The sequence below is a fragment of the Pseudophryne corroboree genome, unplaced genomic scaffold (assembly GCF_028390025.1).
Source record: "Pseudophryne corroboree isolate aPseCor3 unplaced genomic scaffold, aPseCor3.hap2 scaffold_2345, whole genome shotgun sequence".
Classification (NCBI taxonomy): domain Eukaryota; kingdom Metazoa; phylum Chordata; class Amphibia; order Anura; family Myobatrachidae; genus Pseudophryne; species Pseudophryne corroboree.
Window position 1 is genome coordinate 1 of NW_026968998.1, and position 58557 is coordinate 58557.

The 58557-nt window shown below is 48.7% G+C and overlaps 13 non-coding genes and 1 pseudogene across 13 annotated transcripts; all 14 read right to left on the minus strand.

Annotated features, from left to right (window-relative positions):
- Nucleotides 1-31641: 31641 nt before the first annotated feature.
- On the minus strand, nucleotides 31642-31783 carry LOC135010438 (U1 spliceosomal RNA; annotated as a pseudogene).
- A 152-nt stretch (nucleotides 31784-31935) lies between these two features.
- LOC135010440 (U1 spliceosomal RNA) lies at nucleotides 31936-32099 on the minus strand. Its single transcript, XR_010209784.1, has one exon. It is a non-coding gene; the product is annotated as a U1 spliceosomal RNA (small nuclear RNA).
- A 662-nt stretch (nucleotides 32100-32761) lies between these two features.
- On the minus strand, nucleotides 32762-32924 carry LOC135010435 (U1 spliceosomal RNA). Its single transcript, XR_010209780.1, has one exon. It is a non-coding gene; the product is annotated as a U1 spliceosomal RNA (small nuclear RNA).
- Nucleotides 32925-33076: 152 nt separating this feature from the next.
- LOC135010442 (U1 spliceosomal RNA) lies at nucleotides 33077-33240 on the minus strand. Its single transcript, XR_010209786.1, has one exon. It is a non-coding gene; the product is annotated as a U1 spliceosomal RNA (small nuclear RNA).
- Nucleotides 33241-33911: 671 nt separating this feature from the next.
- On the minus strand, nucleotides 33912-34074 carry LOC135010434 (U1 spliceosomal RNA). Its single transcript, XR_010209779.1, has one exon. It is a non-coding gene; the product is annotated as a U1 spliceosomal RNA (small nuclear RNA).
- A 152-nt stretch (nucleotides 34075-34226) lies between these two features.
- LOC135010432 (U1 spliceosomal RNA) lies at nucleotides 34227-34390 on the minus strand. Its single transcript, XR_010209777.1, has one exon. It is a non-coding gene; the product is annotated as a U1 spliceosomal RNA (small nuclear RNA).
- A 671-nt stretch (nucleotides 34391-35061) lies between these two features.
- Nucleotides 35062-35224, minus strand: LOC135010437 (U1 spliceosomal RNA). Its single transcript, XR_010209782.1, has one exon. It is a non-coding gene; the product is annotated as a U1 spliceosomal RNA (small nuclear RNA).
- A 152-nt stretch (nucleotides 35225-35376) lies between these two features.
- LOC135010441 (U1 spliceosomal RNA) lies at nucleotides 35377-35540 on the minus strand. Its single transcript, XR_010209785.1, has one exon. It is a non-coding gene; the product is annotated as a U1 spliceosomal RNA (small nuclear RNA).
- Nucleotides 35541-36211: 671 nt separating this feature from the next.
- On the minus strand, nucleotides 36212-36374 carry LOC135010433 (U1 spliceosomal RNA). Its single transcript, XR_010209778.1, has one exon. It is a non-coding gene; the product is annotated as a U1 spliceosomal RNA (small nuclear RNA).
- A 152-nt stretch (nucleotides 36375-36526) lies between these two features.
- LOC135010443 (U1 spliceosomal RNA) lies at nucleotides 36527-36690 on the minus strand. Its single transcript, XR_010209787.1, has one exon. It is a non-coding gene; the product is annotated as a U1 spliceosomal RNA (small nuclear RNA).
- A 671-nt stretch (nucleotides 36691-37361) lies between these two features.
- LOC135010439 (U1 spliceosomal RNA) lies at nucleotides 37362-37524 on the minus strand. Its single transcript, XR_010209783.1, has one exon. It is a non-coding gene; the product is annotated as a U1 spliceosomal RNA (small nuclear RNA).
- A 152-nt stretch (nucleotides 37525-37676) lies between these two features.
- LOC135010431 (U1 spliceosomal RNA) lies at nucleotides 37677-37840 on the minus strand. Its single transcript, XR_010209776.1, has one exon. It is a non-coding gene; the product is annotated as a U1 spliceosomal RNA (small nuclear RNA).
- A 672-nt stretch (nucleotides 37841-38512) lies between these two features.
- On the minus strand, nucleotides 38513-38675 carry LOC135010436 (U1 spliceosomal RNA). The gene has a single exon (XR_010209781.1). It is a non-coding gene; the product is annotated as a U1 spliceosomal RNA (small nuclear RNA).
- A 152-nt stretch (nucleotides 38676-38827) lies between these two features.
- LOC135010430 (U1 spliceosomal RNA) lies at nucleotides 38828-38991 on the minus strand. The gene has a single exon (XR_010209775.1). It is a non-coding gene; the product is annotated as a U1 spliceosomal RNA (small nuclear RNA).
- Between the last annotated feature and the right edge of the window lie 19566 nt (nucleotides 38992-58557).

Sequence of the window (58557 nt, forward strand, 5' to 3'; positions counted from 1 at the left end):
ATACCTGTGGTGCATTTTAGAAAAAAACATGTCTCGGCAGAGCAATCTATAAATCCATCATTTTTCAGACAGCAACAGTGGGTATTGTAATAGTCACCCAATCCATCACTTTTATAGGGTTACATGCACCCACATGCTACAGACTGTCTCAATAATTTTACTGTCACGCTGTGTGTGTTTGTGTTTTTATTTGGGTATTTTTTGTTGTTGTAGAACTACAGGTACCAGCAAGCCCGTTATTTCCCCGCCTGCTGGTACTTGAGGTTCTCCAAGTACCAGCAAGCGGGGGAGGCTTGCTGGGCCTTGTAGTTCCACAACGAAAAAACAATATTCTTTTTTTACACACATGGCTATCAGCCCGGCACCCACCACCCAGGGGTGCTGGGGACAGCCTCGGGCTTCACCCCTGGCCCTTGGGTGCCTCGAGGGGAGGAACCTCTTGATTTAAGGGCCTACATAAAAGTGTCCCCCGGCTGTGGCATTATCTCTCTGGCTAGAGGAGCCCGGTGCTGGTTTTAAAAATATGGGGGACCCCTACATCTATTGTCCCACGTATTTTTGGAACCTGGACCGGTCTAAGAGCCCGGTGCTAGTTGTCTAAATACGGGGAACCCCTGTCCAATTTTTCCCCCAGTATTTAAATAACCAGGACCGGCTCAAAGAGCCCGAGGCTGGTTATACTAAGGAGGGGGGACCTCACGCATTTTTTTTAACCCATTCAGACCCTTCTCCTTTAAGTTAATGGAAGCCCTGGACAACAAAATTGCATTCATGTCCTCCTCCCTCACCCTTCCCAGTCCCAAACACTCATTTTTTTTTTCTTTAAAAATGTATAATATATAACGAGAACAATGAGCAGGCAGGCAGCGGGCATTGGCGGCATCGGACTGAGATAGAAATTAGTGGTGGAGGGCTGGGTCAGTTGATTGTGGGCGAGTTTGTAAGCCATTGGCGGTGGCAGCGGGTATCGGCTCAGAGGCAGTAGCGGGCATTGGCTAAGGGTCATCGGCAGGATTCGGCGGACATTATGGCTGTAGTGCCTCACTAGCCACTGACCTCACTGCACGCCACTGTGGGACAGATGTAACATGCAGAGAGAGGTAGATTTGGGAGGGGGAATGTCCTAGCATAACTGTTAATTGCAGTGTAATACTGTAATTCAGCTGTGCAGCATTTGTGGCTAAATGTCAAAGAAGCCAGTATTTACCCTGCATGCAAAACAATAAATGTATTTGAACATACCTCCCAACTATCCCAATTTTTGCAGGACAGTCACTTTTTTGGGGAATGTCCAGCTAACCCAAACAACCCCCCCCCTTCCCATGGGGAAGGGGGGGGGGTGGAAGGCTCCCTGTAGCTTGTTGCTCTGCAAATATGCACATTGTGGGTAATTCAGACCTGATCGCTAGGGTGTGTTTTTTGCATCCCTGTAATCAGGTAGTTGCCGCCTACAGCGGAAGGGAAAATTTGCTGTGCAGGTGTGTGATCACATGTGCACAAGAGCTGCACAGCTCAGCACTTACTCAGCCATTGAGGTGACGTCACAAATCCTCCCACAAAACGCCGGGTCCCTCCAGTGTTTTTCCGGACACTCCCTAGAAACATTCAGTTGCCACCCACACAAACACCCTCTTCTTGTCAATCTTCTTGTGATCTCCGGACCGTCGCACTTACGCATTGTGGCGCATACGCATGTGCAGTGCAGACCAGATTGCCCGCTGGCTGAAAATAAATTGAAGCGATCTGGTCTGAATAAGCCTCAATGTCTATTCACGGGAGACAGAGGGGCTGGGGCATGGCCAGCAGCTCACAGAGCACCTATAATGACAAAAATGGGAGACATGGCTCATGATCGCGATATACCTGCGAAGGTACGCCCTCTACTGATTGACAGGCAGAGGCATTCGCATTTTCTGCGGGGCACCCGGAGAAAATGTAGGCACACGCACAGGATGGACCCTGCGTATATGCCCCCATCCTCTTCATAGTTTTTGCGGTTGGAACGCGTATTACGATCCAAACTGAATTAGGCCCTATGTCTTATATACACGAGCAGTGTGAAAACATCAATTGATGGGGGTAATTCCAAGATGATCGCAGCAGGAATTTTGTTAGCAGTTGGGCAAAACCATGTGTACTGCAGGGGAGGCAGATATAACATGTGCAGAAAGAGTTAGATTTGGGTGAGTTATTTTGTTATGTAAATACTGACTGCTTTATTTTTACACTGCAAATTAGATTGCAGATTGAACACACCACACCCAAATCTAACTCTCTCTGCACATGTTAAATCTGCCTTCCCTGCAGTGCACATAGGTGGTCATTCCGAGTTGTTCGCTCGGTAATTTTCTTCGCATCGCAGCGATTTTCCGCTTAATGCGCATGCGCAATGTTCACACTGCGACTGCGCCAAGTAAATTTGCTATGCAGTTAGGAATATTACTCACGTTTTTTTCATCGTTCTGGTGATCGTAATGTGATTGACAGGAAGTGGGTGTTTCTGGGCGGAAACAGGCCGCTTTAGGGGCGTGTGGGAAAAAATGCTACCGTTTCTGGGAAAAACGCGGGAGTGGCTGGAGAAACGGAGGAGTGTCTGGGCGAACGCTGGGTGTGTTTGTGACGTCAAACCAGGAACGACAAGCACTGAACTGATCGCACTGGCAGAGTAAGTCTCGAGCTACTCAGAAACTGCACAGAGATGTCTTATCGCAATATTGCAAATCTTTCGTTCGCAATTTTAAGATGCTAAGATTCACTCCCAGAAGGCGGCAGCTTAGCGTGTGCAATGCTGCTAAAAGCAGCTTGCGAGCGAACAACTCGGAATGAGGGCCATGGGGGGTAATTCTGAGTTGATCGCAGCAGGATTTTTGTTAGCAGTTGGGCAAAACCATGTGCACTGCATTTACGAACAGATGATTTTTTTATATAAATTTTAAAATGTTAGTAAATGTGTGTGTTTTTTTCAACCTGGAAGCCCAACATCGATTAAGATCGATCTTAAATAGACCCCTGGGTTTTAAGGATAACCATGGTTGAGTCCAATGGTTAATTCACATTGACCGAAGTTCTAATTAAGTCACCTGTGCTCAAGCATGATATCCTTAAAATCTGGATTGCAATGACAGCATTTTGGAACTATGCCTAAGGGTTTAATTTTTACATTTATCCACTGACAATAAATCTACCTACAATATCCCTGTAACTGTTATGATTACAGTATTTCACTAAATAATTTAATTTGCTGAACCTTCTGTAAAAAGAAATATTAAGCTGCTGTAATTCCCAGATGCAGCAAATTTGTTAGCTAGTGGGCAAAACCATGTGCACTGCAGGGATGGGGGGGGGGGGGGGGCAGATATAACATTTGCAGAGAGATTTAGGTGGGTTATATTGTTTGTGTGCAGGGTAAATACTGGCTGTTTTGCTTTTACACTGCAATTTAGATTTCAGTTTGAACACACCGCACCAAAATCTAACTCTCTCTGCACATATTATACACCCCCCCCCCCCCTGCAGTGTACATGGTTTTAGCTAATAAATTTGCTGCTGTGATCAGATCTGAGTTAAGCCCTATGTATTTGGCACTGGCAAAGGGTTAGAGGCCTTGCTGTAGAGCTCACACCTTTCTTATCATGCATTGTAATATTTCCTATGTCCTGATGTTGTGCTCTCTGCTCCATCCAAGTAAACAGCAATGTAGCATGGCTATCAAAGAGCGTGAAGATTGCAGATTTCCTGGGATTAATGCTAAGGAATGCTATTCCAGAGGCTGCTGCTTTAATTCAAGTGTCACTGGGGTTAAATGGTGTTTTTACCTTAAAAACACAGGTAGAGTATATAGTACAGTGGTAAAGTGGGAGCATGTAGTGCTATTGATTACAGATTTGATGGAGCTTAAACATGGATAAGGTCCATGGCTCTAAGAGTTTATCTTGTGTATCCTTTATTCTTAGTCATGGTCAGATAAGATTAGAAAATACCATTTAAGTGGAAATTTCCTGTTAGCTGTTTTTCAGTTTGCTCAACTGTCTGATTAACTGGTCCTAAAAAAGGACCAAAGGAGCTAAATTGCCCTGTGATCTAGCTAAATTGCCCCAGTTAAAAAAAAAAAAACTAAGCTGCTGTAATTCCTGGATGTTTCCTTACTGCATCAACAGGAAGTGACAAGAAACAATGTAATGTGGAACCGTACAGCAGAAGGGATTGCGGCTACCCCACAATAAGTGCAGCGGAATGTAAGAAGAGGAATTGTTGCTTTGACTGCAGCATTCCCGGGGTTAACTGGTGTTTCTTCAAGTCACAAGGTATGGAGCTGCTGTATAGTTACTCGCAAGTCAGTAGTTGTATGATGCTCACACCTGTTAAGCTGGATACACACAGAATGCCCTACACAGGGGGTGAAATGAGCGCCCCCCCCACCCCCCGTATGCTCAGCACACATCACGCTGTGCTGAGCGGGGGGAGAGATGTGTGCTGAGCAGTTCGCTCAGCACACATCTCTCCCCAAAATCGGGCCGTGAATACGGACCTTTAAACTGGATCCACACTTAGATTATCTGTCCAATTTTTTTTTCTAGTTGAAACAAAATTATGCTAATATGTGGCAGCAAATGACAATTGACCATTTGCTCACAAACACTGGAAAACATCCAAAAATTTATATAAATTGGTTAAATCCATTTCATTTAGCTAATTTATCCAAACTACCTTTATTGTATCTCTGTGGGTGAATGATGTGTGGGTCAGTGTTGAGGGTGGTGGAGGAGATGGGAAATAGGCACAGCAGGGTGTGGACAGTCAAATAGTGTGCTTAGAGGTTCAGAGTCATTGTATGAGACTCTGGCAACAGTGACTTGATGAGTCTGGTGTCCATAGGGTGGGACGCATTAACCTTTTTATGCTATTGAAATAGTTCTCCTCCTGACCGACGCAGTTCCTTGCTCCGAGGTTGGTGTATTGTCCTGTTGCAGCGCCTCTCCACTGTGGTCACAGTGAGCTGTGTGGCGTTGCTGGCGCATGCCAATCTCCCCCCAACCTCCCTCTTGCATTTCAGACCTACGTACGCATGATGGGATCTTGTATGATATGCGCGTGTGCTGTAGAGATGAAAGTGGGGGTGAGGAGGCAGATCGTGAGATGGGGAAACTTTGTGGACTGTTAGCGAAGGGGAGCACTGGGCAATCTGAGTTGCAAAGAGGGCAGCAGAAGAGGTTATTGCATGTGCACTGGTGACAGGTCCATCCTTGGTGGCCAGCCTCAGTGGTAAAGGGGTACATGAGCTAGTGTCCCTTGGCCAGCCATGTACCATGGCCACCTCCCTACCTCCTATATATTCTCCCTGATCTGTCACTTTGTTACGGTCTGCTGCTGGCACTGGTGTATCGTCCTGCAGTTGCCGTCTCCGCCCATTGCTGTGACTTCCCCCAGAGTTAGCCACACAGAGTGACAGATCTGGGAAAATATATAGGCGATCATTACTTTCACTTGCAGCCTACCTTATTTTTTGCAGCCTAGCATGCTCCTGACCCCTTCTCTCACTAATACTTATACAACATTCATGAACTCATCTTAAGGTTTCTTTATTATTCAGTCACACTGTCTTGGATCCAAACCATTTCCTGTGGCATTGCAGTCAAACAATTGAGCTATTTACCCTTGCATAGAAAGGTATAATCTAAGCTAGAGAATTCTATTTGGAGCTCACCTTGTACTTTGTGAAGAAATAATCAGCTTTGTGGCTGAGCAGATATATGGAGTGTGTGGCTTCACACTGCATTGATCTGCTGAGTTGCAATGCTAATAATTTTTTTTTTTGCAAAGTACCAATAGCTTCATTGTGAAGGTGGAAAGAAGGGTGTTACGGCATGGAATGTACAAACTGCGAGACCCTGCTGGTAGCGCCTTTGTCTATTTAGTAGGAAGGGCACGTAACAGCCGGGGGGCAATGGAGGAAGCCCCTTTAGGGCTGGAGCCCGGCGGCAACTGACTCCGTTGTCTCTGGCAGTTCCGCCCCTGGACTAGAGGAATGGTCAAGAACATGGCAACATTTAATGCCAAAAAATGCAAAATCATACACGTCTCAAAAATGCAAAGGCTAACTATAATATTAAGGGCATTATAATGGCAAGAGGAAAGCTATCTAAGTATTACTATTTCAGGTAAGCAATGTAACAAAGCAATAGGAAAGGCAAGTCAGATGCTTGTTTGCATAGGTTAAAGAACCAGTAGCAGAAAAAAGTAATACAGGTTGAGCATCCCATATCCAAATATTCAGAAATACGGAATATTCCGAAATACGGACTTTTTTGAGTGAGACTGAGATAGTGAAACCTTTGTGTTTTGATGGCTCAGTGTACACAAACTTTGTTTAATACTCAAAGTTATTAAAAATATTGTATTAAATGAACTTCAGACTGTGTGTATAAGGTGTATATGAAACATAAATGAATTCTGTGAATGTACACACACTTTGTTTAATGCACAAAGTTATAAAAAATATTGGCTAAAATGACCTTCAGGCTGTGTGTATAAGGTGTATATGAAACATAAATGCCTTCTGTGCTTAGATTTAGGTCCCATCACCATAATATCTCGTTATGGTATGCAATTATTCCAAAATACAGAAAAATCCGATATCCAAAATTCCTACAGCCGTACATTGCCGCTCTCATACATCCGCACACTGCCACTCTCATATATCCGCACACTGCCGCTCACATCTATACATACATAGCCTCCATACATCTACACATCCAATCCCCGCGCAAGGGAACACTGAAATCACTATCACTTTTCCCCGGGGTGTGACCACAGCCAGCCACTACTCCGGCCACCTTCTTGTGACACCAAAATGCATCTTACCTATCATCAGGGTGGTGCTGCTGCTGGGGGCAGGTTGCTGCCTCAGTCTCCTAGTTGGTGCTGCGATTGGAGGGGGTACTGCTTCCCTGTGCTGCCACTGTCTCCCGGATCATCGTGCCGCTGGCTGAATTGCAGCTTGACGCTACTGCTGCCGGGAGTAACAGCTTCCTGACTGTTGTTGCTGGTGGCTGCCTACTGCTCATTGCCGCCGGAACACTGACCGGCTCGGCAGTGATGCTGGCGGAGGAGTAGTGGCGGTGGGGTGGTGCCTGCTCCCTTCCCTCGAGCATGCCGTAGTGTAAAAAAATAAATAATAGAGAGCATACCAGGGTGAGAGTCTGTATGGATCACAGTGATTACACGGGGCACAGCATAAGGACACCTTGCTGTGAGGGGCTCTGCCCACACAGATTGCTGCACCCTCTCTGATGTCAGCCGCTGCCCTCTCGTTCTCTGGGCGGCCAGTTCCAGTGTGAGGTAGGAGAGGAAGAGAACACACAGGTGTTAGGCGCCGTGGTCCGCGATGTCCTCGCGGCCCGGCGCCTAGCAACTAGGGATGCCGAGCGTGCTAGCCGCCGGCTCCCTAGCAACGCTAGGACGCCGGGCGCGCTGAGCCGCCTGGACCCTAGCAACGGGGACGCCACGGACGGACTGCGCTCCCCTTGCAGGGTCAATCAAGTGAACTACACACACACACTTGTCTTCTGGTCGTGCAGCAAGGCAGCTGCACGGCATTGTGCTAATCAGGCTCTGAACTTCTGATTGAAGGACTCCCTGCTAAATACCTTCTCAGTGCTTCACACAGACGCCGGTAATAGCTTCCTGCATGCTGCTTTGGTTTGCTGACGTCTGTTCCAGTTCTGCTGTGTCCGGTCATTCCTGTCCTCAGAGTTCCTGAATCTTAGTGTTGTCATCTCTTCCCAAGGAGTCTTCCAGTCCTCATTTACCCGCAACAGTCGCTAGAGGATCTCGTGTGGTTTTCGTGAGTGGCGGCTCTGCCGCGTGCTGCGGCCTAGGCCGCTTTATTTTGTATTCTGTGTTGGTGCATTTGCGGAGGTTTACGCTCCCACACTCCTCTCCGGAACTCGCCGGTGCCGGGTAGAAGAGTGGACAAGTGGGTATTTTGGTTGTCCTTTTCCCTGGCGGTTTTCCGCATATACTCTAGTTTAAAGTTAGTTTTGAGCCCCTGGCTTTGTTGTTTAGTAGAGGGCCCCTTGTTATCACCCTGTCTCGGATTTCTCTTTGTCTCCCATTAAGACCTGAGGGGGCATCGGAGTTGGGCAGACGTAATCCGCCCTTCAAACGCGGCTGCCATGGGCCCAAGCAACCATAGTCTCGCAAGAGATTTCTGACAGCACGGGCGAGACAACGGAGATAGGGCGCCAGGGGCTATTCCCGTTCCCACTCCCTTTCCAAGCATTACGTTCCAGTACTCAGGTCCTTGCTATAAGATATCCCCAGACCAGAGTATTGGAATCATAACAGGAGAGCAGCCCTGATATATAACAGAGGTGGAAGTTCTATAGGCAGCAGAGACGGAGACCAGCCAGCCAGTCTCCCAGTGCCCTGATCACTACACGCCGCCAGCACAGCATTACAGGAGGGTCCTATAGTGCTGCCCTGAGCTAACAGGTGTGTGTACCAGTGTGCTGCGCCCTGGTGTCTCTGAGAGGGGTGAGGTCACCGTGCCGCTTTAGTATATGGCTTTTCCTTAGTACTGTAAGTTACAGCCCTGCACTAGTAGTGGCAACTCTGCCCTATGTGAACCTGTGAGGTTATTTTCCTATTTACAGAATAACCGGGGAGAAGGCGGCCATATTGCGGCTCTCAAGAGAAGGCACTCTAGTACACCCCCTGCTGGCGGCCACTGCGCAGGCGCAACAAATTGAAATGCCCGATCTCTATAATGGGGCATATTTCTCTTAATTAAAAAAAACCTGTAACTTTCTGAAAAACCACAACCCCAAAAGGCACTTCACAGGGACATGCTCTATCTAATAAAACAAACCCCAAGTCATATATATATATATATATATATATATATATATATATATATAATAAGATTTTACTCACCGGTAAATCTATTTCTCGTAGTCCGTAGTGGATGCTGGGACTCCGTAAGGACCATGGGGAATAGCGGCTCCGCAGGAGACTTGGCACAACTAAAGAGAGCTTTAGGACTACCTGGTGTGCACTGGCTCCTCCCCCTATGACCCTCCTCCAGACCTCAGTTAGGATACTGTGCCCGGAAGAGCTGACACTAAGGAAGGATTTTGAATCCCGGGTAAGACTCATACCAGCCACACCAATCACACCGTACAACTCGTGATATTATACCCAGTTAACAGTATGACAACAACGGAGCCTCTGCACAGATGGCTCTCAACAATAACCCTTTTGTTAACAATAACTATGTACAAGTACTTGGGATGGGCGCCCAGCATCCACTACGGACTACGAGAAATAGATTTACCGGTGAGTAAAATCTTATTTTCTCTGACGTCCTTAGTGGATGCTGGGACTCCGTAAGGACCATGGGGATTATATCAAAGCTCCCAAACGGGAGGGAGAGTGCGGATGACTCTGCAGCACCGAATGAGCGAACTCCAGGTCCTCCTCAGCCAGGGTGTCAAACTTGTAAAATCTTGCAAATGTGTTTGACCCCGACCAAGTAGCAGCTCGGCAAAGTTGTAAAGCAGAGACCCCTCGGGCAGCCGCCCAAGAAGAGCCCACCTTCCTCGTGGAATGGGCTTTTACTGATCTAGAATGCGGCAGTCCCGCCGCAGAATGACAGTCCTGTACCACAAATCTGAGGTACTCCTGGTGAGGAGAGTAAATGGGGACATGCAGGTAAGCATCCTTGATGTCCAGTGATACCATGTAATCCCCTTCCTCCAGGCTTGAGATAACCGCCCTGAGCGATTCCATCTTGAACTTGAACCGTTTTATATACGTGTTCAAAGATTTTAAATTTAAAATGGGTCTCACCGAACCGTCCGGTTTCGGTACCACAAACATTGTGGAATAGTAACCCCTTCCTTGTTGAAGGAGGGGTACCTTGACTATCACCTGCTGCAAATACAGCTTGTGAATTTGCCTCTATCACAGCCTCCCTGTCCAAGGGAGATGTTGGCAAGGCAGATTTTAGGAAACGGCGAGGGGGAGACGTCTCGAATTCCAGCTTGAATCCCTGAGACACTACTTGTAGAATCCAGGGATCCACCTGTGAGCAAGCCCACTGATTGCTGAAGCACTTGAGACGGGCCCCCACCGCACCTGGCTCCACCAGTGGAGCCCCAGCGTCATGCTGTGGACTTAGCGGAAGCGGGGGAGGACTTTTGTTCCTGGGAACTGGCTGTATATATATATATATATATATGCACACACACTCATGTATATACATGTATACACAAATACACGTATGTACATGTTTATGTATGTATAATACACTGATAGAGTACATTATATTTATGAATTAATTGCTTCCCGATTCTGCAGCAGCATCATCAGCACCATCAGTGTTACTCACAGTCACTTCACACTGACTGCTGCACAACACATCACTTAATTTCCGGGCCGCCCGCCACCTGGTGAAGAGACATGGGAGATGAAGGACCAGCAGTGCCACGTTGAGCGGAAGTATTGTGAATTAGTTACCCACACACTCCTTGTGACACCTGCTCCCCGTCTGCCCTCCCACCCGCCGCCTGCCATCCGGAACCCGCACTGACAAGTAAGTCTCAGCAGAATGTGTCTGCCGGCGGCTCCCAGTCCCCCCTAGAAGAACACTGCCAGTGGTGTGGCAGCCGCGGCACACTAGGACTGAGAGACCGCAGCGGGAGGAAAGCACGGGTGGGCGGGAGCAGGGCCGGCTCCAGGCCTACTAGCACCCTGAGCGAGAAAATGTAAAAGCGCCCCCCCCCCCCCCCATGCGCGCGCTCCCGGAAAAGTGGGTGTGGCCTCTGGAAAAGTGAGCGTGGACTCGTAACTTCATATCATCAAACTGTAAAAATATTTTCACACAATTAGCAGCCTTACACATAGCCACAGTAGTGTTCCTTACACACAATGTCTCCAGTATAGTGCCAGATACACATAATGTGCAGTGCCAGATAGACATGACATGCCTCCCAGCAGTGCCAGATAGACATGACATGCCTCCCAGCAGTGCCAGCTACACATGACATGCCCCGCAGCAGTGCCAGCTACACATGACATGCCCCGCAGCAGTGCCAGCTACACATGACATGCCCCCCAGCAGTGCCAGCTACACAGGATAGTGTTCACTTTTTAGGGCATGGTGCTGATCACAGGGAGGGCACATTTTTAAGTTAGGAGGGCAAAATGATGTACATACTGCTTGTTGTTCCCACACCTATATGTCAAAGCATGGACAGTGCGCGCCGAAGGCGCGCAGCAAAAATTAATGGGAGTTACTTCGTGGGGAAGGTACGTGGCCACATAATAGTGGCAATTTGCATTACACCACACAGTAGTGCAGCTAATACACACTGCACCAGGTAGAACCTCCTATACACTTTGCGCCAGGCACAGCACTGAGACACATTGCCTAGCCACAGACGCCTAGCGGGAACACTACATGACATGCCCCCCAGCAGTGCCAGCTACACGTGACATGCCCCCCAGCAGTGCCAGCTACATAAATGGCCACACAGTGCCAGATATGCACCCACAGTTCAGATACATAAATGCCCCCAAAGTGCCAGATACATAAGTGCCTCCACAGTGCAGATATGCCCCCCACAGTGCCAGATACATGATGCCCCCGCAGTGCCAGATACATAAGTGCCCACACAGTGCCAGATATAAAAATGCCCACACAGTGCCAGATATGTCCCCACTGTGCCATATATAAAAATGCCCGCACAGTGCCAGATATGCCACCACAGGGCCAGATACATAAATCCCCCCAGTGCCAGATACATAAATGCCCACATATTGCCAGATGCATAAGTGCCCACACAGTGCCAGATGCATTATTGCCCCCCACAGTGTCAGATACATTAATGCCCCCAGTGCCAGATATGCCCCCACAGTGCCATATACATAATGCCCCCACAGTGCAGATATGCCCCCACAGTGCCAGAAACATAATGCCCCCACAGTGCAGCTATGCCCCCACAGTGCCAGATATATAATGCCCCCACAGTGCAGATATGCCCCCACAGTGCCAGATATATAATGCCCCCACAGTGCAGATATGCCCCCACAGTGCCAGATACATAATGCCCCCACAGTGCAGATATGCCCCCACAGTGCCAGAAACATAATGCCCCCACAGTGCAGCTATGCCCCCACAGTGCCAGATATATAATGCCCCCACAGTGCAGATATGCCCCCACAGTGCCAGATACATAATGCCCCCACAGTGCAGATATGCCCCCACAGTGCAAGAAACATAATGCCCCCACAGTGCCAGATATATAATGCCCCCACAGTGCAGATATGCCCCCACAGTGCCAGATATATAATGCCCCCACAGTGCAGATATGCCCCCACAGTGCCAGATATATAATGCCCCCACAGTGCAGATATGCCCCCACAGTGCAAGAAACAATGCCCCCACAGTGCAGCTATGCCCCCACAGTGCCAGATATATAATGCCCCCACAGTGCAGATATGCCCCCACAGTGCCAGATATATAATGCCCCCACAGTGCAGATATGCCCCCACAGTGCAAGAATCAATGCCCCCACAGTGCAGCTATGCCCCCACAGTGCCAGATATATAATGCCCCCACAGTGCAGATATGCCCCCACAGTGCCAGATATATAATGCCCCCACAGTGCAGATATGCCCCCACAGTGCCAGATATATAATGCCCCCACAGTGCAGATATGCCCCCACAGTGCCAGATATATAATGCCCCCACAGTGCAGATATGCCCCCACAGTGCCAGATACATAATGCCCCCACAGTGCAGATATGCCCCCACAGTGCCAGAAACATAACGCCCCCACAGTGCAGCTATGCCCCCACAGTGCCAGATATATAATGCCCCCACAGTGCAGATATGCCCCCACAGTGCCAGATACATAATGCCCCCACAGTGCAGATATGCCCCCACAGTGCAAGAAACATAATGCCCCCACAGTGCCAGATATATAATGCCCCCACAGTGCAGATATGCCCCCACAGTGCCAGATATATAATGCCCCCACAGTGCAGATATGCCCCCACAGTGCCAGATATATAATGCCCCCACAGTGCAGATATGCCCCCACAGTGCAAGAAACAATGCCCCCACAGTGCAGCTATGCCCCCACAGTGCCAGATATATAATGCCCCCACAGTGCAGATATGCCCCCACAGTGCCAGATATATAATGCCCCCACAGTGCAGCTATGCCCCCACAGTGCCAGATATATAATGCCCCCACAGTGCAGCTATGCCCCCACAGTGCCAGATATATAATGCCCCCACAGTGCAGATATGCCCCCACAGTGCCAGATATATAATGCCCCCACAGTGCAGATATGCCCCCACAGTGCCAGATATATAATGCCCCCACAGTGCAGATATGCCCCCACATGAATAAACATAATGCCCCCACAGTGCCAGATATATAATGCCCCCACAGTGCAGATTTTAACTTACATGGCATTGTCACTGCGGACTGCGGTGCTGGGAGCCGGGAGGGGGAGTACTGCTGTGGGCCCAGGCAGGCAGGCGGGCGGGCGGCTGGACGGATGAACGATTCCGTCTGCGCTGCGCGGCGCCGGCGTCTAACGTCAGACGCCGGCGCCGCACAGCGCGCTGCGCGCACACACACACAGTTTGAAGGCTGGCTCCAGGCAGGAATATGGCGGCCGCAGCGTGCGGCGCCCTAAAAGAGTGGCGCCCCGCGCGGCCGCTCCAGTCGAACATGCCTGGAGCCGGCCCTGGGCGGGAGGAGAGCATAGGCGGACATCACCACGTCACATTGCAAGGTGACACCAGTCCCCCCAGTGAGGCCGCTGACGAATGCACTCAGCATTGTATTAGCAGCAGGCAGAGGGGGGGCGGGCGCAGCGGTGGTGGGAGGTACGGAAATGAGCTACAGGCTAGGCTCCACCGATCACACACTCAGCGATCACTGTGCCACAGCAAGCGTGGCGTGCAGCGGTGCTGGACATTAGGGAGTGCCTGTGCGCACCAGGCACCCCCTGTACGCACGCCTATGCGCTACCACCCCCCATATGCCACACTACATCACTATGCTATAGCCCTCCCATATGCTGCACTTCATAGTTACACTAAACCCCCCATACAACATACTACATCACCACACTACACTACTCACAATAAAATTAAAACATCCCAGTTCCTCATTCTTAATGAGCTCACGTGAGTTCTCTCCCCAACAGAGCTCCAGACCAAGTAACAATGAAGACACCAGCAGCGTGTAGGGGGCAGGCCTGGTCCACTTGTCAGGAGAGAGCAGTCACTGGAGGGTAAGAAGGGGGCGGGGCCTAGTCCTACAGACGGGAGAGAGCACAGACAGGAGAGAGCAAGGTACAGGGGTAGAAGGGGACGGCTGATGTGAAGAAGGGGGCGGGGCCTATTCTTGCATCCTTTCAAAATTCGACTTTTTAAAATTCGACATTTGACAAATTCGACTTTTCTGCAATGGTACAAATGCGGCAATTCAACAAAAGTATATTCAATTGAAGTTTGTAAATTCGACAACAGTGCTTTTAAACAGTAAATTCGTCATTTTCAATCCGCCACACTTTGCAGGCGGAATCTAATAAAAAATAATATTTTTTTGGGGTAATAGCATATCTATTTATATTAGAAGGGATTAGGTACTTGGTTTGTCTTTTTTGGAGGCACAAGTATTATTAATATATTTTTTTAAAGATTATTATTTTTATTTTTTTTTTTAAATGGAATGTGAAAAACCCGGAAAAGAAAAATTGCGTGGGGTCCCCCCTCCAAAGCATAACCAGCCTCGGGCTCTTCGAGCCGGTCCTGGTTCTAAAAATCCGGGGGAAAAACGGACAGGGGATCCCCCGTATTTTTAAAACCAGCTCCGGGCTCTGCGCCTGGTGCTGGTGCAAAAAATACGGGGGACAAAAAGAGTAGGGTCCCCCATTATTTTTACACCAGCATCGGGCTCCACTAGCTGGACAGATAATGCCACAGCCGGGGGTCACTTTTATACAGTGCCCTGCGGCCGTGGCATTAAATATCCAACTAGTCACCCCTGGCCGGGGTACCCTGGGGGAGTGGGGACCCCTTCAATCAAGGGGTCCCCCCCCCCAGCCACCCAAGGGCCAGGGGTGAAGCCCGAGGCTGTCCCCCCCATCCAAGGGCTGCGGATGGGAGGCTGATAGCCTTGAGAAAATTGAAAGAATATTGTTTTTTCCAGTAGTACTACAAGTCCCAGCAAGCCTCCCCCGCAATCTGGTACTTTGAGAACCACAAGTACCAGCATGCGGGAGAAAAACGGGCCCGCTGGTACCTGTAGTTCTACTGGGAAAAAAATACCCAAATAAAAACAGGACACAGACACCGTGAAAGTATAACTTTATTTCACACCTGCCGACACACAAATACTTACCTATGTTGACACGAAGCAGTCGGTCCTCTTCTCCAAGTAGAATCCACGGGTACCTGAAAATAAAAGATAATTATACTCACCTGATCCAGGTTCCAGATTAAATCCACGTACTTGGCAAAACAACAAACCGAACACCCGGACCAGACGGACTGAAAGGGGTCCCATGTTTACACATGGGACCCCTTTCCACGAATGCAGACATCCGAATCTCGCGGGAATCCGACAGCGGGATGATGACGTTCGGGCGCGCTCGGGCTAGCCGAGCAAGGCGGGAAGGTTCGAACCTGCCTCGGACCCATGTAAAATGGGTGAAGTTCGGGGGGTCCGGATTCCGACGAACCGAACCCACTCATCACTAGTATGTACGTGTGTGTCAGGTGCCGTGCGCGTACGTACGTACGTACGTACGTACGTACGTACGTACGTACGTGTGTGTCAGGTGTCGTGCGTGTACGTGTGTGTGTGTGTCAGGTGGCGCGTACCTACATGTGTGTATGTCAGGTGCTGTGCATGTGTGTACGTACACGCGTGTATGTGTCAGGTGCCGCGCGTGTACGTGTGTGTGTGTGTGTGCCAGTGTGCCAGGAGCCACGCGTGTACATGCGTGAGGGTGTCAGGAGCCGCGCGTATACGTACATACGTGTAAGTTTCAGGTGCCGCGCGTATACATACGTGTGTGTGTCAGGAGCCGAGCGTGTACGTACATGTGTGTGTGTCAGGAGCAATGCGCGTGTGTGTCAGGAGCCACACGTGTGCATACGTGTGTGTGTCAGGTGCCACACATGTACGTACGTACGTACGTACGTGTGTGTGTGTGTGTGTGTGTGTGTGTGTCAGGTGCCGCGCGTGTACGTGTGTGTGTCAAGTGCCGCGTGTGTACGTACGTATGTGTGTGCCTGGAGCCGCGCGTGTACATACATGTGTGTGTGTGTGTCTCAGGTGCTGTACGTGTATGTGTGTGTCTCAGGTGCTGCACGTGTATATGTGTGTATTTCAGGTGCTGCATTTGTATGCGTCAGCTGCCACGTGGGTGTCAGGTGTTGAGCGTGTATGTGTTTGTGTCAGCTGTCGCATCTGTATGTGTGTGACTGTCAGGTGCTGCGCGTGTATGTGTGTGTCAGGTGCTGTTCATGTATGTGGGAGTGGCAGGTGCTGCATGTGTATATATGTGTGAGTGGCAGGTGCTGCGTGTGTATACGAGTGTGTGTGAGGTGCTGCGAGTGTATGTGTGTGTTAGGTGCTCTGAGTGTATATGATTGTGTGTCAGGTGCTGTGCGTGTGTGCGTTAAATGCCACATGTATATATGTGTGTCAGGTGCTGTGTGTGTGTGTGTGTGTCAGGTGCTGCATGTTTGTATGTGTGTGTGTGTGTGTCAGGTGCTGCATGTCTGTATGTGTGTGTGTGTCAGGCGCTGCATGTCTCTCTGTGTGTGTGTGTGTGTGTGTGTGTGTGTGTGTCAGGTGCTGCATGTCTGTATATGTGTGTGGGTGTGTCAGGTGATGCATGTCTGTGTGTGTGGGTGTGTCAGGTGATGCATGTGTGTGTGTGTGGGTGTGTCAAGTGCTGCATGTCTGTGGTTGTGTGTGTGTGTGTCAGGTGCTGCATGTCTGCGTGTGTGTGTGTCAGGCGCTGTATGTCTGCGTATGTGTGTCAGGCGCTGCATATCTGTGTCAGGTGCTGTGTGTGTGTGTGTGTGTGTGTGCGTGTCTGTCAGGTGCTGCGTGTCTGCGTGTGTGTCAGGTGCTGCGTGTCTGCGTGTGTGTCAGGCGCTGCGTGTCTGCGTGTGTGTCAGGCGCTGCGTGTCTGCGTGTGTGTCAGGCGCTGCGTGTCTGCGTGTGTGTCAGGCGCTGCGTGTCTGCGTGTGTGTCAGGCGCTGCGTTTCTGCGTGTGTGTCAGGCGCTGCGTGTGTGTCAGGCGCTGCGTGCGTGTCAGGCGCTGCGTGCGTGTCAGGCGCTGCGTGTCTGCGTGTGTGTCAGGCGCTGCGTGTCTGCGTGTGTGTCAGGCGCTGCGTGTGTGTCAGGCGCTGCGTGTCTGCGTGTGTGTCAGGCGCTGCGTGTGTGTCAGGCGCTGCGTGTGTGTCAGGCGCTGCGTGTGTGTCAGGCGCTGCGTGTCTGCGTGTGTGTCAGGCGCTGCGTGTCTGCGTGTGTGTCAGGCGCTGCGTGTCTGTGTGTCAGGTGCTGCGTGTGTGTGTCAGGTGCTGCGTGTGTGTGTGTCAGATGCTGCGTGTCTGCGTGTGTGTCAGGTGCTGCGTGTGAGCATGTCAGGTGCTGCGTGTGTCAGGAGCATGTGAGTGTCAGGTGCGTGTGTGTGTCAGGCGCTGCGTGTGTCAGGCGCTGCGTGTGCGTGTGTCAGGCGCTGCCTGTGCGTCAGGCGCTGCGTGTCTGTGTGTGTCAGGCGCTGCGTGTCTGTGTGTGTCAGCGCTGCGTGTGTGTCAGGCGCTGCCTGTGCGTGTGTGCCAGGCGCTGCCTGTGCGTGTGTGCCAGGCGCTGCCTGTGCGTGTGTGCCAGGCGCCGCGTGTCTGTCAGGCGCCGCGTGTGCGTCAGGCGCCGCGTGTGCGTCAGGCGCCGCGTGTCTATGTGCGTCAGGCGCCGCGTGTGAGTGTGTGCGTGTGTGTCAGGTCCGTGTGAGTGTCAGGTGCTGCGTCTGTGTGTGCGTGTGTCAGGTGCTGCGTGTGTGTCAGGTGCTGCGTGTGAGTGTGTGCGCGTGTGTCAGGTCCGTGTGAGTGTCAGGTGCTGTGTGTGTGTGTGTCAGGTGCTGTGTGTGTGCGTGTGTGTCAGGTGCTGTGTGTGTGTGTGTGTCAGGTGCTGTGTGTGTGCGTGTGTGTCAGGCGCTGCATATGCGTATGCGTGTCAGGCGTTGCATGTCTGTGTGTGTCAGGCGCTGCGTGTCTGGGGGGGGGTGGCTGGACACACAGCAGAGAGGGGGGGGGGTGGCTGGACACACAGCAGAGAGGGGAGGGTGACCGGACACACGGCAGGGAGGGGAGGGGGTAGGGGGTGGCCGAACACAGCGGGAAGAGGGGGGAGTTGCCGAACACACAGCAGGGGAGGGTAGGGGATGGTGGCCAGACAAACAGCAGGGGAGGGGAGGGGGGGGGAGGGTAGGCCGGACACACAGCAGGTGAGGGGGGGGGGTGGCCGGACACACAGCAGGGAGGAGGGGTAGGCAGGACACACAGCAGGGGAGGGGAGGGTGGCCGGACAAACAGCAGGGAGGGGGGGGGTAGGCCGGACACACAGCAGGGGAGGGGGGGTGGCTGGACACACAGCAGGTGAGGGGGGTGCTGGACACACAGCAGGTGAGGGGGGGGGGGCTGGACACACAGCAAGTGAGGGGGGGGGCTGGACACACAGCAGGTGAGGGGGGGGGCTGGACACACAGCAGGTGAGGGGGGGGGCTGGACACACAGTAGGTGAGGGGGGGGGCTGGACACACAGCAGGTGAGGGGGGGGGGCTGGACACACAGCAGGTGAGGGGGGGGCTGGACACACAGCAGGTGAGGGGGGGGGGGCTGGACACGCAGCAGGTGAGGGGGGGGGGCTGGACACGCAGCAGGGGAGGGGGGGGGTATGCCGGACACACAGCAGGGGAGGGGAGGGTGGCCGGACACACAGCAGGGGAGGGGAGGGTGGCCGGACACACAGCAGGGGAGGGGAGGGTGGCCGGACAAACAGCAGAGAGGGGGGGGGGGTAGGCCGGACACACAGCAGGGGAGGAGGGGGGGGCTGGACACACAGCAGGTGAGGGGGGGGGGCTGGACACACAGCAGGTGAGGGGGGGGTAGGCCGGACACACAGCAGGGAGGGGAGGGGGGGGGGGTAGGCCGCCGGACACACAGCAGGGGAGGGGAGGGTGGCCGGACAAACAGCAGGGGAGGGGGGGGTAGGCCGGACACACAGCAGGTGAGGGGGGGGCGGTGGCTGGACACACAGCAGGTGAGGGGGGGGGGTCTGGACACACAGCAGGGAGGGGGGGGGTAGGCCGGACAAACAGCAGGGAGTGGGGGGGGGTAGGCCGGACACACAGCAGGGAGGGGGGGGGGGTAGGCCGGACACACAGCAGGTGAGGGGGGGTGGGGTGGCTGGACACACAGCAGGGAGGGGGGGGGTGGGCCGGACACACAGCAGGTGAGGGGGGGGGGGGGTGGACACACAGCAGGTGAGGGGGGGGGCTGGACACACAGCAGGTGAGGGGGGGGTAGGCCGGACACACAGCAGGTGAGGGGGGGGTGGCTGGACACACAGCAGGGAGGGAAGGGGGTAGGGGGGTTGCCTTATTATAATAACCGTGTGGGGGAGGAGTCTGCGGCAGTGGGTGAATGAGATGTGGGGGCAGGCTGCTAAGGGTGCAGGGGAGGAGGGGAAGGGAGCCGGATGGATCTGAATGTGAGCCGCACGTAAGGGACCATACTGATCCTCCCCACCTCAGCCCGCTGGTGCTGCTGCTGCTGCCTGACTTCTTCCGTGCAGCACAGCTGTCTTCTCCGGCTGCCGCTCCCGCACCCGCTTCAGGTGTGGGGGTACCACACCGCTCAGTAGGCAAGCGCTGTCAGTCAGGAGTCAGCGCTGCACCGGATGTCTCTTCTGGATGTCCTCTGACTTTCTCCTGCGGCGCAACTCCAGCTATTCCTCCCGCTGCGGCTCCCACTTCGGGTAAGGGGACCATATTGCTCAGTAGTGAGCACTTTCGGTAAGCCTGCGGCTGCTATGCCGCTACCCCTCTCCTCCACAGTCCTAATGGGTCGCTGCAGTCTGTAAGGGACCGCAGGTGTACACACCCAGGAACCGCTGGCTCTCCTCCCGCCGCCAGCAGCTACTTTTATAACCTCAGCCTGCACGAGACCCCTTCCCTCACTCACTCTCGCTCTCCTGGCGGCCACTGCGCCGCAACAAATTGAAAAGCCCTATCTCTATAATGGGGCATATTTCTCTTAATTAAAAAAACCCTATAACTTTCTGAAAAACCACAACCCCAAAAGGCACTACACTGGGGCATACTCTATCTAGTAAAACAAACCCCAAGTCTTAATTCGTCCTCTATCCGGAGTTATGCCTTCCCAAAAAATATCTAATTCACTCTATAGGAAAACGGTGTCAAAAAGCCACAAAGGAAGTCACAGAAAAAAACTGACAGTTGGAACTTTAGGTTACTCCCAATTCCTCATTTTTTATTATTTTGCATGCAGCACCGGGTAACGATTCTACACGCCCATGCCAAATTTCAGCTCAGTACGTCCAATCAGTTTTGAGGTGTAGCCCCTCAAACACCATGCCCCCATCTCAGAAGTTCCCTATGGGAGAATTCCGTTTGTTCGATTCAGCCTTAATATAAGGGCACGACCGTGCCCTTATAATATCTATCTATCTATCTATCTATCTATCTATCTATCTATCTATCGTATGTGTGTGTATATATACATCTATACATACATGCGCTAACACCTGGACATACACTGATGTACCCACACCTAATATCCATTAGAGATGAGCGGGTTCGGTTTCTTTGAATCCGAACCCGCACGAACTTCACTTTTTTTTTCACGGGTCCGAGCGACTCGGATCTTCCCGCCTTGCTCGGTTAACCCGAGCGCGCCCGAACGTCATCATGACGCTGTCGGATTCTCGCGAGACTCGGATTCTATATAAGGAGCCGCGCGTCGCCGCCATTTTCACACGTGCATTGAGATTGATAGGGAGAGGACGTGGCTGGCGTCCTCTCCATTAGAATAGATTAGAAGAGAGAGAGAGAGATTGTGCAGACAGAGTTTACCACAGTGACCAGTGCAGTTGTTGTTAAGTTAACTTTTATTTAATATATCCGTTCTCTGCTATATCCGTTCTCTGCCTGAAAAAAACGATACACAGCAGTCACACAGTGTGACTCAGTCTGTGTGCACTCAGCTCAGCCCAGTGTGCTGCACATCAATGTATAAAAGCTTATAATAATTGTGGGGGAGACTGGGGAGCACTGCAGGTTGTTATAGCAGGAGCCAGGAGTACATAATATTATATTAATTTAAAATTAAACAGTGCACACTTTTGCTGCAGGAGTGCCACTGCCAGTGTGACTAGTGGTGACCAGTGCCTGACCACCAGTATAGTAGTATATTGTTGTATACTATCTCTTTATCAACCAGTCTATATTAGCAGCAGACACAGTACAGTGCGAGTTCACGGCTGTGGCTACCTCTGTGTCGGCAGTCGGCACTCGGCAGGCAGTCCGTCCATCCATAATTGTATAATTATATACCACCTAACCGTGGTATTTTTTTTTCTTTCTTTATACCGTCGTCATAGTCATACTAGTTGTTACGAGTATACTACTATCTCTTTATCAACCAGTGTACAGTGCGGTAGTTCGCGGCTGTGGCTACCTCTGTGTCGGCAGTCGGCAGGCAGTCCGTCCATCCATAATTGTATTATTATAATATATACCACCTAACCGTGGTTTTTTTTTCATTCTTTATACCGTCATAGTGTCATACTAGTTGTTACGAGTATACTACTATCTCTTTATCAACCAGTGTACAGTGCGGTAGTTCACGGCTGTGGCTACCTCTGTGTCGGCAGTCGGCAGGCAGTCCGTCCATCCATAATTGTATTATAATATATACCACCTAACCGTGGTTTTTTTTTCATTCTTTATACCGTCATAGTGTCATACTAGTTGTTACGAGTATACTACTATCTCTTTATCAACCAGTGTACAGTGCGGTAGTTCACGGCTGTGGCTACCTCTGTGTCGGCAGTCGGCAGGCAGTCCGTCCATCCATAATTGTATTATAATATATACCACATAACCGTGGTTTTTTTTTTCATTCTTTATACCGTCATAGTCAGTCATACTAGTTGTTACGAGTATACTACTATCTCTTTATCAACCAGTGTACAGTGCGGTAGTTCACGGCTGTGGCTACCTCTGTGTCGGCACTCGGCAGGCAGTCCGTCCATCCATAATTGTATTATAATATATACCACCTAACCGTGGTTTTTTTTTCATTCTTTATACCGTCATAGTGTCATACTAGTTGTTACGAGTATACTACTATCTCTTTATCAACCAGTGTACAGTGCGGTAGTTCACGGCTGTGGCTACCTCTGTGTCGGCAGTCGGCAGGCAGTCCGTCCATCCATAATTGTATTATAATATATACCACCTAACCGTGGTTTTTTTTTCATTCTTTATACCGTCATAGTCAGTCATACTAGTTGTTACGAGTATACTACTATCTCTTTATCAACCAGTGTACAGTGCGGTAGTTCACGGCTGTGGCTAACTCTGTGTCGGCACTCGGCAGGCAGTCCGTCCATCCATAATTGTATTATAATATATACCACCTAACCGTGGTTTTTTTTTCATTCTTTATACCGTCATAGTGTCATACTAGTTGTTACGAGTATACTACTATCTCTTTATCAACCAGTGTACAGTGCGGTAGTTCACGGCTGTGGCTACCTCTGTGTCGGCAGTCGGCAGGCAGTCCGTCCATCCATAATTGTATTATAATATATACCACCTAACCGTGGTTTTTTTTTCATTCTTTATACCGTCATAGTGTCATACTAGTTGTTACGAGTATACTACTATCTCTTTATCAACCAGTGTACAGTGCGGTAGTTCACGGCTGTGGCTACCTCTGTGTCGGCAGTCGGCAGGCAGTGCGTCCATCCATAATTGTATTATAATATATACCACCTAACCGTGGTTTTTTTTTCATTCTTTATACCGTCATAGTCAGTCATACTAGTTGTTACGAGTATACTACTATCTCTTTATCAACCAGTGTACAGTGCGGTAGTTCACGGCTGTGGCTACCTCTGTGTCGGAACTCGGCAGGCAGTCCGTCCATCCATAATTGTATTACAATATATACCACCTAACCGTGGTTTTTTTTTCATTCTTTATACCGTCATAGTCAGTCATACTAGTTGTTACGAGTATACTACTATCTCTTTATCAACCAGTGTACAGTGCGGTAGTTCACGGCTGTGGCTACCTCTGTGTCGGAACTCGGCAGGCAGTCCGTCCATCCATAATTGTATTATTATAATATATACCACCTAACCGTGGTTTTTTTTTCATTCTTTATACCGTCATAGTGTCATACTAGTTGTTACGAGTATACTACTATCTCTTTATCAACCAGTGTACAGTGCGGTAGTTCACGGCTGTGGCTACCTCTGTGTCGGCACTCGGCAGGCAGTCCGTCCATCCATAATTGTATTACAATATATACCACCTAACCGTGGTTTTTTTATACCACCTAACCGTGGCAGTCCGTCCATAATTGTATACTAGTATCCAATCCATCCATCTCCATTGTTTACCTGAGGTGCCTTTTAGTTCTGCCTATAAAATATGGAGAACAAAAAAGTTGAGGTTCCAAAATTAGGGAAAGATCAAGATCCACTTCCACCTCGTGCTGAAGCTGCTGCCACTAGTCATGGCCGAGACGATGAAATGCCAGCAACGTCGTCTGCCAAGGCCGATGCCCAATGTCATAGTACAGAGCATGTCAAATCCAAAACACCAAATATCAGAAAAAAAAAGGACTCCAAAACCTAAAATAAAATTGTCGGAGGAGAAGCGTAAACTTGCCAATATGCCATTTACCACACGGAGTGGCAAGGAACGGCTGAGGCCCTGGCCTATGTTCATGGCTAGTGGTTCAGCTTCACATGAGGATGGAAGCACTCAGCCTCTCGCTAGAAAACTGAAAAGACTCAAGCTGGCAAAAGCACCGCAAAGAACTGTGCGTTCTTTGAAATCCCAAATCCACAAGGAGAGTCCAATCGTGTCGTTTGCGATGCCTGACCTTCCCAACACTGGACGTGAAGAGCATGCGCCTTCCACTATTTGCATGCCCCCTGCAAGTGCTGGAAGGAGCACCCGCAGTCCAGTTCCTGATAGTCAGATTGAAGATGTCAGTGTTGAAGTACACCAGGATGAGGAGGATATGGGTGTTGCTGGCGCTGGGGAGGAAATTGACCAGAAGGATTCTGATGGTGAGGTGGTTTGTTTAAGTCAGGCACCCGGGGAGACACCTGTTGTCCGTGGGAGGAATATGGCCGTTGACATGCCAGGTGAAAATACCAAAAAAATCAGCTCTTCGGTGTGGAGGTATTTCACCAGAAATGCGGACAACAGGTGTCAAGCCGTGTGTTCCCTTTGTCAAGCTGTAATAAGTAGGGGTAAGGACGTTAACCACCTCGGAACATCCTCCCTTATACGTCACCTGCAGCGCATTCATAATAAGTCAGTGACAAGTTCAAAAACTTTGGGTGACAGCGGAAGCAGTCCACTGACCAGTAAATCCCTTCCTCTTGTAACCAAGCTCACGCAAACCACCCCACCAACTCCCTCAGTGTCAATTTCCTCCTTCCCCAGGAATGCCAATAGTCCTGCAGGCCATGTCACTGGCAAGTCTGACGAGTCCTCTCCTGCCTGGGATTCCTCCGATGCATCCTTGCGTGTAACGCCTACTGCTGCTGGCGCTGCTGTTGTTGCCGCTGGGAGTCGATGGTCATCCCAGAGGGGAAGTCGTAAGCCCACTTGTACTACTTCCAGTAAGCAATTGACTGTTCAACAGTCCTTTGCGAGGAAGATGAAATATCACAGCAGTCATCCTACTGCAAAGCGGATAACTGAGTCCTTGACAACTATGTTGGTGTTAGACGTGCGTCCGGTATCCGCCGTTAGTTCACAGGGAACTAGACAATTTATTGAGGCAGTGTGCCCCCGTTACCAAATACCATCTAGGTTCCACTTCTCTAGGCAGGCGATACCGAGAATGTACACGGACGTCAGAAAAAGACTCACCAGTGTCCTAAAAAATGCAGTTGTACCCAATGTCCACTTAACCACGGACATGTGGACAAGTGGAGCAGGGCAGGGTCAGGACTATATGACTGTGACAGCCCACTGGGTAGATGTATGGACTCCCGCCGCAAGAACAGCAGCGGCGGCACCAGTAGCAGCATCTCGCAAACGCCAACTCTTTCCTAGGCAGGCTACGCTTTGTATCACCGCTTTCCAGAATACGCACACAGCTGAAAACCTCTTACGGCAACTGAGGAAGATCATCGCGGAATGGCTTACCCCAATTGGACTCTCCTGTGGATTTGTGGCATCGGACAACGCCAGCAATATTGTGTGTGCATTAAATATGGGCAAATTCCAGCACGTCCCATGTTTTGCACATACCTTGAATTTGGTGGTGCAGAATTTTTTAAAAAACGACAGGGGTGTGCAAGAGATGCTGTCGGTGGCCAGAAGAATTGCGGGACACTTTCGGCGTACAGGCACCACGTACAGAAGACTGGAGCACCACCAAAAACTACTGAACCTGCCCTGCCATCATCTGAAGCAAGAAGTGGTAACGAGGTGGAATTCAACCCTCTATATGCTTCAGAGGTTGGAGGAGCAGCAAAAGGCCATTCAAGCCTATACAATTGAGCACGATATAGGAGATGGAATGCACCTGTCTCAAGTGCAGTGGAGAATGATTTCAACGTTGTGCAAGGTTCTGATGCCCTTTGAACTTGCCACACGTGAAGTCAGTTCAGACACTGCCAGCCTGAGTCAGGTCATTACCCTCATCAGGCTTTTGCAGAAGAAGCTGGAGGCATTGAAGAAGGAGCTAACACGGAGCGATTCCGCTAGGCATGTGGGACTTGTGGATGCAGCCCTTAATTCGCTTAACAAGGATTCACGGGTGGTCAATCTGTTGAAATCAGAGCACTACATTTTGGCCACCGTGCTCGATCCTAGATTTAAAGCCTACCTTGGATCTCTCTTTCCGGCAGACACAGGTCTGCTGGGGTTGAAAGACCTGCTGGTGACAAAATTGTCAAGTCAAGCGGAACGCGACCTGTCAACATCTCCTCCTTCACATTCTCCCGCAACTGGGGGTGCGAGGAAAAGGCTCAGAATTCCGAGCCCACCCGCTGGCGGTGATGCAGGGCAGTCTGGAGCGACTGCTGATGCTGACATCTGGTCCGGACTGAAGGACCTGACAACGATTACGGACATGTCGTCTACTGTCACTGCATATGATTCTCTCAACATTGATAGAATGGTGGAGGATTATATGAGTGACCGCATCCAAGTAGGCACGTCACACAGTCCGTACTTATACTGGCAGGAAAAAGAGGCAATTTGGAGGCCCTTGCACAAACTGGCTTTATTCTACCTAAGTTGCCCTCCCACAAGTGTGTACTCCGAAAGAGTGTTTAGTGCCGCCGCTCACCTTGTCAGCAATCGGCGTACGAGGTTACATCCAGAAAATGTGGAGAAGATGATGTTCATTAAAATGAATTATAATCAATTCCTCCGCGGAGACATTGACCAGCAGCAATTGCCTCCACAAAGTACACAGGGAGCTGAGATGGTGGATTCCAGTGGGGACGAATTGATAATCTGTGAGGAGGGGGATGTACACGGTGATATATCGGAGGGTGAAGATGAGGTGGACATCTTGCCTCTGTAGAGCCAGTTTGTGCAAGGAGAGATTAATTGCTTCTTTTTTGGGGGGGGGTCCAAACCAACCCGTCATATCAGTCACAGTCGTGTGGCAGACCCTGTCACTGAAATGATGGGTTGGTTAAAGTGTGCATGTCCTGTTTTGTTTATACAACATAAGGGTGGGTGGGAGGGCCCAAGGATAATTCCATCTTGCACCTCTTTTTTCTTTTCTTTTTCTTTGCATCATGTGCTGATTGGGGAGGGTTTTTTGGAAGGGACATCCTGCGTGACACTGCAGTGCCACTCCTAGATGGGCCCGGTGTTTGTGTCGGCCACTAGGGTCACTAATCTTACTCACACAGCTACCTCATTGCGCCTCTTTTTTTCTTTGCATCATGTGCTGTTTGGGGAGGGTTTTTTGGAAGGGACATCCTGCGTGACACTGCAGTGCCACTCCTAGATGTGCCCGGTGTTTGTGTCGGCCACTAGGGTCGCTAATCTTACTCACACAGTCAGCTACCTCATTGCGCCTCTTGTTTTCTTTGCGTCATGTGCTGTTTGGGGAGGGTTTTTTGGAAGGGCCATCCTGCGTGACACTGCAGTGCCACTCCTAGATGGGCCCGGTGTTTGTGTCGGCCACTAGGGTCGCTAATCTTACTCACACAGCTACCTCATTGCGCCTCTTTTTTTCTTTGCGTCATGTGCTGTTTGGGGAGGGTTTTTTGGAAGGGACATCCTGCGTGACACTGCAGTGCCACTCCTAGATGGGCCCGGTGTTTGTGTCGGCCACTAGGGTCGCTTATCTTACTCACACAGCGACCTCGGTGCAAATTTTAGGACTAAAAATAATATTGTGAGGTGTGAGGTATTCAGAATAGACTGAAAATGAGTGTAAATTATGGTTTTTGAGGTTAATAATACTTTGGGATCAAAATGACCCCCAAATTCTATGATTTAAGCTGTTTTTTAGTGTTTTTGGAAAAAAACACCCGAATCCAAAACACACCCGAATCCGACAAAAATAATTCGGTGAGGTTTTGCCAAAACGCGTTCGAACCCAAAACACGGCCGCGGAACCGAACCCAAAACCAAAACACAAAACCCGAAAAATTTCAGGCGCTCATCTCTAATATCCATACATACACGCCCTGACACCTGGACATACACCAACATTCCCACACCTGCATCTATACATACACATGCTGACACCTGGACATACACCAACATACAAGCACCTGCATCTATATATACACGCGCTGACAAATGGACATACACCGACGTACCCACACTTGCATCTATACATACATGCACTGACATCTGGACATACAAGCACCTGCATCTATACATACACGCGCTGACACCTGAACCTACACTGACCTTCCCACACCTGCATCTATACATACACATTCTGACACCTGGACATACACAGACGTACCCACACCTGCATCTATACATACACGCGTTGACACCTGGACGTACACTGACGTACACACACCTACATCTATATATGCATGGATGCAAATGTGGGTACGTCTGTATACGTCCCGGTGTTAGCATGTGTATGTATAGATGTTAGGTGTGGGTACATCAGTGTATGTCCAGGTGTCAGCACATGTATGTATAGATTCACATGTGGGTAAGCCGGTGTACGTCCACGTGTCAGCATGTGTAGGTATAGATGCAGGTGTGGGTACGTTGGTGTACGTTTAGGGGTCAGCGTGTTAATGTATAGATGTTGGTGTGTATGTCAGTGTACGTACAGATATAGGTGTGTGTGTGTGTGTGTGTGTATGTATGTATGTATGTATATGTATAGAGGAAGGTGTGATACATACATATAACACATACATGATAGATACATACATATATCACACACACGATAGATAGATAGATAGATAGATAGATAGATAGATAGATAGATAAAACACATACATACAAGATAGATACATACATACATACATACATACATGATAGATACATATATATACACACACATACGATAGATAGATAGATAGATAGATAGATAGATAGATAGATAGATAGATAGATAGATAGATAGATAGAATGATAGATACATATATATACACACACATACGATAGATAGATAGATAGATAGATAGATAGATAGATAGATAGATAGATAGATACATATATATATATATATATATATATATATCTATCACAAACATATATGATTCATACATATATCACACACACATACATGATACATACATGAGAAAGACCTGGGATGGTGATGAGGCCAGGGCCCCCTGCTGATGTTGCGTTGAGGAAGGCAGTGTTCCAGGGCGGATGCCAGTCGGGGAGAGCGCCGCGCAGCCCGGGAAAAATACTGCTGAGGAGCTACATCTGGAAGAGCCCCTGGGAGGGAGAGTGCCACATGCCCCATCCTGCGCGGCAGACTCTGCAGGCCTGCACATGGGAAGGGAGGTCTCTGGCCACACGTACTCACCCTTCTGCTGAAGCCCCGCTGCTGTCCCCATCAGCGCTCTCCAGCGGGGAGCGGGGCCAGGATGAACCTCAACCTGTGAGAACTATCTTCATGATCAAGAGATCTCATATGCAAGATAAGTATGTGTTGGGATAGGGCTGGGGAGGGTGGCTGCTCGGGCACACCCCCGTCAAGTTAAGGAGATTTAACTGAGGAAGCGCAAGGGAACTCTCGTCTGGGGACAACAACTGCAGGGAGACCACATCTTTTCAGATGAACATGGGAGGGCGGAAGGCTGCCTAATACTGAAGCACCCTCAGACATTAAACCATATGCAACAACTATTGCAAGCATTCCTGGGGGAAGGTCTGCAGCAGACGGATTTGCATACGGTGATGTCATCCAAGCAGTGGGCCAAAGTTGGCTGGAACCCTCATCTGTATATGAAAAGAGAAAAGGGGCATGCAGGGCATGGCGGCCTTTTGCGGCGCTTGGATAACCCCAAGTTTGCATTAAACACCCCCACCCTCCTTCGGTGTGGGGCTCATGTTGGCCATGCCCAAGCCCCTGAAGCATTCAAGCTGATTTCTTGCAGCAGCTGGGCACTGTAACAGCTTCAGAGCTGCTCTACAAGACAAGTAAAAGGGTGTGGGCCCTGCAGCACCACCTGTAGTTTGCATACACACATATATAGGACAGCATCTCTTATATGCCCCAGGGTCAATAAAATAGTATCCTTGTCTAGGCTATCCATCCCCTCAGATAAGGTATTTGTCCATGCCGCTACAGCACTACACACCCAGTCCGACGCAATTGCCGGTCTGAGTAAGGTACCTGAAAGTGTATAAATGGACTTCAGGGTAACATAATTCAGAGACCCAGCACTAAGGATCCCCATTTACTTATATAAAACCTTTTAGGGTAACATAAATCCAACACACTACTAAAGCAGCTCTTGTGGCGCAGGGGAAACATCACCTGCACTCTATGCAGCGAGTCCCATGTTCGAATCCAACCCGCTCAGCTTAACATCCATATTATTTATTTACTTTTAATGGGATCATTCTATCAATTCATTTTTACCTTTAATTTTTGTTAATATTATTTCTATATTTCATTATTTTAACCCCTGGAATAATTACATTGCTGCTTAAACAACAAAAAGAATTGAAGAAAGAATAATTATTAAACAGACAATTTAAGGATTCGAAGATTTAAAGATTTAAAGATGTAAAAATTTAAAACAGGGAGGGGGGGGGGGGGAGGGAGGGGGGCCTTTTGGGAGAAGGAGGGAAAAAAAATAAAAAAATAAAAAATATATATATATATAGAACCAAGAGAAAGTGTAAAAAGAGGATGGAGGAAGAAATCTGATGTTCATCATTACTAGTGGATTTTACTAAAGAACTTTAAAGGAACACACACAACAGGATTATACAGTTTCATACTAAGAGGAATGCTGTTCCCAAAATAGCTACTTCTAATAATTTTGTTTATTTATTAAACATACAATAAATGGATATTCAATAAATAATATATTAGGTAAATCAATAGATAAAATCTTCAGAGACTGCCAATGTTGTTCAGTTCGATGCTCTCAATCAGACCATCAGGTGTAGGGGTACCCAAAGAAAAAATCCAAAATGCCTCCCTTGTCAAGTAAAGGAGATTCAACTGAGGCAGCACAAGGGAACTCTCATCTGGGGACAACAACTGCAGGGAGAACACATATTTTCAGATGAACATGGGAGGGCAGAAGGCTGCCTAATACTGAAGCACCCCCAAACAACAAACCAAATGCAACAACTAGTACAAGCATTCCTTGGGGAAGGTCTGCAGAAGATGGAATTGCATACGGTGATGTCATCCAAGCAGTGGGCCAAAGTTGGCTGGAACCCTTATCTGCATATGAAAAGAGAAAAGGGGTATGCAGGGCATGGCGGCCTTTTGCTGCGCTTGGATGACCCCTAGTTCGCATTAAACACCCCCACCCTCCTTCGGTGTGGGGCTCATGTTGGCCATGCCCCAGCCCCTGAAGCATTCAAGCTGATTTCTTGCAGCAGCTGGGCACTGTAACAGCTCCAGAGCTGCTCTGTAAGGCAACTAAAAGGGTGTGGGCCCTGCAGCACTACCTGTAGTTCGCATTGTGCGTTGGAAGGCACAAAGTAAGCAGACGGGAGAAGTCAGGGTAGTGCGCAAGGGCATAGAAGGGAGCGGCTCAAGAAAAGAGAAGTGGAAACAGTCAGCAAACTAGGCAGGAGAGAGACCTGAGACAAAGAGATCTGAATTATATGAGAGCCGACCAGGGGAAACACAAATTATGCAGTCAAGTTTCCCACATTTGGGGAATTCAAAGGGGCAGCACACCCAGAGTGCAATGGGTGAGCCTTGCCCTGGGAGAAGCACCTACATGATCATAGTATCTCACCTGGCAGGTAAGTAGGAGTTGGGCTAGAGCTGGGGAGGGTCGCTGCTCGGGCACCCCCCTGTCAAGTGAAGGAGATCCAACTGAGGCAGCACAAGGGAACTCTCGAAAGAAGAACAAGGCTAGAGGAAGATCTGAGACAAAGAAATCTGACTTTTACCAGAGCTGACCAGAGGAAAGCACAAACACAGTCCCCCACTACCACAAATAATGCAGTCGAGTTTCCCACATTTGGGGAAATCACAGGGGTCAGCATACCCAGAATGCAATGAATGAACCTCACCCTGGGAGAACAATCTTCATGACCATGGTATCTCCTATGCAAAATAAGTATGATTTGGGATAGGGCTGGGGAGGGCCGCTGCTCAGGCATATCTCTGTCAAGTAAAGGAGATTCAACTGAGGCAGCACAAGGGAACTCTCATCTGGGGACAACAACTGCAGGGAGAATACATATTTTCAAATGAACATGGGAGGGCAGAAGGCTGCCTAATACTGAAGCACCCCCAAACAACAAACCAAATGCAACAACTAGTACAAGCATTCCTGGGGGAAGGTCTGCAGAAGACGGATTTGCATACAGTGATGTCATCCAAGCAGTGGGCCAAAGTTGGCTGGAACCCTCATCTGCATATGAAAAGAGAAAAGGGGTATGCAGGGCATGGCGGCCTTTTGCGGCGCTTGGATGACCCTTAGTTCGCATTAAACACCCCCACCCTCCTTCGGTGTGGGGCTCATGTTGGCAATGCCCCAGCATTCAAGCTGATTTCTTGCAGCAGCTTGGCACTGTAACAGCTCCAGAGCTGCTCTGTAAGGCAAGTAACAGGTTGTGGGCCATGCAGCACTACCTGTAGTTTGCATTGTGCATTGGAAGGCACAAAGTAAGCAGACAGGAGAAGTCAGGATAGTGCACAAGGGTATAGAAGGGAGGGGCTCAAAAAAAAAGAAGTGGAAACAGACAGCAAACTAGGCTGGAGAGAGACCTTAGACAAAGAGATCTGAATTATATGAAAGCCGACCAGTGGAAACACAAATTATGCAGTCAAGTTTCCCACATTTGGGGAAATCACAGGGGCAGCACACCCAGAGTGCAATGGGTGAGCCTTGCCCTGGGAGAAGCACCTTCATGATCATAGTATCTCACCTGGCAGGTAAGTAGGAGTTGGGCTAGAGCTGGGGAGGGTCGCTGCTCGGGCACCCCCCTGTCAAGTGAAGGAGATCCAACTGAGGCAGCACAAGGGAACTCTCGAAAGAAGAACAAGGCTAGAGGAAGATCTGAGACAAAGAAATCTGACTTTTACCAGAGCTGACCAGAGGAAAGCACAAACACAGTCCCCCACTACCACAAATAATGCAGTCGAGTTTCCCACATTTGGGGAAATCACAGGGGTCAGCATACCCAGAATGCAATGAATGAACCTCACCCTGGGAGAACAATTTTCATGACCATGGTATCTCCTATGCAAAATAAGTATGATTTGGGATAGGGCTGGGGAGGGCCGCTGCTCAGGCACATCTCTGTCAAGTAAAGGAGATTCAACTGAGGCAACACAAGGGAACTCTCATCTGGGGACAACAACTGCAGGGAGAACACATATTTTCAAATGAACATGGGAGGGCAGAAGGCTGCCTAATACTGAAGCACCCCCAAACAACAAACCAAATGCAACAACTAGTACAAGCATTCCTGGGGGAAGGTCTGCAGAAGACGGATTTGCATACAGTGATGTCATCCAAGCAGTGGGCCAAAGTTGGCTGGAACCCTCATCTGCATATGAAAAGAGAAAAGGGGTATGCAGGGCATGGCGGCCTTTTGCGGCGCTTGGATGACCCTTAGTTCGCATTAAACACCCCCACCCTCCTTCGGTGTGGGGCTCATGTTGGCAATGCCCCAGCCCCTGAAGCATTCAAGCTGATTTCTTGCAGCATCTGGGCACTGTAACAGCTCCATAGCTGCTCTGTAAGGCAAGTTAAAGGGTGTGGGTCCTGCAGCACTACCTGTAGTTCGCATTGTGCATTGGAAGGCACAAAGTAAGCAGACGGGAGAAGTCAGGATAGTGCGCAAGGGCATAGAAGGGAGCGGCTCAAGAAAAGAGAAGTGGAAACAGACAGCAAACTAGGCTGGAGAGAGACCTGAGACAAAGAGATCTGAATTATACGAGAGCCGACCAGGGGAAACACAAATTATGCAGTCAAGTGTCCCACATTTGGGGAAATCGCAGGAGCAGCACACCCAGAGTGCAATGGGTGAGCCTTGCCCTGGGAGAAGCACCTTCATGATCATAGTATCTCACCTGGCAGGTAAGTAGGAGTTGGGCTATAGCTGGGGAGGGTCGCTGCTCAAGCACCCCTCTGTCAAGTGAAGGAGATCCAACTGAGGCAGCACAAGGGAACTCTCAAAAGAAGAATAAGGCTAGAGGAAGAAATGAGACAAAGAAATCTGACTTTTACCAGAGCTGACCAGAGGAAAGCACAAACACAGTCCCCCACTACTACAAATAATGCAGTCAAGTTTCCCACATTTGGGGAAATCACAGGGGTCAGCATACCCAGAATGCAATGAATGACCCTCACCCTGGGGGAACAATCTTCTTGACCATGGTATCTCCTATGCAAAATAAGTATGATTTGAGATAGGGCTAGGGAGGTCCGCTGCTCAGGCACATCTCTGTCAAGTAAAGGAGATTCAACTGAGGCAGCACAAGGGAACTCTCATCTGGGGACAACAACTGCAGGGAGAACACATATTTTCAGATGAACATGGGAGGGCAGAAGGCTGCCTAATACTGAAGCACCCCCAAACAACAAACCAAATGCAACAACTAGTGCAAGCATTCCTGGGGGAAGGCCTGCAGCAGATTGATTTGCATATGGTAATGCCATCCAAGCAGTGGGTCAAAGTTGGCTTCAACCCTCGTCTGCATATGAAAAGAGAAAAGGTGCGTGCAGGGCATGGCGGCCTTTTGCGGCGCTTGGATGACCCCTAGTTCGCATTAAACACCTCCACCCTCCTTCGGTGTGGGGCTCATGTTGGCTATGCCCCAGCCCCTGAAGCATTCAAGCTGATTTCTTGCAGCAGCTGGGCACTGTAACATCCCCAGAGCTGCTCTGTAAGGCAAGTAAAAGGGTGTGGGCCCTGCAGCACTACCTGTAGTTTGCATTGTGCATTGGAAAGCACAAAGTAAGCAGACGGGAGAAGTCAGGATAGTGCGCAAGGGCATAGAAGGGAGCGGCTCAAGAAAAGAGAAGTGGAAACAGACAGCAAACTAGGCTGGAGAGAGACCTGAGACAAAGAGATCTGAATTATACGAGAGCCGACCAGGGGAAACACAAATTATGCAGTCAAGTTTCCCACATTTGGGGAAATCGCAGGAGCAGCACACCCAGAGTGCAATGGGTGAGCCTTGCACTGGGAGTAGCAACTTCCTGATCATAGTATCTCACCTGGCAGGTAAGTAGGAGTTGGGCTAGAGCTGGGGAGGGTCGCTGCTCGGGCACCCCCCAGTCAAGTGAAGGAGATCCAACTGAGGCAGCACAAGGGAACTCTCGAAAGAAGAACAAGGCTAGAGGAAGATCTGAGACAAAGAAATCTGACTTTTACCAGAGCTGACCAGAGGAAAGCACAAACACAGTCCCCCACTATCACAAATAATGCAGTCGAGTTTCCCACATTTGGGGAAATCACAGGGGTCAGCATACCCAGAATGCAATGAATGAACCTCACCCTGGGAGAACAATCTTCATGACCATGGTATCTCCTATGCAAAATAAGTATGATTTGGGATAGGGCTGGGGAGGGCCGCTGCTCAGGCATATATCTGTCAAGTAAAGAAGATTCAACTGAGGCAGCACAAGGGAACTCTCATCTGGGGACAACAACTGCAGGGAGAACACATATTTTCAAATGAACATGGGAGGGCAGAAGGCTGCCTAATACTGAAGCACCCCCAAACAACAAACCAAATGCAACAACTAGTACAAGCATTCCTGGGGGAAGGTCTGCAGAAGACGGATTTGCATACAGTGATGTCATCCAAGCAGTGGGCCAAAGTTGGCTGGAACCCTCATCTGCATATGAAAAGAGAAAAGGGGTATGCAGGGCATGGCGGCCTTTTGCTGCGCTTGGATGACCCTTAGTTCGCATTAAACACCCCCACCCTCCTTCGGTGTGGGGCTCATGTTGGCAATGCCCCAGCCCCTGAAGCATTCCAGCTGATTTCTTGCAGCAGCTGGGCACTGTAACAGCTCCAGAGCTGCTCTGTAAGGCAACTAAAAGGGTGTGGGCCCTGCAGCACTACCTGTAGTTCGCATTGTGCGTTGGAAGGCACAAAGTAAGCAGACGGGAGAAGTCAGGATAGTGCGCAAGGGCATAGAAGGGAGCGGCTCAAGAAAAGAGAAGTGGAAACAGACAGCAAACTAGGCTGGAGAGAGACCTGAGACAAAGAGATCTGAATTATACGAGAGCCGACCAGAGGAAACACAAATTATGCAGTCAAGTGTCCCACATTTGGGGAAATCGCAGGAGCAGCACACCCAGAGTGCAATGGGTGAGCCTTGCCCTGGGAGAAGCACCTTCCTGATCATAGTATCTCACCTGGCAGGTAAGTAGGAGTTGGGCTAGAGCTGGGGAGGGTCGCTGCTCGGGCACCCCCCTGTCAAGTGAAGGAGATCCAACTGAGGCAGCACAAGGGAACTCTCGAAAGAAGAACAAGGCTAGAGGAAGATCTGAGACAAAGAAATCTGACTTTTACCAGAGCTGACCAGAGGAAAGCACAAACACAGTCCCCCACTACCACAAATAATGCAGTCGAGTTTCCCACATTTGGGGAAATCACAGGGGTCAGCATACCCAGAATGCAATGAATGAACCTCACCCTGGGAGAACAATCTTCATGACCATGGTAACTCCTATGCAAAATAAGTATGATTTGGGATAGGGCTGGGGAGGGCCGCTGCTCAGGCATATCTCTGTCAAGTAAAGGAGATTCAACTGAGGCAGCACAAGGGAACTCTCATCTGGGGACAACAACTGCAGGGAGAACACATATTTTCAAATGAACATGGGAGGGCAGAAGGCTGCCTAATACTGAAGCACCCCCAAACAACAAACCAAATGCAACAACTAGTACAAGCATTCCTGGGGGAAGGTCTGCAGAAGACGGATTTGCATACAGTGATGTCATCCAAGCAGTGGGCCAAAGTTGGCTGGAACCCTCATCTGCATATGAAAAGAGAAAAGGGGTATGCAGGGCATGGCGGCCTTTTGTGGCGCTTGGATGACCCTTAGTTCGCATTAAACACCCCCACCCTCCTTCGGTGTGGGGCTCATGTTGGCAATGCCCCAGCCCCTGAAGCATTCAAGCTGATTTCTTGCAGCAGCTGGGCACTGTAACAGCTCCAGAGCTGCTCTGTAAGGCAAGTAAAAGGGTGTGGGTCCTGCAGCACTACCTGTAGTTCGCATTGTGCATTGGAAGGCACAAAGTAAGCAGACGGGAGAAGTCAGGATAGTGCGCAAGGGCATAGAAGGGAGCGGCTCAAGAAAAGAGAAGTGAAAACAGACAGCAAACTAGGCTGGAGAGAGACCTGAGACAAAGAGATCTGAATTATACGAGAGCCGACCAGGGGAAACACAAATTATGCAGTCAAGTGTCCCACATTTGGGGAAATCGCAGGAGCAGCACACCCAGAGTGCAATGGGTGAGCCTTGCCCTGGGAGAAGCAGCTTCATGATCATAGTATCTAACCTGGCAGGTAAGTAGGAGTTGGGCTATAGCTGGGGAGGGTCGCTGCTCAAGCACCCTTCTGTCAAGTGAAGGAGATCCAACTGAGGCAGCACAAGGGAACTCTCAAAAGAAGAATAAGGCTAGAGGAAGAAATGAGACAAAAAAATCTGACTTTTACCAGAGCTGACCAGAGGAAAGCACAAACACAGTCCCCCACTACTACAAATAATGCAGCCAAGTTTCCCACATTTGGGGAAATCACAGGGGTCAGCATACCCAGAATGCAATGAATGACCCTCACCCTGGGAGAACAATCTTCTTGACCATGGTATCTCCTATGCAAAATAAGTATGATTTGAGATAGGGCTGGGGAGGGCCGCTGCTCAGGCACATCTCTGTCAAGTAAAGGAGATTCAACTGAGGCAGCACAAGGGAACTCTCATCTGGGGACAACAACTGCAGGGAGAACACATATTTTCAGATGAACATGGGAGGGCAGAAGGCTGCCTAATACTGAAGCACCCCCAAACAACAAACCAAATGCAACAACTAGTGCAAGCATTCCTGGGGGAAGGCCTACAGCAGATGGATTTGCATATGGTGATGTCATCCAAGCAGTGGGCCAAAGTTGGCTGGAACCCTCATCTGCATATGAAAAGAGAAAAGGGGTATGCAGGGCATGGCGGCCTTTTGCAGCGCTTGGATGACCCTTAGTTCGCATTAAACACCCCCACCCTCCTTCGGTGTGGGGCTCATGTTGGCAATGCCCCAGCCCCTGAAGCATTCAAGCTGATTTCTCTGCAGCAGCTGGGCACTGTAACAGCTCCAGAGCTGCTCTGTGAGGCAGTTAAAAGGGTGAGGGCCCTGCAGCACTACCTGAAGTTTGCATTGTGTGTTGGAAGGCACAAAGTAAGCAGACGGGAGAAGTTAGGATAGTGCGCAAGGGCATAGAAGGGAGCGGCTCAAGAAAAGAGAAGTGGAAACAGACAGCAAACTAGGCTGGAGAGAGACCTGAGACAAAGAGATCTGAATTATACGAGAGCCGACCAGGGGAAACACAAATTATGCAGTCAAGTTTCCAACATTTGGGGAAATCACAGGGGCAGCACACCCAGAGTGCAATGGGTGAGCCTTGCCCTGGGAGAAGCACCTACATGATCATAGTATCTCACCTGGCAGGTAAGTAGGAGTTGGGCTAGAGCTGGGGAGGGTCGCTGCTCGGGTACCCCCCTGTCAAGTGAAGGAGATCCAACTGAGGCAGCACAAGGGAACTCTCGAAAGAGGAACAAGGCTAGAGGAAGATCTGAGACAAAGAAATCTGATTTTTACCAGAGTTGACCAGAAGAAAGCACAAACACTGTCCCCCACTACCACAAATAATGCAATTGAGTTTCCCACATTTGGGGAAATCACAGGGGTCAGCATACCCAGAATGCAATGAATGAACCTCACCCTGGGAGAACAATCTTCATGACCATGGTATCTCCTATGCAAAATAAGTATGATTTGGGATAGGGCTGGGGAGGGCCGCTGCTCAGGCACATCTCTGTCAAGTAAAGGAGATTCAACTGAGGCAGCACAAGGGAGGACATCTTGCCTCTGTAGAGCCAGTTTGTGCAAGGAGAGATTGATTGATTCTTTTTTGGTGGGGGCCCAAACCAACCAGTCATTTCAGTCAGTCGTGTGGCAGACCCTGTCGCTGAAATGATGGGTTCGTCAATGTTTTTCTTTTCAATCTAAGCACCAGCAGTTTTCTGTAAGCATCTGCTTCGCTATGATGATCAACACGTCACAAGGGAAAACACTCAGGGCTGGAGGCGTAGATCTTAGGACCAGCTGCTACAAGCATGGCAGAGGTGTCACTATCACTGGTGACACCCAGAGAGGCGGCGAGGGAGATTGTAATGCAGTGCGCGCAGATAAGCAGGGCAATGGTAAAAAGGAGGCATGGTCTCATAGGTAGGGGCGTGGCCTGAATCACCATTTTGTTGCTGCGGGTATCCCGGGGGTTGGGGGCTGCACCCGGGGACTAGTGTGTGAGTAGTGCTGGCTCCTGCACAGTGACAGAAACTGGGTGTTGCACGTAATGTCACAGTGAAACACCCATATTCTGTCACTGAAGAAGAGCCGGCACTTTGGTGTCACCCCCCTTGGCGGGTGACACTCGGGTGTGTGCCGCAACCCCGTTGTGATGCCACTGACCCATGGGAAGCTTTACGTGGCTTACCCATGTGTTAGTAGCCCCAAGCATCTTTTGTGTTAGTCCCTGAAGAAAAACTTCAAATATTGTTTATAATTTTGTAATCAATGGGCCTAATTCAGTAAGGATTGCACATTCTGCTAAGTAACAGAATTTGCAATCCTTTGGTTCGCATGCTGGGGCCACCCATCACAGGGCATGGCCACCCAGTATGCCGCCTCCCTTCTTGACCACGCTGAAATTGCAGTCTCAGTGCAGTTCAGCGTGATCATAAAAAATGGTTTAGCCTCCTGTTGGTGCAGACTGTACGTGTGCGCAGGAAGCCGCCACCATTTTTGTGATCGCAGCGGCTGCATGTGATGTCATGCAGCCGCTCTGACCACGCCTCCTGTTTCTCCGTTGAAGCCCTGCCCCCGCACCGCTCCATCTCCGACTTTGAAATGGAGTGTTGCTGACCCCCCCCCCCCCGCACCGATTGAAAGTCAGAGGCGATCGCATTATCTGCGGGGTGCCACAGAAAATGCAGGCGCATGCGTATGCTCTTAGCAATTTTTGCAGTTGGATTGCTTATTGCAGGCGGGTGGGCTCGGAATTCTTAGCCTTTTCCTCGCACCCCCAGTTGCGGGAGAATGTGAAGGAGGAGCTGTTGACGGGTCACGTTCCGCTTGACTTGACAATTTTCTCACCAGCAGGTCTTTGAACCTCTGCAGACTTGTGTCTGCCGGAAAGAGAGATACAATGTAGGTTTTAAATCTAGGATCGAGCACGGTGGCCAAAATGTAGTGCTCTGATTTCAACAGATTGAATCCTGGTTAAGCGAATTAAGGGCTCCATCCACAAGTTCCACATGCCTAGTGGAATCGCTCTGTTTTAGCTCCTCCTTCAATGTCTCCAGCTTCTTCTGCAAAAGCCTGATGAGGGGAATGACCTGACTAGGGCTGGCAGTGTCTGAACTGACTTCACGTGTGGCAAGTTCAAAGGGTTGCAGAACCTTGCACAACGTTGAAATCATTCTCCACTGCGCTTGAGTCAGGTGCATTCCCCCTCCTTTGCCTATATCGTGGGCAGATGTATAGGCTTGAATGGCCTTTTGCTGCTCCTCCATCCTCTGAAGCATATAGAGGGTTGAATTCCACCTCGTTACCACCTCTTGCTTCAGATGATGGCAGGGCAGGTTCAGGAATGTTTGGTGGTGCTCCAGTCTTCGGCATGCGGTGGCTGAATGCAGAAAGTGGCCCGCAATTCTTCGGGCCACCGACAGCATCTCTTGCACGCCCCTGTCGTTTTTTAAATAATTCTGCACCACAAAGTTCAATGTATGTGCAAAACATGGGACGTGCTGGAATTTGCCCAGATGTAATGCACGCACAATATTGGTGGCGTTGTCCGATGTCACAAATCCCCAGGAGAGTTCAATTGGGGTAAGCCATTTTGCGATGATGTTCCTCAGTTTCCGTAAGAGGTTGTCAGCTGTGTGCCTCTTATGGAAAGCGGTGATACAAAGCGTAGCCTGCCTAGGAACGAGTTGGCAATTGCGAGATGCTGCTACTGGTGCCGCCGCTGCTGTTCTTGCTGCGGGAGGCAATACATCTACCCAGTGGGCTGTCACAGTCATATAGTCCTGAGTCTGCCCTGCTCCACTTAACCACAGACAAGTGGACATTGGGTACAACTGCATTTTTTAGGACACTGGTGACTCTTTTTCTGAGGTCTGTGTACATTTTCGGTATCGCCTGCCTAGAGAAATGGAACCTAGAGGGTATTTGGTACCGGGGACACAGTACCTCAATCAAGTCTCTAGTTGCCTCTAAATTAACGATGGATACCGGAACCACGTTTCTCACCACCCAGACCTGAGTTATCCGCTTTGCAGCAGGATGACTGCTGTGATATTTCATCTTCCTCGCAAAGGACTGTTGGACAGTCAATTGCTTACTGGAAGTAGTACAAGTGGTCTTCCGACTTCCCCTCTGGGATGACGATCGACTCCCAGCAGCAACAACAGCAGCGCCAGCAGCAGTAGGCGTTACACTCAAGGATGCATCGGAGGAATCCCAGGCAGGAGAGGACTCGTCAGACTTGCCAGTGACATGGCCTGCAGGACTATTGGCTCTCCTGTCTAAGGAGGAAATTGACACTGAGGGAGTTGGTGGTGTGGTTTGCAGGAGCTTGGTTACAAGAGGAAGGTGGTCAGTGGACTGCTTCCGCTGTCATCCAAAGTTTTTGAACTTGTCACTGACTTATGATTAATGCGCTGCAGGTGACGTATAAGGGAGGATGTTCCGAGGTGGTTAACGTCCTTATCCCTACTTATTACAGCTTGACAAAGGCAACACACGGCTTGACACCTGTTGTCCGCATTTGTGTACAGGATGCATACCTTCATGTCCCCATTTATCCACCTCATCAGGCGTACCTCAGATTTGCGGTACAGGACTGTCATTGCCAATTTCAGACGTTGCTGTTTGGTCTCTCCATGGCCCTGAGAATTTTCACCAAGGTAATGACGGAAATGATGGTGCTCCTGTGCAAGCAAGGTGTCACAATTATCCCGTACTTGGGCGATCTCATAAAAGCGAGATCAAGAGAGCAGTTGCTGAACAGCGTATCACTTTCACTGAAAGTGTTACAGCAACACGGCTGGATTCTCAATATCCCGAAGTCGCAGTTGATTCCTACTACTCGTCTGTCTTTCTTGGGCATGATTCTGGACACGGACGAGAAGAGGGTTTATCTCCTGATAGAAAAGGCCCAGGAACACATGACTCTTGTCAGGAACCTATTGAAACCAAAACAGGTGTCAGTGCATCACTGCACTCGAGTCCTGGGAAAGATGGTGGCATCATACAAGGCCATTCCATTCGGCAGGATCCATGCGAGGACTTTCCAATGGGGGGTGGGATTGTATCTGCACACACACAATTGTATTATATCAGATTTGGAACTATATACAGCTCCAAAATAACCCCTATTGCATTCAAGTATTCACAATTATTTGTGGGGGTGCTATCGACTACAGCTAAGGTTAGTCAGCAAAAAGAAAAAGAGAAAAGGACTGTATTTGTCGATGCACAGGAAGAAGGGTGACCTGATTATCACAATCTTCTGGAGAATTATTAAAATTTAACTTTTATTAGTGTCAAATTAAAATAGTGTGAGATATTATAATACTCCAGATATTATAAATACTGACAAATGGTCATGTGAACATATGAAGACCAATTGCTGACAACTATTATCAGACTGAGTAAATATTGTGAGCAATATTATATAATTGGATATAAGAACAGACACGCGGACACATATTTTAATCTTTAATCACACTTATTATTTCATTGCACTTGTGGTATATGTTGTATACGTCTTGATTTTAACCTTTATGTTTCGTCTATACTCGTAGTTTGTTGTCAGTTATCATCACACTATTTTAATTTGACACTAATAAAAGTTAAATTTTAATAATTCTCCAGAAGATTGTGATAATCAGGTCACCCTTCTTCCTGTGCATCGACAAATACAGTCCTTTTCTCTTTTTCTTTTTGCTGACTTTCCAATGGGACCTACTGGACAAGTGGTCCGGGTCACATTTACAGATGCATTGGTTGATCACCCTGTCCCCCAGGGTCAGGGTATCACTCCTGTGGTGGCTGCAGAGTGCTCACCTTCTCGAGGGACGCAGATTCAGCATTCAGGGCTGGATCCTGGTGACCACAGACGCAAGCCTCCAAGGTTGGGGAGCAGTCACACAGGGAAGAAATTTCCAAGGTATTTGGTCAAGTCAAGAGACTTGTCTTCACATCAACATCCTGGATCTAAGGGCCATATACAATGCCCTACGTCAAGCGGAGACCTTACTTTGCGACCAACCGGTTCTGATCCAGTCAGACAACGTCACCGCAGTGGCTCATGTAAACCGCCAAGGCGGTACAAGGAGCAGAGTGGCGATGGCACAAGCCACCAGAATTCTTCGCTGGGTGGAGAATCACGCAAGCGCACTGTCAGCAGTGTTCATTCCGGGAGTGGACAACTGGGAAGCAGACTTCCTCAGCAGACACGACCTACATCCGGGAGAGTGGGGACTTCATCAGGAAGTCTTTGCACAGATTACAAGTCAGTGGGAACTGCCACAGATAGACATGATGTTGTCCCGGCTCAATAAAAAGCTACAGAGGTATTGCGCAAGGTCAAGAGACCCTCAGGCAGTAGCTGTAGACGCCCTAGTGACACCGTGGGTGTTCCGGTCGGTCTATGTATTTCCTCCTCTTCCTCTCATACCCAAGGTGTTGAGGATAATAAGACAAAGAGGAGTGAGAACAATCCTCATTGTTCCAGATTGGCCACGGAGTATCCGGAGTATTGGCCATCTGGTATCCGGATCTGCAGGAAATGCTCACAGAAGATCTGTGGCCTCTCCCTCTAAGACAGGACCTGTTGCATCAGGGGCCCTGTCTGTTCCAAGACTTACCGCGGCTGCGTTTGACGGCATGGCGGTTGAATGCCGGATCCTAGCATTCCGGTTGAGGTCATCCCTACGCTGATAAAGGCTAGGAAGGATGTAACGTTAAAACATTACACCGTATATGGCGAAATTATGTTTCTTGGTGTGAGGCCAGGAATGCTCCTACGGAAGAATTCCATCTGGGCCGTTTCCTTCACTTCCTACAAACTGGAGTGAATTTGGGCCTAAAATTAGGCTCTATTAAGGTCCAGATTTCGGCCTTATCCATTTTCTTTCAAAAAGAATTGGCTTCTCTTCCAGAAGTTCAGACTTTTGTAAAAGGAGTGCTGCATATTCAGCCTCCTTTTGTGCCTCCGGTGGCACCTTGGGACCTTAACGTGGTGTTAAGTTTTCTAAAATCACACTGGTTTGAACCACTTAAAACAGTGGAGTTAAAATATCTCACATGGAAGGTGGTCATGTTATTAGCCTTGGCTTCGGCTAGGCGAGTGTCGGAATTAGCGGCTTTGTCACATAAAAGCCCATATTTGGTATTCCATGTGGATAGAGCGGAATTGCGGACCCGTCCTCAATTCCTACCAAAAGTGGTCTCATCTTTTCATATGAACCAACCTATTGTGGTGCCTGTGGCTACGCGTGACTTGGAGGATTCCGAGTTACTTGATGTGGTCAGGGCTTTGAAAATTTACATGGCCAGGACGGCTAGAGTCAGGAAAACTGAAGCGCTGTTTGTCCTGTATGCAACCAACAAGATTGGTGCCCCTGCTTCAAAACAGGCTATTGCTCGCCGGATTTGTAACACGATTCAGCAAGCGCATTCTATGGCTGGATTGCAGTTACTGAAATCGGTCAAGGCCCATTCCACGAGGAAAGTGGGCTCTTCTTGGGCGGCTGCCCGAGGGGTCTCGGCACTACAGCTTTGTCAAGCTGCTACTTGGTCGGGTTCAAACACCTTTGCAAAATACTATAAGTTTGATACCCTGGCTGAGGAGGAACTCATGTTTGCTCAATCGGTGCTGCAGAGTCATCCGCACTCTCCCGCCCGTTTTGGAGCATTGGTATAATCCCCATGGTCCTTACGGAGTCCCCAGCATCCTCTAGGACGTTAGAGAAAATAAGATTTTAAACCTACCGGTAAATCTTTTTCTCGTAGTCCGTAGAGGATGCTGGGCGCCCATCCCAAGTGCGGACTACTTCTGCAATACTTGTATATAGTTATTGCTTCAATAAGGGTTATGTTATAGTTGCATCGGTCCTGCACTGATGCTATGTTGTTTTTTCATACTGATAACTGGGTAGTTTATCACAAGTTATATGGTGTGATTGGTGTGGCTGGTATGAATCTTGCCCTGGATTAACAAAATCCTTTCCTCATACTGTCCGTCTCCTCTGGGCACAGTTTCTCTAACTGTGGCATAGAGGGAGGAGCCAGTGCACACCCAGAACTAAAGTCTTTCTTAAAGTGCCCGTGTCTCCTGTGGAGCCTGTCTATCCCCATGGTCCTTACGGAGTCCCCAGCATCCTCTACGGACTACGAGAAAAAGATTTACCGGTAGGTTTAAAATCTTATTTTCTACTTTATTCTTTTCTATCCTAGTTTATTACGACCATGCATGTATACCAGGTGGAATTCAACCCTATATATGCTTCAGAGGTTGGAGGAGCAGCAAAAGGCCATTCAAGCCTATACAATTGAGCACGATATAGGAGGTGGAATGCACCTGTCTCAAGCGCAGTGGAGAATGATTTCAACGTTGTGCAAGGTTCTGCTGCTCTTTGAACTTGCCACACGTGAAGTCAGTTCAGACACTGCCAGCCTGAGTCAGGTCATTCCCCTCATCAGGCTTTTGCAGAAGAAGCTGGAGACATTGAAGGAGGAGCTAACACAGAGCGATTCCGCTAGGCATGTGGGACTTGTGGATGGAGCCCTTAATTCGCTTAACAAGGATTCACGGGTGGTCAATCCGTTGAAATCAGAGCACTACATTTTGGCCACCGTGCTCGATCCTAGATTTAAAACCTACCTTGGATCTCTCTTTCTGGCACACACAAGTCTGCTGGGGTTCAAAGACCTGCTGGTGAGAAAATTGTCAAGTCAAGCGGAACGCGACCTGTCAACATCTCCTCCTTCACATTCTCCCGCAACTGGGGGTGCGAGGAAAAGGCTCAGAATTCCGAGCCCACCCGCTGGCGGTGATGCAGGGCAGTCTGGAGCGACTGCTGATGCTGACATCTGGTCCGGACTGAAGGACCTGACAACGATTACGGAGTCGGACATGTCGTCTACTGGCACTGCATATGATTCTCTCCCCATTGAAAGAATGGTGGAGGATTATATGAGTGACCGCATCCAAGTAGGCACGTCAGACAGTCCGTACTTATACTGGCAGGAAAAAGAGGCAATTTGGAGGCCCTTGCACAAACTGGCTTTATTCTGCCTAAGTTGCCCTCCCACAAGTGTGTACTCCGAAAGAGTGTTTAGTGCCGCCGCTCACCTTGTCAGCAATCGGCGTACGAGGTTACTTCCAGAAAATGTGGAGAAGATGATGTTCATTAAAATGAATTATAATCAATTCCTCCGTGGAGACATTGACCAGCAGCAATTGCCTCCACAAAGTACACAGGGAGCTGAGATGGTGGATTCCAGTGGGGACGAATTGATAATCTGTGAGGAGGGGGATGTACACGGTGATATATCGGAGGATGATGATGAGGTGGACATCTTGCCTCTGTAGAGCCAGTTTGTGCAAGGAGAGATTAATTGCTTCTTTTTTGGTGGGGGTCCAAACCAACCCGTCATTTCAGTCACAGTCGTGTGGCAGACCCTGTCACTGAAATGATGGGTTGGTTAAAGTGTGCATGTCCTGTTTATACAACATAAGGGTGGGTGGGAGGGCCCAAGGACAATTCCATCTTGCACCTCTTTTTTCTTTCATTTTTCTTTGCGTCATGTGCTGTTTGGGGAGTATTTTTTTGAAGGGCCATCCTGCGTGACACTGCAGTGCCTCTCCTAGATGGGCCAGGTGTTTGTGTCGGCCACTAGGGTCGCTTATCTTACTCACACAGCTACCTCATTGCGCCTCTTTTTTTCTTTGCGTCATGTGCTGTTTGGGGAGTGTTTTTTGGAAGGGCCATCCTGCGTGACACTGCAGTGCCACTCCTAGATGGGCCAGGTGTTTGTGTCGGCCACTAGGGTCGCTTATCTTACTCACACGGCTACCTCATTGCGCCTCTTTTTTTCTTTGCGTCATGTGCTGTTTGGGGAGTGTTTTTTGGAAGGGCCATCCTGCGTGACACTGCAGTGACACTCCTAGATGGGCCAGGTGTTTGTGTCGGCCGCTGGGGTCGCTTAGCTTACTCACACAGCTACCTCATTGCGCCTCTTTTTTTCTTTGTGTCATGTGCTGTTTGGGGAGTGTTTTTTGGAAGGGCCATCCTGCGTGACACTGCAGTGCCACTCCTAGATGGGCCAGGTGTTTGTGTCGGCCACTAGGGTCGCTTAGCTTAGTCATCCAGCGACCTCGGTGCAAATTTTAGGACTAAAAATAATATTGTGAGGTGTGAGGCATTCAGAATAGACTGAAAATGAGTGGAAATTATGGTTTTTGAGGTTAATAATACTTTGGGATCAAAATGACCCCCAAATTCTATGATTTAAGCTGTTTTTTAGTGTTTTTTGAAAAAAACACCCGAATCCAAAACACACCCGAATCCGACAAAAAAAATTCGGTGAGGTTTTGCCAAAACGCGGTCGAACCCAAAACACGGCCGCGGAACCGAACCCAAAACCAAAACACAAAACCCGAAAAATTTCAAGTGCAGATCTCTAATAGAGGGGTCAGTAATGCAGTGATGGTTATAGAAAGGTCAGTGATGTAGTGTAGGGTATAGAGGGGTCAGTTATGTAGTGTGGGGTAAAGAGGGGTCAGTAAAGATACTAAGCTGAAGTACTTAGAACACTTCTTGAATTAAGACACAACCTGCAAGAAAAAGTATGCAATATGGGTGAAAAGGCAAATGTCAGAGGTCTGATACAAGTGACCAGCTCCACACCTTGCACCACATAGCGTTATGTTAAACTGGGATATGTTCTTTTTTGGTGTGTGTGTGTGTGTGTGTGTGTGTGTGTGTGTGTGTGTATGTGTGTGTGTGTGTGGGGGGGGGGGGGGGGGGGGTGCCAAAGGAAATTTTTGCCATTGGCTCCTTTGGTCTAGAACCAGCCCTGATCACAAAATATTTTTGTCTGAGCAGACTGGACACTGATCAGCGTTGGCTCATTCTCAGCCCCCCGCCCAGCCTCTGCTGCCAACAGACTGCTATTAGCTAGTTAACCTTCTGCCTTCCCTATCTATGACACAGGCTGCTGCTAATGCTACCAGAATGTTCCCAGTGGCTTCACACCAACAGTGAATCCCAGCCGATGATGTAGGGCAGCGTGTGGGGGAGGGGGTCAGTTGCTGTGGCTCCAACATGGTAACCGCCAATGGACTGCAATGCTTTATCGAAAGGGGGGGCGCCAGTCCCTTACTTTGCCAGGGGCGCTTGGACCCCTAGCTACACCTCTGTTGACCCTAACCGATACCCCTAAACTAACCATAATTCCTGCAGTAAAAATCCATGTTTCTATGTATATAGGGGGTCATTCCGAGTTGATCGCTTGCTGCCGTTGTTCGCTGCGTAGCAATCAGTTGAAAAAAAATGGCTAATCTGTGCATGCGCATGCTCCGTAATGTGCATGCGCATCGTACGGGTACAAAGTCCATTGTGGTTTTGCACTAGTTCTAGCGATTATTCCAATCACAGAACAGGCCACAAGGAGATTGACAGAAAGAGGGCGTTTCTGGGTGTCAACTGACCGTTTTCAGGGAGTGCTTGGAAAAATGCAGGCGTGGCAGAAGAAATGCAGACGTGGCTGGGCATTCGCTGGATGGGTGTGTGACATCAAAAGCCGTCCCTCGGTTGTTAGAATCAACGCACACGAAGTGTAACTACAGTGCTGGTCTTATTTTGAAACGATTTTGCAGGCGCTCTGCTACTCAAGTATTCGCACTTCTCCAAAGTGAATATACACTCTCCAGTGGGCAGCGACAATGCGTTTGCATGGCTGCTAAAAACTGCTAGCGAGCAATCAACTCAGAATGACCCCCATAGTGTATTGCAAGAAAATATCTGTAAATCCAATGGTACCGTAAGTGCGGTATATACTCGCACTTCTTTGCGGGGTGAGAACATCTCCCCTAAGTGAAGTCAGCCCTATGAATAGAGTTTGTGTGATCCCTGTGCAGCAGTCACAGAAAGGGTTCATCTCTGCAGTTTGTCACTCAAATTACATTGCTGCATTTTTTCTAGAAGTGGATCTGAGAGCTGTTACCCGCAGACCAGCTACAATAATTATCCTGGGTACTCACTATACCAGTGGTTCTCAAACTGCACCCTGGGGTGCCTCAGGACACTTGCAGGGGTGCCTTGGATTGGTGGTCCAGGACCAATTCAAAATATTTATAGTTAGTGTTATAGGCAAAACCAGTGCTGTTGGCTGGCAATCATAACATATGTGCACAAGCAGAAGCAAATCCTGTCCCCTACCAAAGGGCCAGTGCTAGGGTGTTTGGCGCCTCCCTGCAAACTATTAATTTGGGCCCTCTCTCCAATACTTAATAAAGGGACAGTGCGCTCCTTAAAAAAAGAAGGTGTGGTATCACAAGGAAGGGGCATGGCCACACAATAGCACCCCAAATCAAAATACGCCACACAGTAGCACTATCTTATTGTCATTACACCGCATGTAATAATAATAATAATAATAATAATACCCACAGTCGCAGTGCCCTTTATACACATAACCACCATATCAGTGCAGCTTACACACATAATGCCAACAGTAGCAGTGCCCCTTCTACACATGCCCACGGTGGCAATCCTTTACATGGCAAATATCAACCTGGTTTTGCCATGTAAAGGATTGCCACTTTAAAAACAAACAATCAAACAAAAAAAACAAAAAACAGGAAAAAACACAAAATCTCTCACTTTCTGATTCTCACACCCTATTACATTCCTCCCTATATATTTAAATGTTTCTATTACTGTATGTTCCCTCTTCCCTTCTCCAAACTATACACATCAACATTTTTTAGTATTTCCAGGTAAGTTTTGTGATGTAGGGCATGCACAATTTTAGTTGCCCTAATGTATTTACAGCCTTCTGGAGATATGGCTTCTGGAACTGAACACAGGATTCTAAATGTGGCTGTACCAAGGACCTATACAGTGGCATTACAGGTTGAGTATCCCTTATCCAAAATGCTTGGGACCAGAGGAATTTTGGATATCGGATTTTTCTGTATTTTGGAATAATTGCATACCATAACGAGATATTATGGTGATGGGACCTAAATCTAAGCACAGAAGGCATTTATGTTTCATATACACCTTATACACACAGCCTGAAGGTCATTTTAGCCAATATTTTTTATAACTTTGTGCATTAAACAAAGTGTGTGTACATTCACAGAATTCATTTATGTTTCATATACACCTTATACACACAGTCTGAAGTTCATTTAATACAATATTTTTAATAACTTTGAGTATTAAACAAAGTTTGTGTACACTGAGCCATCAAAACACAAAGGTTTAACTATCTCAGTCTCACTCAAAAAAGTCCGTATTTCGGAATATTCCGTATTTCGGAATATTTGGATATGGGATACTCAACCTGTATTACTTTTTTCTGCTACTGGTTCTTTAACCTATGCAAACAAGCATCTGACTTGCCTTTCCTATTGCTTTGTTACATTGCTCACCTGAAATAGTAATACTTAGATAGCTTTCCTCTTGCCATTATAATGCCCTTAATATTATAGTTAGCCTTTGCATTTTTGAGACGTGTATGATTTTGCATTTTTTGGCATTAAATGTTGCCATGTTCTTGACCATTCCTCTAGTCCAGGGGCGGAACTGCCAGAGACAACGGAGTCAGTTTCCGCCGGGCTCCAGCCCTAAAGGGGCTTCCTCCATTGCCCCCCGGCTGTTACGTGCCCTTCCTACTAAATAGACAAAGGCGCTACCAGCAGGGTCTCGCAGTTTGTACATTCCATGCCGTAACACCCTTCTTTCCACCTTCACAATGAAGCTATTGGTACTTTGCAAAAAAAAAAAATTATTAGCATTGCAACTCAGCAGATCAATGCAGTGTGCAGCCACACACTCCATATATCTGCTCAGCCACAAAGCTGATTATTTCTTCACAAAGTACAAGGTGAGCTCCAAATAGAATTCTCTAGCTTAGATTATACCTTTCTATGCAAGGGTAAATAGCTCAATTGTTTGACTGCAATGCCACAGGAAATGGTTTGGATCCAAGACAGTGTGACTGAATAATAAAGAAACCTTAAGATGAGTTCATGAATGTTGTATAAGTATTAGTGAGAGAAGGGGTCAGGAGCATGCTAGGCTGCAAAAAATAAGGTAGGCTGCAAGTGAAAGTAATGATCTCCTATATATTTTCCCAGATCTGTCACTCTGTGTGGCTAACTCTGGGGGAAGTCACAGCAATGGGCGGAGACGGCATCTGCAGGACGATACACCAGTGCCAGCAGCAGACCGTAACAAAGTGACAGATCAGGGAGAATATATAGGAGGTAGGGAGGTGGCCATGGTACATGGCTGGCCAAGGGACACTAGCTCATGTACCCCTTTACCACTGAGGCTGGCCACCAAGGATGGACCTGTCACCAGTGCACATGCAATAACCTCTTCTGCTGCCCTCTTTGCAACTCAGATTGCCCAGTGCTCCCCTTTGCTAACAGTCCACAAAGTTTCCCCATCTCACGATCTGCCTCCTCACCCCCACTTTCATCTCTACAGCACACGCGCATATCATACAAGATCCCATCATGCGTACGTAGGTCTGAAATGCAAGAGGGAGGTTGGGGGGAGATTGGCATGCGCCAGCAACACCACACAGCTCACTGTGACCACAGTGGAGAGGCGCTGCAACAGGACAATACACCAACCTCGGAGCAAGGAACTGCGTCGGTCAGGAGGAGAACTATTTCAATAGCATAAAAAGGTTAATGCGTCCCACCCTATGGACACCAGACTCATCAAGTCACTGTTGCCAGAGTCTCATACAATGACTCTGAACCTCTAAGCACACTATTTGACTGTCCACACCCTGCTGTGCCTATTACCCATCTCCTCCACCACCCTCAACACTGACCCACACATCATTCACCCACAAAGATACAATAAAGGTAGTTTGGATAAATTAGCTAAATGAAATGGATTTAACCAATTTATCTAAATGACCATTTTTGGATGTTTTCCAGTGTTTGTGAGCAAATGGTCAATTGTCATTTGCTGCCACATATTAGCATAATTTTGTTTCAACTAGAAAAAAAAAATTGGACAGATAATCTAAGTGTGGATCCAGTTTAAAGGTCCGTATTCACGGCCCGATTTTGGGGAGAGATGTGTGCTGAGCGAACTGCTCAGCACACATCTCTGCCCCCGCTCAGCACAGCGTGATGTGTGCTGAGCGTACGGGGGGGGGGGGGGCGCTCATTTCACCCCCTGTGTAGGGCATTCTGTGTGTATCCAGTTTAACAGGTGTGAGCATCATACAACTACTGACTTGCGAGTAACTATACAGCAGCTCCATACCTTGTGACTTGAAGAAACACCAGTTAACCCCGGGAATGCTGCAGTCAAAGCAACAATTTCTCTTCTTACATTCCGCTGCACTTATTGTGGGGTAGCCGCAATCCCTTCTGCTGTACGGTTCCACATTACATTGTTTCTTGTCACTTCCTGTTGATGCAGTAAAGAAACATCCAGGAATTACAGCAGCTTAGTTTTTTTTTTTTTTTAACTGGGGCAATTTAGCTAGATCACAGGGCAATTTAGCGCCTTTGGTCCTTTTTTAGGACCAGTTAATCAGACAGTTGAGCAAACTGAAAAACAGCTAACAGGAAATTTCCACTTAAATGGTATTTTCTAATCTTATCTGACCATGACTAAGAATAAAGGATACACAAGATAAACTCTTAGAGCCATGGACCTTATCCATGTTTAAGCTCCATCAAAACTGTAATCAATAGCACTACATGCTCCCACTTTACCACTGTACTATATACTCTACCTGTGTTTTTAAGGTAAAAACACCATTTAACCCCAGTGACACTTGAATTAAAGCAGCAGCCTCTGGAATAGCATTCCTTAGCATTAATCCCAGGAAATCTGCAATCTTCACGCTCTTTGATAGCCATGCTACATTGCTGTTTACTTGGATGGAGCAGAGAGCACAACATCAGGACATAGGAAATATTACAATGCATGATAAGAAAGGTGTGAGCTCTACAGCAAGGCCTCTAACCCTTTGCCAGTGCCAAATACATAGGGCTTAACTCAGATCTGATCACAGCAGCAAATGTATTAGCTAAAACCATGTACACTGCAGGGGGGGGGGGTGTATAATATGTGCAGAGAGAGTTAGATTTTGGTGCGGTGTGTTCAAACTGAAATCTAAATTGCAGTGTAAAAACAAAACAGCCAGTATTTACCCTGCACACAAACAATATAACCCACCTAAATCTCTCTGCAAATGTTATATCTGCCCCCCCCCCCCAACCCTGCAGTGCACATGGTTTTGCCCACTAGCTAACAAATTTGCTGCATCTGGGAATTACAGCAGCTTAATATTTCTTTTTACAGAAGGTTCAGCAAATTAAATTATTTAGTGAAATACTGTAATCATAACAGTTACAGGGATATTGTAGGTAGATTTATTGTCAGTGGATAAATGTAAAAATTAAACCCTTAGGCATAGTTCCAAAATGCTGTCATTGCAATCCAGATTTTAAGGATATCATGCTTGAGCACAGGTGACTTAATTAGAACTTCGGTCAATGTGAATTAACCATTGGACTCAACCATGGTTATCCTTAAAACCCAGGGGTCTATTTAAGATCGATCTTAATCGATGTTGGGCTTCCAGGTTGAAAAAAAAAACACACATTTACTAACATTTTAAAATTTATATAAAAAATCATCTGTTCGTAAATGCAGTGCACATGGTTTTGCCCAACTGCTAACAAAAATCCTGCTGCGATCAACTCAGAATTACCCCCCATGGCCCTCATTCCGAGTTGTTCGCTCGCAAGCTGCTTTTAGCAGCATTGCACACGCTAAGCTGCCGCCTACTGGGAGTGAATCTTAGCATCTTAAAATTGCGAACGAAAGATTTGCAATATTGCGATAAGACATCTCTGTGCAGTTTCTGAGTAGCTCGAGACTTACTCTGCCAGTGCGATCAGTTCAGTGCTTGTCGTTCCTGGTTTGACGTCACAAACACACCCAGCGTTCGCCCAGACACTCCTCCGTTTCTCCAGCCACTCCCGCGTTTTTCCCAGAAACGGTAGCATTTTTTCCCACACGCCCCTAAAACGGCCTGTTTCCGCCCAGAAACACCCACTTCCTGTCAATCACATTACGATCACCAGAACGATGAAAAAACCGTGAGTAATATTCCTAACTGCATAGCAAATTTACTTGGCGCAGTCGCAGTGTGAACATTGCGCATGCGCATTAAGCGGAAAATCGCTGCGATGCGAAGAAAATTACCGAGCGAACAACTCGGAATGACCACCTATGTGCACTGCAGGGAAGGCAGATTTAACATGTGCAGAGAAAGTTAGATTTGGGTGTGGTGTGTTCAATCTGCAATCTAATTTGCAGTGTAAAAATAAAGCAGTCAGTATTTACCCTGCACAGAAACAAAATAACTCACCCAAATCTAACTCTTTCTGCACATGTTATATCTGCCTCCCCTGCAGTACACATGGTTTTGCCCAACTGCTAACAAAATTCCTGCTGCGATCAACTTGGAATTACCCCCATCGATTGATGTTTTCACACTGCTCGTGTATATAAGACATAGGGCCTAATTCAGTTTGGATCGTAATACGCGTTCCAACCGCAAAAACTATGAAGAGGATGGGGGCATATACGCAGGGTCCATCCTGTGCGTGTGCCTACATTTTCTCCGGGTGCCCCGCAGAAAATGCGAATGCCTCTGCCTGTCAATCAGTAGAGGGCGTACCTTCGCAGGTATATCGCGATCATGAGCCATGTCTCCCATTTTTGTCATTATAGGTGCTCTGTGAGCTGCTGGCCATGCCCCAGCCCCTCTGTCTCCCGTGAATAGAGATTGAGGCTTATTCAGACCAGATCGCTTCAATTTATTTTCACCCAGCGGGCAATTTGGTTTGCACTGCACATGCGTATGCGCCACAATGCGTAAGTGCGACGGTCCGGAGATCACAAGAAGATTGACAAGAAGAGGGTGTTTGTGTGGGTGGCAACTGAATGTTTCTAGGGAGTGTCCGGAAAAACACTGGAGGGACCCGGCGTTTTGTGGGAGGATTTGTGACGTCACCTCAATGGCTGAGTAAGTGCTGAGCTGTGCAGCTCTTGTGCACATGTGATCACACACCTGCACAGCAAATTTTCCCTTCCGCTGTAGGCGACAACTACCTGATTACAGGGATGCAAAAAACACACCCTAGCGATCAGGTCTGAATTACCCACAATGTGCATATTTGCAGAGCAACAAGCTACAGGGAGCCTTCCACCCCCCCACCCCTTTCCCATGGGAAGGGGGGGGGGTTGTTTGGGTTAGCTGGACATTCCCCAAAAAAGTGACTGTCCTGCAAAAATTGGGATAGTTGGGAGGTATGTTCAAATACATTTATTGTTTTGCATGCAGGGTAAATACTGGCTTCTTTGACATTTAGCCACAAATGCTGCACAGCTGAATTACAGTATTACACTGCAATTAACAGTTATGCTAGGACATTCCCCCTCCCAAATCTACCTCTCTCTGCATGTTACATCTGTCCCACAGTGGCGTGCGGTGAGGTCAGTGGCTAGTGAGGCACTACAGCCATAATGTCCGCCGAATCCTGCCGATGACCCTTAGCCAATGCCCGCTACTGCCTCTGAGCCGATACCCGCTGCCACCGCCAATGGCTTACAAACTCGCCCACAATCAACTGACCCAGCCCTCCACCACTAATTTCTATCTCAGTCCGATGCCGCCAATGCCCGCTGCCTGCCTGCTCATTGTTCTCGTTATATATTATAAATTTTTAAAGAAAAAAAAAATGAGTGTTTGGGACTGGGAAGGGTGAGGGAGGAGGACATGAATGCAATTTTGTTGTCCAGGGCTTCCATTAACTTAAAGGAGAAGGGTCTGAATGGGTTAAAAAAATGCGTGAGGTCCCCCCTCCTTAGTATAACCAGCCTCGGGCTCTTTGAGCCGGTCCTGGTTATTTAAATACTGGGGGAAAAATTGGACAGGGGTTCCCCGTATTTAGACAACCAGCACCGGGCTCTTAGACCGGTCCAGGTTCCAAAAATACGTGGGACAATAGATGTAGGGGTCCCCCATATTTTTAAAACCAGCACCGGGCTCCACTAGCCAGAGAGATAATGCCACAGCCGGGGGACACTTTTATGTAGGTCCCTGCGGCCCTGGCATTACCCCTCCAACTAGTCACCCCTGGCCGGGGTTCCCTGGAGGAGTGGGGACCCCTTAAATCAAGAGGTTCCTCCCCTCGAGGCACCCAAGGGCCAGGGGTGAAGCCCGAGGCTGTCCCCAGCACCCCTGGGTGGTGGGTGCCGGGCTGATAGCCATGTGTGTAAAAAAAGAATATTGTTTTTTCGTTGTGGAACTACAAGGCCCAGCAAGCCTCCCCCGCTTGCTGGTACTTGGAGAACCTCAAGTACCAGCAGGCGGGGAAATAACGGGCTTGCTGGTACCTGTAGTTCTACAACAACACAAAATACCCAAATAAAAACACAAACACACACAGCGTGACAGTAAAATTATTGAGACAGGCTGTAGCATGTGGGTGCATGTAACCCTATAAAAGTGATGGATTGGGTGACTATTACAATACCCACTGTTGCTGTCTGAAAAATGATGGATTTATAGATTGCTCTGCCGAGACATGTTTTTTTCTAAAATGCACCACAGGTATGGATGGATAGTATACTTGACGACACAGAGGTAGGTAGAGCAGTGGCCTACTGTACCGTACTGCTATATATTATATTATTTATTATTATTATTATCCTTTATTTATATGGCGCCACAAGGGTTCCGCAGTGCCCAATTACAGAGTACATAAACAAATAATCAAACAGGAAAACAGCAACTTACAGTTGACGACAATATAGGACAAGTACAGGGTAAATAAACATAGCTACATCAGCAGATGACACTGGAATAAGTATCAGGTGGCAGAAGACTGCTGGATTTGGTGCAGCTGAAGATTATTAAAGTAAGAAAAGAGTAAGCACATGAGGGAAGAGGGCCCTGCTCGTGAGAGCTTACATTCTAAAAGGGAGGGGTAGACAGACAGGGGTGAGACAGATGGGGTACATAGAGAGCATGGAACAGAGGTTTAGGATGAGATTTGGCTGGGTTTGGTGAAGAAGTGGGTCTTGAGAGCCCGTTTGAAGTTTTGTAGAGAGGTGGAGAGTCTGAGGGGGAGAGGTAGGGAATTCCAGAGAAGTGGTGCAGCACGTGAAAAATCTTGGAGGTAGGAGTGGGAGGAAGTAATCCGTAGGCAGGAGAGTCGGTGTGCATTAGCAGAGCGAAGAGGACGGGTGGGAGTGTAAAGCGAGATAAGATCAGAGATGTAGATGGGAGAGGAGTGGGTGAGGGCTTTGTAAGCAAGTGTGAGAAGCTTGAAATGGATTCTGAAAGGGAAGGGGAGCCAGTGAAGGACTAGTAAGAGAGGAGAGGTGGACGTAGTGCGTTTGGTGAGGAAAATGAGCCGGGCAGCAGCATTGAGGATAGATTGGAGTGGAGAGAGGTATTTGTCAGGAATGCCAGTCAGGAAGAGATTACAGCAGTCCAGTCTGGAGATGACCAGTGAGTGGATAAGAGTCTTAGTAGCATCCTGGGTCAGAAAAAGTCTGATCCTGGAAATATTTTTTAGATGAAAACGGCAGGTTTGTGAGAGGTGCTGAATGTGTGGTTTGAAGGAGAGGGAGGAGTCAAGGATTACTCCAAGACAGCGCGCTTGGGGGGTAGAGGAGATAGTAGTGCCATCAATAGATAATGAGATTGTAGGAGGTGAGATTATGCGGGAGGGAGGGAAGATGATCAGCTCGGTCTTAGACATGTTAAGTTTAAGAAAGCGCTGGGACATCCAGGAAGAGATAGCAGAGAGACAGTTGAAGATACGAGTGAGGAGAGTAGGGGAGAGGTCTGGAGAGGAAAGATAGATTTGAGTGTCATCAGCATAGAGATGATATTGGAAACCAAAAGAACTAATGAGCTTACCTAGTGAGGACGTATAGAGAGAGAAGAGAAGAGGACCAAGGACAGAACCTT